Source organism: Tasmannia lanceolata, unplaced genomic scaffold, assembly GCF_043159265.1.
Source record: "Tasmannia lanceolata isolate RefF3 unplaced genomic scaffold, GAP_Taslan_0.1 ptg000003l, whole genome shotgun sequence".
Classification (NCBI taxonomy): domain Eukaryota; kingdom Viridiplantae; phylum Streptophyta; class Magnoliopsida; order Canellales; family Winteraceae; genus Tasmannia; species Tasmannia lanceolata.
In genome coordinates this window covers 23,020,625-23,092,713 of record NW_027518680.1, presented here as the reverse complement: position 1 = coordinate 23,092,713, position 72,089 = coordinate 23,020,625, and the positions used below count along the sequence as shown (strand labels likewise).

The following is a 72,089-nucleotide window of genomic DNA, read 5'->3' as shown; positions in this document are numbered from 1 at the left end:
TACTACTATGGACCCTCAATTTTCAGTTTCTTTTCAAAAAAAAAGAAAAAAGAATCCAATCCCCATTGAAATTTGGAATTCAGTTTTGTAATTTTCAAAATATAAGCAGAGTTTTTGGTTTACTTGTTTTTTTAAATCCGGTATTAAAAGTTTGAGTCTTCTCAAACATTCTCTACCCGTTTTGTAATCCGGTATCGAAAGTTTGAGTCTTCTTAAACATTCCTTACCCGTTTTGTAATCCGGTATTGAAAGTTTGGGTCTTCTCAAACATTCTCTACCAGTTTTGTAATCCGGTATTGAAAGTTTGAGTCTTCTCAAACATTCTCTACCCGTTTTTTTTTAATCCGCTATTGAAAGTTTGAGTCTTCTCAAACATTCTCTACCCGTTTTGTATCCGGTATTAATAGTTTGAGTCTCCTCAAACCTTCTCTACCCGTCTTGTATTCCAGTATTGATAGTTTGGGTCTTCTCAAACATTCTCTACCCGTTTTGTATTCCGGTATTGATAGTTTGAGTCTCCTCAAACCTTCTCTACCCGTCTTGTATTCCGGTATTGATAGTTTGAGTCTTCTCAAACCTTCTCTACCCGTTTTGAATGATCTGGCTCTCGATTCCAGGATAAAAACTCGATGTATCTGGTATTGATAGTTTGAGTCTTCTCAAACCTTCTCTACCCGTCTTGTATTCCGGTATTGATAGTTTGAGTCTTCTCAAACCTTCTCTACCCGTCTTGTATTCTGGTATTGATAGTTTGGGTCTTCTCAAACATTCTGTACCCGTCTTGTATTCCGGTATTGATAGTTTGAGTCTTCTCAAACCTTCTCTACCCGTCTTGTATTCCGGTATTGATAGTTTGGGTCTTCTCAAACATTCTCTACCCGTCTTGTATTCCGGTATTGATAGTTTGAGTCTTCTCAAACCTTCTCTACCCGTCTTGTATTCCGGTATTGATAGTTTGAGTCTTCTCAAATATTCTTTACCCGTTTTGAACGATCTGGCTCTCGATTCCAGGATAAAAACTCGATGTATCCGGTATTGATAGTTTGAGTCTTCTCAAACCTTCTTTACCAGTCTTGTATTCCGGTATTGATAGTTTGGTTCTTCTCAAACCTTCTCTACCCGTCTTGTATTCCGGTATTGATAGTTTGGGTCTTCTCAAACCTTCTCTACCCGTCTTGTATTCCGGTATTGATAGTTTGAGTCTTCTCAAACCTTCTCTACCCGTCTTGTATTCCGGTATTGATAGTTTGGGTCATCTCAAACATTCTCTACCCGTCTTGTAATCCGGTATTGATAGTTTGAGTCTTCTCAAATATTCTTTACCCGTTTTGAATGATCTGGCTCTCGATTCCAGGATAAAAACTCGATGTATCCGGTATTGATAGTTTGAGTCTTCTCAAACCTTCTCTACCCGTCTTGTATTCCGGTATTGATAGTTTGAGTCTCCTCAAACGTTCTCTACCCGTGTTGTATTCCGTATTGATAATTTGAGTCTTCTCAAATATTTTCCACTCGTCTTGTATTCCGGTATTGATAGTTTGAGTCTCCTCAAACGTTCTCTACCCGTTTTGTATTCCGGTATTGAAAGTTTGAGTTTTCTCAAATACTTCTTTACCCGTTTTGGTAATTTCATAACCCGGTTTTGAGTCTTCTCAGATACTTCTTTACCCGTTTTGGTAATTTCATAACCCGGTTTTGAGTCTTCTCAAGTATTCTTTACCCGTTTTAGCACCCGATAATTAGCCAAGTGATTCTTGGTTTAAATTGTCGATCAAAATCTTCATTCTTCAATGCAAGCACTGAGTTAAGAGTCGGTGAGAGGTTATCTCCCTTTTGTTTTCAGTCTTTGATTCTCGTAGTGTTATTATGTTATTTTACCCTTGTGAATATCATTTTAGAGTCAAAACCCAAAAAAATTGTTTTACTTTGTTTTCGGGCCGGCCAAAATGTGTTGTCTGTTCAGCTTTGCCATTCGTGTGGCAAGCACACTCTGCCAAAGAGGGGCATCTGTAGACACCACATTTTGACCGTGCCCTGCACTTCCATGTTTTAGGCTTAATTTTTTTAAACTACTGTTCAGAGGTCCCACATCGTGCCCTGGGCTAGCTTAGGGTCCCACCAAGGATCCCTGTGAAATTTCGTCAAGATCTGAGCTGGTTCACCTAGTGAGCAAGCCTCGACAGTGTCGCGGTGCAAATTTAGATAGAGGGTTAAGTCATCCAAGAGGGAGTGCCTGTAAGGTAGGAGTAGGGAATACATTGTTTTCCCCACAATTCAAAAGCGGGGGTGATACATCCGAATGGGGGTGCCCATTGAGTAAAAGAGAGGTAAGTATATTATTTTGTTTTCTTACTTCATTCCTAGCCCCCCCTGTTAGTATAAAAGAATAGTGATTTAAGCATAATGGGGGCTGTCCATAGAACTAGGAAGGGGGTAGAATTTTGGCATTCCCATTAATATAAACCCAACCGAATTAGGGCAAGAGAGGAGGGAGGCGCCTCATTTTCTGAAAAAAAGGAGGGAGAGAGAGAGAGCCGCAACAGAGGAGAAACGAGATTTGCAGCCGCCGGCCATCACCTCCGGCCAGCCACCTTCCTCTTTTTCTTCTTCTTCTTCTTCTCCTTCTTCTTCTTCTTCTTCTTCTTCTTCTTTGTTTCATCTGCACCACCCCCTCCATCTCCGGCAAACCCCACCGGAATCCGAGAACCCACTCCCAAACCCATCTCCCCATTTTTCCCACCAAACCCCCTTATCCTCCGGTCGAATTCTCGCCGGAATCCGCCCACCTCCTCCAATCTCCACCATCGCAACCCCCACCACCTCCATTTTCGCCCATTTTGTTCCACCTAAACCCATCTCATTTCCACCCAAAAAAACCACTTCAATCTCCATTTATTCCGGTCACCACCCGAAGCTCCGATCTACCTCTCCTTCAACCCCAACTCCAATCACCTTCTCCGATCATCCCCCCGGAATCCGCCCCCCGTAATCCGACTACACCTCGGCCGGCCACCATCCACCCATCCCAGCCGACGCCATCGACCACCACCCTCAGCCACCTCCTTGAACCTCTTCCCTTGAACCCAAAACCCACATCCATTTCTAATTTCTGCAACCCTCAACCACCCATCTCGAACCGACCCCATCTCTGCAATCTAACCCATCTCCGGCCGATTGCTCCTCCGACCACCCACCTCACCCCATCTCCGACTACCCCTCCATTAATTTTGCATTTTTTTCACAGATCCGACACCTCCATCACTTCCGACCATTTCCGCAACTCTGGCCGGAATCCGGCCGGTTCCGACCATCCCAAAACCCTTCCACCTTTTCTTCCTATCCCCCACCTTGTCTCCGGCCTCTATAACCCGCCACCACCACGAAATCCATACCCCACCCACCATCACCAGCACCGAGCGCAGAGAGAGAGAGAGAGAGACAGAGAGAGAGAATAGCAGAGGAGAGGGGTTTCATTTGCAATTATATATATATATATATATATATATATATATATATACAAAAAAAGAGAGGAGAAAATAGAGAGAGAGAGAGAGGGTTTGGGATTTTCTTCTCGGGTCAGCTTTCCCGCCGGCCATTCTCGCTACCTCCGATCATATCCTTGGGCAGCACTTTGTTGGGAGGCAGCAGCTATCCACGATTTGGTCATTCGGCATCGCAGCGGATTGCGTTCTCATTATCGGCTCTGCCCTTGTGCTCGGCACCCGACGCCCCTTTATCTCGATTCATCCGAAGAAGGTATTTTCTTACGGCCTCTCATTTTTCCATTTATGAGAGTCGTTGCGTTCGGTTCTTCACCCGAGGTTGTCTCAATTTATGGCCCAGTAGCTAGAATTGCCTTTTCCTGTGTCTGTGTGGATTTTAATTTTAGCATGGTCTTTCGAATGGTGTTGTAGATGGGGTGTTGGATCTGCGGGTTTTAGATTTTCTTTGTCTGTTGTCTTTTAATGTCGTAGTTTTGAAAATTTTGAGGGAGGATTTCTTTTAATTTCAATATTCATTTTAATTTTGGGGTTTGGATTCAATATCCTTGGGGAGCGGTGACTGAAACTGGATCTGTTAATTTTGAGGTCTCCTTTATAATTTGTCTATTGATTAATTTCTCTGATTTAAAAAAACCATGATTTTGTTGAAGTTTTAACCTTGGTGTCGTTATTCTAGAAAATGAAGCTGGCTATGATGAGGCTACTCGGAGCCCTCCTTTAGCTTTCTCTTTCCTTCCCTTTCGAGGCTTCTCTCAATTTTAAGATTTCCTTAGATCTCAGGGTTCCTATATTTTTCATCAATTTTGAGAATTTTCCTCTTGGGGTTCTGGCGATGACGGAATATTTCTTGAGCCAACCCTTTGCCCTTCTTATCATTTTTTTTTCCATCTTAGGGTGTTCACAGGGTTTGAGGGGTTTTCTTTCTTTTCGGGATTGTTCTTTGCGCATTCCTTTGGATCCTTTTCGAGTTTCGAGATTCCATCGATTTTGGGAACATTTCTCTTGGGTTTGACGACGATGGAGCATTTCTTGAGCCAGCCTCTTCCCTTCTTGCCTTAGAGTTTTCGCAGGTTAAGAGATTCTCTTCTCTCAGAGTGTTCAGCCAGTTAGGATCGTTCCTAAGTGACTGATCGTATAATAGATTTTCTTATAGAGTTTGCGTCGGTCCCTTTTTGTTTAGCAAGCTTTTCATCTATCGTTTGTTTAAGGTTTTCCCTCGCGGGTTAGATATCGTCTCCTTTGGAGATTGATTAGGGCTTGTTAATTTCGTTTTCGTCTCTTTGAGATTGTTTTCTCGTATCGGAATTTTGGTTCCCTCTTTTGATTTCTTTCCCCTTAGGCTTTAGGGATCCCGTTTCCCTCTAAATTACTCTACCGCGATATGGTGGGTAATGAGGCTCTTCTATCGGATCCCCTTTAGCTGAAAGGGTGTTAGCGCATTTTTAATCATCAAAAAAATAAAAGGCATATCAAAAACATTTGAAAATATCAAAAACCTTTAAAAAAAAGTCTAAAGTGTTGAGTGTTTCTTTTAGAAGCGTAGTTTGAGAGTTCATTTCGAACTACGTTGGCTTGATCCTCTTCCACGAGGTACGTAGTGCAGCTTGGGATTCTTATCCCAAGTCCAGCCAAACTTTGTAAATAAATGTTTTAACCCTTTTTCTTCAAAACTTTGTTTTCAACAAGATCTTCCTCTAGAGTTAGGAGTTTGTCCTTGATAGAGAGTTTTAGAGTTAGGAGTTTGTCTTTTGTTGTGTGTTTGTGTTAGAGTTAGGAGTTTGTCCTAGCTAGGAGCGCCTCCGTCCGGTCAGTTGGCGATTTACATCGCCGACTGATGACTAGGTCTTGGATACGTTAGCGATCCCATTGTTTTCCTTAGGACGCACAGCCTAGTTACACATAGGTTATAGGAACCACCTGCATTAGCTTAGGGCTAACCTGCATTTAATTAGGGCATATATGGTGTCCTAAAATCTACAATTCACTGGAATTTAAATAATCGTACAAGAAGCTTTAAGAACTAGTCCAGTCTTTTAGATCGAGTCTAAGATAGAGGTCTAGGTGTCTTAGGCATCATAGCTTAGAATAGGCGCGAAGAACTACGTTGCCTTGATTCTCGTGGAGGCGGGGATACGTAGGCTTCTTTGGATGAACATCAGACCATCCAAGGACTCGGGCTAAATCATTTAGAGTCTTAGGATTTGTTGTGTTATATTGTATATTTTGCTTTGTTTTCTTACTTTCTTGTGCAGACCTATACCTTTAGCTGTAGCATGCATGTGTTCGTCCACCAGAACTTAGACACCTGTTAGGCATGTCACTCATAACCTAGTTGTCATTAGGTGACACATCTTTTATCTTACTTATGTGTGTTTATTATTGCATCCCCGAGTCATGCATGATTAGGTAGACGTCCACTCGGGGATATTTGTTCCCATTTCACATGATTTTTACCCAAACTTCTTCGAAGTTAATGAAAAATGGCATAAGAGACCAAGTGTTCGCACTCGGGCGAATTGGGGGGCGCTCTTCGGACCTTCTCCATTCGTCATCAGGCACGGACCTTTTGTATCTCTGGTTATCCATTGCAAACAGAGCATTTGTTTTGGTTCCATGGCGATCCATGGATGGCGACTCTGAGTTATTTTCAGATATATCTTGGTTTCGAGCCCTGGCTCCGGATCAGGATGTATCTCATTCTTTTTATATCGCCACCCATGCTATGCTGTGAGGGTGGCATCCGTTTCGAGAGTTCCCTGGTAGAGCTCTCCTTCACTTTATGGAGATCTAGAGGGTGGTAGGGACCCGTTCCCTCCCCGTCCTCGGATTGGGGTCCACACTCTGGTGGCTTAGCCAGAAAAATCTCCCTCGCCACTCTCCTTTCAAAAATCGGGACGCCCCAGCCTGGCATAGGGTAGTGCTTTGGGATGGTAAGTGGGTCATCCGCCGATGGAACTGGAGGTGGTCTCCGTCTGCTCGACTCTCGAACCACAGTCCGCATTTGAACTGGTGGCCGACGCACCTGTCTCATAGGAGAAAGACAGCTCGACGACGATGACTCGGCCACCGCTGGCTCTTTACCCCGACCATGGGTAGTAGGCTTCTCTCTCTCTCTCTCTCTCTCTCTCTCTCTCTCTCTGCCGCTGCGGCAGGAGCAGGCTGCTTGACCACTAGACAGCCTCTCATGCTGGCGATCAAAGCCCTGATGGCCTCCTCAAAAGGTCGGACCCCATCATGTGGCTGCCCTGCTGCATCCATTGAAGGCTCACCTGCGAAGACAGGAGCCTCGGGGGTGACCTCTGCATCTGGATCTTCCTGCAGAAAACAGGATAGTTCAAATCAATGAAACGAATTCGGCAACGATCAAATCTAAATTGAAAGGAAAAAGGATATGCGAAGAAGAATACTTGTCCTGATGTCAAAGGAGGCATCAACTCAATAGTAGCCCCGGCTGCATAGTCTCCGGACAAGAAGTGATCGTCAGGGATCGCAATCCCCCGGGTCTGCAAGATCTCTAACTGAGACTCCTCAACCTAGTCTAGAACCCTCAAGCTGCCATGGGGATGAGGGGGAACCCTCTGATCCTCGGGCCCTAGTGCCTGGCGGGCTATCCAGTCAGGCAGGTAAACTGCCGGCCCCATATGGCAGTGGAAAAACGCCATCCTACGAGATATAGACCGGGTATGTGCAAACTCACCCCTCACAACCTCTGGATGATAATCCAAAGACCTCCACCGGACCTGTCACAACACGGATCACATGTCAAAGACGAGAGACAGCTCAAAGTAGGCGAAATAATACTCTACTAAAACGAAAATCAAAGTAAAGTACTCACAGTGTCGGGATGGATCCAATCAATAGCTCGGCGGACGTCGTCCACTGTAGGTATGGGGCGTGTCCCCATGAGTCCCTGCACCTAGTGGACCTGCACCGGGAAATACACTCTCTCCGGCTCCCTGATCTCAGGTGCGAGAAGGCCAAAGCACTCGAAGGCCCATGCCTATACAAGAGTCAGTAAACAAAGAAAAATTGTTTAAACAGTTCATATCATAAGCAATAGACAACAAAAGCAAATTTCAAATTTAAAATGATAAGGGTAGAGACGTATCGCCCAAATGTACCAAAGCCCACACATGGACTTAGTCTCTCCTCGAGACATCAAGTCCATCTCCCTGATAAGGAAGGCGTAAGCAGCCCATCCCCAGTCGTAGTCCGCCAGCCGGTCTATATGGCGAACCACACTCAAGAAGTCCCTGCGGACTATGTTGCATGTTCCGCTAAACAGGCCTTGTCCCAGAAGGGACATCACAAAACTCATCGCCAACTGGCGATAGTAGCTCTCGTAAGGCTCAACTGGTCTCTCTAGCAGTTGCTCCAATCTGCTCATGCGTCCATCGGCTTGGAACCATGAGGAGCCTCCCCGGGTCGATCTTGTACGTCGACCTTTGGCACTCCCAGTGTGTCTCTGAACTCCCCATCTGTAACCGGGGTCAGGATAACTAGTATCGCCCCCATTGAAAGCCCCGTCAGTGCAGAAAAATCCAACCAAGTCATCCCAACTTCCCCTATCAGGAAGGGCAAGGTGTGGGTCTTATCCCAACACCGTTCTGCTAGGGCCATCACGAAGTTAGGCCCGACCCTCTCTGGCTCCAGAAGAAGTCTGTGAAGGCTCGCCCTCCCAACATAAATCCGGGATCTGACACACAGAGATCTCCAGCTCGTTGTGGACCCCGATCCGAGAGAGGCGGGGGGACGTGCCCCCCAGACGAGTCTCGGGATCATCCATGTGAAGGAGAGCTCCACCAAGGAACTCTCGAAAGAGTGCCCCTCACAGCATGAGCGGCGATATAAAGTGAGATACCTCTCGATTCGGGGACTAGCCCGGATTCGAGACGCACCTTAAACAAAGAAAGAGTCGCCATCCAAGAAAGTAGGCCCTGGATCCCATGCTGTGCTCTGTCGCAATAGATAACCAGAGATACAAAAGGTCCGTGCCTGATGACGAATGGGGAAGGGGTTAGGCGCCCCCAATTCGCCCAAGTGCAAGCACCTGGTCTCTTATGCCATTTATTATTAACTTTGAAGAATTTTGGGCAAAAATCATGCGAAATGGGAACGAATATCCCCGAGATAACGTCTAGCTAATCATGCATGTCTCGGAGATGAATAAGAAGCACACACAAAAGAGAAATGAAAGACATGCCACCTAAGAATAGCTAGGTTATGAGTGTCATGCCTAATTGGTGTCTAAGTTCTGGTGGACAAACACATGCATGCTACAGCTAAAGGTATAGGATCTGTACATGAAAGTAAGAAAACACAGCAAAACATACAGCACAACCCATGACTCGACATGACAAACCCTAGACTCTAATGTGATACTTGACTCGGATCAGGATGGCCATCCATCCTAGCTGCACTACGTATCCCGGCCTCGGGAAGAATCAGAGTCAACGTAGTTCGGCGACCTATGCTAAACTACAATGCCTAACCTTCTAGGACCGCTATCCTAGACTCGATCAACTAGACCTGACTAGTTTTTAAAGCTTCTTCCGCCATTACTTAAGTTCAAGTGAATGGTAATTTTTAGGACTCCCTATATGCCCTAACTAATGCAAGTGGATCCTAGATCCTATGTGTGACTAAGTTGTGCGTCCTAAGAAAAACCATGGGCTATCTAAGCGCATTCTGGTCTAGCCATCGGCTCGACTAAGTGTCTAACCGACCACGACTCAAGGCCTCCTAACTCTGAGGACACTCACACGACAAGACTCAGCATACCAACACAAACAGGACAGACTCCTAACTCTAAGACACCTCAAACGCCTAGGACAGACTCCTAACTCTACGGGAAGATCTTTTGAAAATTGTTGGTAAGGTTATTTTGAAGAATTTTTGTAGCTTTGGAAAGTTTGAAAGGTTTTGAAGCTTACAGAAGTTTTTGAAGTTCTGAAAGTTGTGAAATTGTGAAATTGTGAAATTGCGACTGAACTCAGGATGCCAGCTGCAAGCCCGAGCTGCCTACGTACCCCTCAGCTAGGGATCAAGCCATCCGTAGTTCGGACTGAGTTCCTAACTACTCTCCTAATGACTCAAGATTTTTTTGGAATTTTTGGTTTTTTCAGATGCTTTTGATGTTTTCAAGTGTTTTTAACACAAGAGGACAGAATCCTATCATCATAAGAGTATGACAGACTCCTGATATCCCGCAAAGGTTGGACAGCATCCTATGCTTTGCGGGGGAAAATGACAGAATCACGACTCTGCAAGGGTTGGACAGCATCCTATACCTTGCAAGAGTGGATAAAAATCACATGATTTGATGAGAGGTTGGACAGAATCCTAACCCCTATGATGGTAGGACAGACTCCTAAACTCTCTAGGACAGACTCTAAAGAGGAAGAAATCCTTTAACCTGCAAAAACTCTAAGGCAGGAAAGGAAGGGGTTGGCTCAAGATACATTCCGTCATAGCCTAGGTCAGACAGAAAACCTTTGAAATCGATGGACAATATAAGAACCCTGAGATTTAAGGAAAACCCTAAAAATGAGATAAGCCTCGAAAGGGAAGGAAAGAGAAAGCTAAAGGGGGGCTCCAAGTAACCTCATCACAACCCATGCAATGATGCAAGGGAGGCAACTAATAGACCGAGTTGGTCTTCTAGTGAGGATACAACCATTTGCGAGACTCGGGTAGGCACCTAATGCGTGACTCACTAAGGAGACATAGCTTATCTTCAAAGGGCTTGATTTTCTTTTGAGATAAAACATGCCTCCCTAAGGGGTTGGGCTCTAGATGAGAAAGGTCAATTCTATACTCTAATTCTCTCTGCATTGATCTCCCCCTCAACTCCTTATCTCTTCCAGGAAAGAAATTCATTTTTAGCACTCAATTTTCTCACCCCTCTATATTTTCACTCCACATCAAATTCCTTTGAAATTTCTACTCAAATGAAGAATCTTATACAGCTCTAAATTTCCAAGTGAGTTAAACTTTAAAAAAATCTAGCTCAAGAACTTTTGTTTGTATTCGAATTAATACGCCAACAGGTTGTAAATATCAGGGAATAAAATCTAAAGATTTGACCCGGATCTAAATCCACACATCCATACGCAACAAATCTCTGAAATCAATGATCAAGAGCTTTAATTTGGATCCAAATCACAAGGCCGAATTATCAATGAAATAAGGAATTAAAGGTCAAAAGAATTGCTTCAAACCCAACTTTCAAAGCTAAACTAATTATAAACATAAGAATTCAATGATAAAAAAAAACAATTTAGATCCCAAATACCAGACCAAATCAGCTATGAACAGGAGAAATTGGTGGTCAAAATCTGACTTCATGAGTAGAAGAAATACAAATAACCAAAGATTACCTAATGCTATTATGCCAAGATCGTATTAATCAGCATTTTAAACATGAATTCAAAGAGGAAATATTACCTGAGCTGTTAGAAGAGAAGAAATGACATACCTGAAGATCGCTACAAGCTCAGGTCTGATGGCGGGATGCCAAAATGGGATGATCGATGGAAATGGGTGTGATTGGCGGATGGACAGAAGCCGGCTGGAGGAGATGAAGTTGGGGGTCGAGCTCCCTCTCTCTCTCTCTCTCTCTCTCTCTCTCTCTCTCTCAATCCTCTGTTTAATGGTGAAGATGGAGTAGAGAAGAGGATGAAGATGGAGGTGAAGAAGGTAGAAAACGGTGGTGGGTTTTTTCGAAAATGGATTTTGGGTTTGCAGAAAAAATGGTGGTAGATGGAAAATGGGTTTGCAGATTTGAGGTGGAGGTTGGGCGATGGCCGGCCGGTGATGGGGGTGGAGAAATATGCAGAGGTGGTGGTCTGTGGTGGTGGAGGGTTGGATCGGAGATGGGGTGGGAGTGGAGGTGGCTGGCCGTGGAGAGAGGTTCGGATGGTGGAGGCGGTGGTAGAAAGGGGTTGCTTACAGAGGAGGTGAAAAATGGGTGAAACAGATGTGAGGGAATGGGGTTTTGAGCTTGGCAATGGTGGTGGTCGAATCTGGATGGGTATCCAAATGGGTTTTGGGTTTAATGGTGGAGAAGGTGGCTAGCAATGGTGGTCTGGGTGGGATAGGCTCGCCGGATTTAAAGGTTTTGGGTGGCTGCAATGGAGGAGGTGGTCGGTGAAGGAGATGGGTTAAGGAAAAAAAAGAAAGAAAGAAAGAAAATCTGCAGAGGTGGTGGTGGTCGGAAGTTTCAGAGATGAAGGGGAAGGAGAAGGTGGCTAGAAATGGAAAAGGGGAACAAGAAGAAGGTGGAGGTGGTGGCTTGATGGTGACACGGCCGGAATCCGGCAAGCTTGCCGGAGAAGATGAGATGGGTTTTTTTTGGATTTTTTATTTTTGTTCTCTCTGCTTCTCTCTCGCTCTGTTTTCTGCCCCCCTAGATCGATATATAGAGGGAATGATAGAAAATTTCTGCCCCCCTACTTCCTGGACACCCCCCACACAGTGTATTTGTAAAAAAAAAATTTAACCTAAGGGGGAGGGGCCAAGTAGAAAAACAGGGTGAAGATTCTTCTTTCTCTAAATGATCCTCACCCTTAGATTTGATCCAAGGGTCCCTAAGGATTGCTTACACCCTAAGTATTATCAGAATTCCCAAAATTGCCCTTCTAAAGATGACAAATCACCATTTTACCAAAAAAATATCTTGTCTTTTTTGGAAAAAGGAGGGTGATATCCACACAACCATGCTTTGTTAATTCACCCTACCACAACCCAACTTTGATTATTGCACACACTTCGCCCATCTTATTCCACATTTTTCGCCCAATTGCCATGAAATTTTGCAGGGGTATTCCCGAGAACACTAACAATCTTCTGGAGAATTTGTACACACAAATGCGCACAACAAGATGCCCAAAACTCGAGCCTTCTTCTCATTTTGGGCCCAGTCCTTCAGGAATTCTCGGGATATGTTGGGGACCCGGAATTTTATTCGATCTTTGAAGTTCTTATTCAATTTTGGGGACTTTAGGGTCCGGTCAAAATGGGGTGTCTACAGATGCCCCTCTTTGGCAGAGTGCGTTTGTCGTACGAATGCCAAAGCCGAACAGACAGCACATTTTGACTGACCCAAGGCTTTAAACAAAAAGGGATGTAAGGGGATAACGAAATTGATTGACGAGACAGATTCTCATCGGATCAATTAAGAAAGAAATGATAAGATGAATTGACGAGACAGATTCTCGTCAAGAAAACGAAGATGCTGAAACATTGAGACAGACTCTCAAGGGATAGTGAGACAGACTCTCACAAATTGCAGAATGGAATGATTAGACAGCCTCTAATTAAGCCAATCGGGGGTTCAGAGATTATAAAGCGGAATGATTAGACAGTCATCATGATCATTCCTAAATTAGGATCTGAGAAGACAACATATTGACAGATCAACACAGCGGAATGATTAGACAGCATCATGATCATTCCTAAATTAGGATCTGAGAAGACGGCATCTTGACAGATCAACACAGCGAAATGATTGGACAGTCATCATGATCATTCATAAATTAGGATCTGAGAAGACAGCATCTTGACAGATCAACAAAGCGGAATGATTAGACAATCATCGTGATCATTCCCAAATTAGGATCTAAGAAGACAGCATCTTGACAGATCGACAAAGCGGAATGATTAGACAATCATCAAGATCAAACCACAATTAGGATCTGAGAAGACAGCATCTTGACAGACCAACAAAACGGAATGATTAGACAGTTATCATGATCAAACCTAAATTAGGATCTGAGAAGACAGCATCTTGACAGATCAACAAAGCGGAATGATTAGACAGCATCATGATCAAACCACAATTAGGATCTGAGAAGATAGCATCTTGACAGACCAATAAAGCGGAATGATTAGACAACATCATGATCAAACCACAAATTAGGATCTAAGAAGACAGCATCTTGACAGATCAACAAAGCGGAATGATTAGACAGCATCATGATCAAACCACAATTAGGATCTGAGAAGACAGCATCTTGACAGACCAATAAAGCGGAATGATTAGACAGCATCATGATCAAACCACAAATTAGGATCTAAGAAGACAGCATCTTGACAGATCAACAAAGCAGAATGATTAGACAGCATCATGATCAAACCACAATTAGGATCTGAGAAGACAGCATCTTGACAGACCAATAAAGCGGAATGATTAGACAGCATCATGATCAAACCACAAATTAGGATCTAAGAAGACAGCATCTTGACAGATCGACAAAGCGGAATGATTAGACAGTTATCATGATCAAACCTAAATTGAAATCTGAGAAGACAGCATCTTGACAGATCAACAAAGCGGGATGATTAGACAGTTATCATGATCATTCCTAAATTAAAAAATTTGATTTGAAAAATGCGTACAAGTTTCTCAAATCTTGATTTGTCAAGACTGCCATCTCAACTATCAACGCATGGTAGGTATCTTTTATGGTCTGACTTTCATCAGGACATAAAAGATGCCCCTAGTACAATTTCATTTCCAATACAGGAGTCTTAACAAAACTCGAACAGATTCAAGCTTTCTTTCATGAAATTTGGGTTACAAAGATTTTTGACGGTACAAGAGACTGACTCTTGCTGATGGGTCTACCACATTTATGCCAATAGCAGGGGCTTTGGGCCTCAAAGGCTTTCAAGTGCACATGAGACTGATTCTGTCTGAAACACTTTCAATTTTCTACCAGCTGTCAGAATTTCAGGTTACAATGGTTTTCAACTTCCAAACAGACTGATTCTGCTTAACACATCTTCATCCATGCAGGAATTTCAAATGGGCCTGAGAGCTTGCCGCGCTTCTAGACCATGTGTAGATCATTTCGCCTTTTGGAGATGCGACTTCATTTTTTGGTACCTATTACCCCAGCTTTTGAAAGGATACTGGACCAAACAGGTCATTTCGGGACACACCTGACTCGACTGAGTACATGACTTTGACTTGACAAAGAATGACCTTGACGACTGCTTGACAAAGGACTTTTGGTGAGTACACAACCGAGTTACAAGACTGACTTTCAGGAAAGACTGAATCTGCTTCTTAATTTGATAGATGTTTTAAGATGGTACAGCTTACCACTCTTGGAATTCTTTGAATACCGCGCTTTAAGGTGATTCCGCCTCTTTCTGGTATTTAGTCCTGTTTATTATACCCTTTGGATTGCTCGATTTTAACCCCTAGCTTAGAGGAATATCAAAGGAAGCCTCGCCGGCACTATTCAGACCTTGGAAGTGATGCCGATACAGCTATGAAAGTCTTGCTAGCTTCTGAAATTTTGTCCTTTACGAGAAGTCATTGCCATGACCAGATTGCCCTTTTGGGTTTTCAATCTGGCGGACCGCTTGCCTTAATTTTTGCCTGGACTGCCTGACCTTGCAGGTTTTCCGTCCAGCAGGCTCTGCACCCTGATTTTTGCCTAAGCCGCCCTTTCGGGTTTTCAGCTTAGCGGGTGAATGACCCTAACTTTTGCCTGGACCGCCCTTTTCGGGTTTTCAGTCTAGCAGGTCTAAGACTCCATCACTTCTTTTTTCTTTTTCTGTTTCTCCACAAACCTTTGCCTTATCACACCAGGAGGACTTCTAGGTGGGTTAGGTTTTGAAAGAATTGGATTAGGGTGTTTGCATCTACTGGACCGAATCTGGACCCTTCCAGATAGCCTACGTACCTCCAAAGAGTGAAGATCAGGTCCGCGTAGTTCGCCCATTGGGGACTTTGGGTTGAGATTGTTTTGATTTGACTTTTTCTTTTTCTCTCCTCCACAGATTTGAAGGATTTTGAAATACTCAAGAGGGGGGTGAATTGAATTTTAACTCAATATTAGGCCTTTTGAAAATTACCTATGAACCCTAATTGGAATTTTTCTTCACTTAATTAAATATTTGGTTAGTGCAAATATAATTTGAAAAACAAAATGAAATGCCAAATCAAACAATAATGGAAATGCAAGAGTAAGAAATGACACGCCGATATATAGTGGTTCGGCCAACGGCCTACTCCACTCTACTCAAGGTCGCACTTGAGGGATTCCACTATTGGAGACCTCCACGATGCCCGGCTCCGAGGCGGTTACAATTCCAAGGGATATTAAACAAGGATGCCCTTACACCTTTACAAAGACTCTCCTTCTCCGCCGAGTTCTAAGCGGTTGCTCTCTAGGGAATTAAAAACGGAATGCCCTAGCCACCTATACAAGATATGAAAGATTGATAGCTTGGCTTCTTCTTGAAAGCTTGATGCCCTTTGTAGTTCCTTGATTGCTCTTCAACAAGGATTTGCAAGTGATAGCTCTAAAATATCCAAACTCAATAGGTTCACAAGTGAAAGGCAAGTTTGGGAAAAACCAAAAATCTTAAGCTTAAAAGGGTTGCAAGTTTGCTTGAGTGCTTAAGAGGATTTTTCAAAAATCAAGAGAGAGGAAATAATCCTCTAGATGTTGTATAAATAGTCTCTCCTCAAAATATGACCGTTTGGGGGTGTAGATAACAAAAATCAACTTTTAAATCAAAACCCAATGGCTCTTTTTTGAGCTGTCGCAAGGTTCTCGGAGTTCCGAGAATCATTCTCGGAGTTCCGAGAAATATTCTCGGAGTTCCGAGACAACGGCCAGAAGAAATAAAATTTCTACTAGACCATTTCTCGGAGTTCCGAGAAATTTTCTCGGAGTTCCGAGAAAATGTCCAGACGCTACTGGACCTTTTCTCGGAGTTCCGAGGGAAGTCTCGGAGTTCCGAGCTCCAGTCTCGGAGCTCCGAGAAAAATCTCGGAGTTCCGAGAAGCCTAAAAAATCTGATATTTTGATGTGTGATTTTTGGCTTTTGGAACTTGACTCCTATGATAATTTTGGAATGTTTATGAGGGTCCCAACATGTTGGTCCACCACATAAGCATTCACTAAACCGTTGAAGTTCTTTAAGTGTTATTTGAAAAACAACTTTGAAAACACTTTGAAAATACTTTGCCTTGACTTGAAACTCTAAAGAGAAAGGATGTACAATGATACCTATGCAATCTTCGATCCCTTTTTAGCTTTGGTCTTCAAATGATCTTCCATCTTTGGATGCTTGCTTGAGTGATGATGTGAGCTACACTTAGCTCCTTTGGCTCTTGTTTGGTACATCTTCAAGCATGACCAAGTTGAGTGTTGGTTTCTTCAACGATCAATCCTATCTTAAACACAACACTTCAAAGCAAAGTGATTAGTATTCAAAAACACAATCAATTATGTTTAGAATCATCAAAACAAGATTGAAGAATAGACCCTTGGGCTTATAATCTCCCACTTTTTGATGATGACAAACAAAATTGATTATGAGGTGTGTGTGGAGTGACATAGTAGGCAAGTGAATACTAGAACTCCCCCTCAATATATGCACACATATAAATGATACACGTTATAAGCATGTGGTGCATATAGTAAATTTGAATAGATAATCAATTTCAAACCTTCTCCCCCTTTTGTCATCGACAGAAAGGGTGTAAAAACAAATTTAGGAGTAGATAACTCCCCCTAAATCAATGCTTATGGTAAAAAAAAATATATAACCAAGTAATGCACATGTACCTGTTCATGATCGAGATGTTGACATATGTCAAAATGTTAGGTATTTTAATTAAAGTGAAGATACCTCTCCAACTTAGAAAACTAAGAAGGCTAAGAATATCAATTGAGTGATTTTTAAGATTAAAAAATTGACATCTCATTCATGCAGATACTACCAAACAAAGATTATATATATAAATACTATATAGATAAGCTGGTTAAAGGCACAAAGTATTTATTTGGCAATTTCTTTAATTTGATCCGCACTCCAAATGTTTAAGGCACTTCGGATATAACAAATTCTATCATCACTAAGGGGTTTTGTAAAGATATCCGCTAATTGATCTTCAGTGTTGATATATTTTAAGCAAATATCCCCTTTTTGTGAGTGATCTCTGATGAAGTGGTGCCTAATCTCAATGTGTTTTGTTCTTGAGTGTTATATGGGATTTTTTGTTAAGCTTATAGCACTAGTATTGTCACATTTGATGAGAATATTTTCCATTTTGATTGCATAGTCCATCAATGTGCTTTTCATCCATAGGACTTGAGCACAGCAAGCTCCAGCTGCCACATATTCTGCTTCTGTTGTGGACAGAGCTACTGAATTTTGCTTCTTGCTAAACCATGAAACAAGTGATTTACCCAAGAATTGGCAAGTCCCACTAGTGCTTTTTCTATCTACTCTACATCCAGCAAAGTCTGCATCTGAATATCCGATGAGAGTGAAGGAAGATGATCTTTCATACCACAGTCCTAGACTTTGGGTTCCTCTTAAGTACTTGAAGATCTTCTTAACTGCTGATAGGTGAGATTCTTTAGGATCCGATTGAAATCGAGCACAGAGACAGACAGTAAACATAATGTCTGGTCTGCTGGCTGTCAAATAGAGCAAACTACCTATCATACCCCTATACAATTTCTGATCCACAGATTTGCCAAATTCATCTTTTTCTAGCTTAGCAGTAGTACTCATGGGAATTCTTGATGTCTTACTGCTATCCATGCCATACTTCTTTAATAACTCCTTTGTATATTTTTCTTGATTTAAAAATATTCCATTTTTGTATTGTTTAATTTGGAGTCCTGAGAAGTAGGTTAACTCTCCCATCATGCTCATTTCAAATTCATTTTTCATTAAGGTTGCAAATTCATCACACAATTTTTGATTAGTTGAGCCACAGATGGTATCATCCACATAGATTTGGACAAGGAGGATATCATGATTTTCTCTTTTGATAAACAAGGTTTTATCCACCTTTCCCATCTCGAATCCTTTTTCAACTAAGAAAGTGCAAAGCCTCTCTTACCAAGCTCTAGGAGCTTGCTTTAATCCATATAAAGCTTTATCAAGCCTGAAGACATGATTTGGATGTTTGAAGTCTTCAAAACCTGGAGGTTGCTCAACATACACTTCCTCTTGGATATAGCCATTTAGGAAGGCACTTTTGACATCCATTTGATATAGTTTAAATCCTTTATGAGATGCATATGCCAAAAGTATCCTAATAGCCTCCATACGGGCAACAGGAGCAAATGTCTCATCATAATCTATCCCTTCCTCCTGATTGTACCCTTGGGCTACAAGCCTAGCTTTATTCCTAGTGATAATTCCATTTTCATCCAATTTATTTCTATACACCCATCTCGTGCCAATGACTGGATGATCACTAGGTCTAGGCACTAGCCTCCACACTTTGTTCCTTTCGAATTGACTTAGCTCTTCTTGCATGGCCATCAACCAATATTCATCCTTTTCAGCTTCCTTGATGGATTTTGGTTCTAATTCGGATAGGAACGCCAAATTGTTACTCACACTACGATAGTATGATCTAGTTCTTACTGGCAATGTGGCATCACCTAAAATTTGGGATTCAGGATGATCTACCAATGTTCTCCTATCCCTAGGCAATGAGTCATCATTTTCATTTTCTACTTCCTCACTAGGTAATGTATGACTTGTTGATGCATGCGGAGGAGCACTCAATTTTGGAAAAAGATGTTCAATGGGTTCATCCTCATCATGTGGCATTTCTTGAGGTGTTGGCTCTCTTTCATCAAATGTCACATGCATGGATTCTTCTACAACTAGGATTCTTCGATTAAATACTCTATATGCCTTGCTATGTGACGAATACCCTAAGAATACTCCATCATCCGACTTCTTATCAAATTTGTGTAAATTTTCTTTAATGTTTAAAATGAAGCATTTACATCCAAACACTCTAAAATAGCTTATATTTGGTTTCAAGTTTTTCCAAAGCTCATAAGGTGTTTTCTTAGAAATTGGCCTTAAATATACCCTGTTTATAATATAGCAAGCGGTGCTAACCGCTTCCGCCCAAAAATATCTAGGGAGATCATTTTCATGCAACATAGTTCTAGCCATTTCTTGGAGAGTTCGATTCTTTCTTTCAACTACTCTATTTTGTTGAGGTGTTCTAGGTGCGGAAAAATTATGCTTTATGCCATGGTTATTACAATAAGTGTCAAAATGTACATTTTCAAATTCCGTTCCATGATCACTTCTAATGTGGGAGATGGCAATACCTTTTTCATTTTGAATTTGATTGCACAATGTAAGAAAGTTTTCATAAGTTTCATCTTTATGTCCTAGAAGTATGACCCATGTGAATCGTGAGTAGTCATCCACAACTACAAACACGTACCTCTTTCCACCTAGGCTACTTGTCTTCATTGGTCCAAAAAGATCCATATGAAGTAGCTCCAAGGGGTAGGAAGTTGAAATCATATTTTTAGGTGCAAATGAGCTTTTCAATTATTTTCCTAATTGACAAGTTCTACAAATGTGATCTCTGATGTATTTGAACTTAGGCAATCCTCTAACACTTTCTTTTGAGGAGAGGGTCGAAATGAGATCCATTCCGGCGTGACCCAACCTCCTATGCCATAGCCAAGAATCCTCACTAATGGCATTAAGACAAGTTACATTTTGGAGTCTAAGATCATCTAGTCCAATTGTGTAAATGTTATTGTCTCTAGAGCCTGTGAATTTTACTTCTCCATTTATCTTATTTTTAACCATGCATTTATCAGGATTGAAGACAACTTCAAAACCATTATCACATAATTGACTAATGCTAATAAGATTATGAGATAAGCCATCAACAAATAGTACGTCATGTATGGGAGAGGTAGAGTTACCTATGGTGCCTTCACCTTTGACTTTTCCTTTCTTATCATCTCCAAAGGTAACGTCTCCACCATCCTTGAGTGATAGGGATGCGAATTGAGTAAGGTCTCCGGTCATATGTCTAGAGCATCCACTATCAAGGTACCATGTGTTCTTCTTGTTATGGCTTTTAAGGCATACCTACATATGAATAGGCAAGTGAGATCCTTTGGGTACCCAAATCTTCCTAATCTTGCTATGTTCATTTGTTTTTACTTTAAAGTTCAATTTAATTTTATCTTGTTTGGCATGCATGCAAGCAACTTTATAATGATCTTCTAAACCACAATAAAAGCAAGTTTTGGTACTATTAGAAGAAGCCTTTAAAAGTTTGTTTTTATAGTTGGATATTGTAGTATTCCATTTAAGACCAAGTCCACTTTTATCATGTGGCATTCTTTGAATGTTAACAAGCCTATCCAATTTCAATGAACTATGTTCAAATTTTTCAAATAGTTTCTTTAGTTCATCATATTCAAAAGATATTTTACCATTTTCATGCTTTAGCTTGTTGTTTTCAATCTTGTTGTTTTCAATCGAAAGCTCTTGTCGGTTTTCATTCAAAATGGTGATAGAAGCATTTAGCTCATGAATTTCTACTTTGTATTTTTCATTTTTATCATCTAAAAATTCGTGATCTTTCTTTAACCAACCAAATTCTTTTGTCATGTTAGCAAGAGAGTTTTCAAGTGAAGCAATCTTATCAAATTGAATTTCAAGTTCATCATTTGCACTTTGTAAGGAATCAAGAACTTCTTTCAAAACAACGACATCATTTAAAGTGTTTACCTCGTTATTGTCGTTTGTTGAGGCCATGAAGCATACGTTCTTTGCTATCAAGCAATCTTCGCCATCATTTTGTTCGCCTTCGCTTTCAATTTCTTCATCCCACGTGGCGGTCATTCCTTTCTTGCCTTCTCTTCTCTTGAAGCGGTTGTTTGAAGTGGGTTCATTGTTGAGTGGACAATCCGGGTGAATGTGTCCAAGCTTCTTGCAACCGTAGCATCGGGGTTGAGAAGACCCATCACCAAGTTCTTCTTTCTTCTTGAATGGGGGATTTGTCCTTCTATTTCTCATGCCTCCCATGTTCCTTTGCAAGAATTTGATCCTTCTTGTTAGGAGGGCAACTTCATCTTCCATGTCTTCCTTTGCATCTTCATTTTCACCTACATTACAAGCAAAAGCAATTCCTTTTCCTTTTTCGATTTTAGTTTCCATTTCGGGTGCTTTTGTTTTGAAAATCATTTCATGGGTGATCAAGGACCCTATTAGTTCATCTAGGTTCAATGTGTTCATATCCTTGGCTTCGGTGATTGCGGAGGTTTTGGATTCCCAAGACAAAGGTAGGGACCTAAGGATTTTAGTCACTAAATCTCTATTGGAAAATTGTTTTCCAAGACCCCTTAGTCCATTTACAAGATTGGTGAATCTAGTGTACATGTCGGCAATTGTTTCATCGGGTGTCATTTGAAAGAGTTCATATTGCCGAAAAAGATGATTCATTTTAGATTCTTTGACTTGATTGGTCCCTTCATGGGTGACCTCTAAGGTATCCCAAATTTCCTTAGCCGAATTCAAATTTGATACTCTATTGAATTCTCCGGGAGATAGAGCACAAATAAGGGAATTCATAGCTTTGGCATTATAATTTGAAGCTTGTTGTTCGGCTTCGGTCCAATCATTTAAATTTATTGTGGGTAAGATGTATTCATTATTAATTGCTCTCCACATTTGAGAGTCTTGGGTTAAAAATATTTTCATTTTGGTTTTCCAAAAACCATAGTTTGTTCCATCAAAATAAGGTGGCCTAGTGTTTGAATAACCTTCATGGTGTTGAGGGTAGTTTGCCATTTTAGAATCTTTACTCTAGACCGGTTAGGGTTTTCTAAAAATTAGAGACGAGGCTCTGATACCAATTGAAATACTCAAGAGGGGGGGTAAATTGAATTTTAACTCAATATTAGGCCTTTTGAAAATTACCTATGAACCCTAATTGGAATTTTTCTTCACTTAATTAAATATTTGGTTAGTGCAAATATAATTTGAAAAACAAAATGAAATGCCAAATCAAACAATAATGGAAATGCAAGAGTAAGAAATGACACGCCGATATATAGTGGTTCGGCCAACGGCCTACTCCACTCTACTCAAGGTCGCACTTGAGGGATTCCACTATTGGAGACCTCCACGATGCCCGGCTCCGAGGCGGTTACAATTCCAAGGGATATTAAACAAGGATGCCCTTACACCTTTACAAAGACTCTCCTTCTCCGCCGAGTTCTAAGCGGTTGCTCTCTAGGGAATTAAAAACGAAATGCCCTAGCCACCTATACAAGATATGAAAGATTGATAGCTTGGCTTCTTCTTGAAAGCTTGATGCCCTTTGTAGTTCCTTGATTGCTCTTCAACAAGGATTTGCAAGTGATAGCTCTAAAATATCCAAACTCAATAGGTTCACAAGTGAAAGGCAAGTTTGGGAAAAACCAAAAATCTTAAGCTTAAAAGGGTTGCAAGTTTGCTTGAGTGCTTAAGAGGATTTTTCAAAAATCAAGAGAGAGGAAATAATCCTCTAGATGTTGTATAAATAGTCTCTCCTCAAAATATGACCGTTTGGGGGTGTAGATAACAAAAATCAACTTTTAAATCAAAACCCAACGGCTCTTTTTTGAGCTGTCGCAAGGTTCTCGGAGTTCCGAGACAACGGCCAGAAGAAATAAAATTTCTACTGGACCATTTCTCGGAGTTCCGAGAAATTTTCTCGGAGTTCCGAGAAAATGTCCAGACGCTACTGGACCTTTTCTCGGAGTTCCGAGGGAAGTCTCGGAGTTCCGAGCTCCAGTCTCGGAGCTCCGAGAAAAATCTCGGAGTTCCGAGAAGCCTAAAAAATCTGATATTTTGATGTGTGATTTTTGGCTTTTGGAACTTGACTCCTATGATAATTTTGGAATGTTTATGAGGGTCCCAACATGTTGGTCCACCACATAAGCATTCACTAAACCGTTGAAGTTCTTTAAGTGTTATTTGAAAAACAACTTTGAAAACACTTTGAAAGTACTTTGCCTTGACTTGAAACTCTAAAGAGAAAGGATGTACAATGATACCTATGCAATCTTCGATCCCTTTTTAGCTTTGGTCTTCAAATGATCTTCCATCTTTGGATGCATGCTTGAGTGATGATGTGATCTACACTTAGCTCCTTTGGCTCTTGTTTGGTACATCTTCAAGCATGACCAAGTTGAGTGTTGGTTTCTTCAACGATCAATCCTATCTTAAACACAACACTTCAAAGCAAAGTGATTAGTATTCAAAAACACAATCAATTATGTTTAGAATCATCAAAACAAGATTGAAGAATAGACCCTTGGGCTTACAGATTTGCTTTTCTTTTCTTTTCTTTCTTTTCTTTCTTTTCAACAGTGTTTGAATGATTTGCTTTCTTTCTTTTTTTTGAATGATTTGCTTTCTTTCTTTTTTTTTGAATGATTTGACCGAACCCGACTTTGTCAGGTTGCCTACGTACCCTGTGGAAAGGGATCAGGTCATGGCATAGTTCAGGCTTTGCATCTTTTATGGCGCAAGTCATAAAAGATGCCCCTGGTTTGAGGGTGACAAAGAAATTTTGATTTTTCTTATTGGCTCAAAGGGTTTGCAAACGGTCTTTGACTCTTTCCTTTTTTTTGTCATTTGGATTTTTGGATTTGAAGCTCAGATCGACCAAGGACGGCCTCCTGGTGTCTTAGGCATAATACTTTTTAACTTGATCAAGGTTTGTGGGTTCTGTTAGTTTTTCACCATTTTGATCAAGGAGTCTGACGGCTTTTCCAGGCAGAACTTCATCAACAATGTAAGGACCTGACCAGTTTGGTCTGAACTTCCCGCGGGGATCATAGACCGGTGCCCTGTAGGATTTCAAAACGAGGTCACCTTTCTGGAGATCTCTGATCTTCACCTTCTTGTTAAAGGCTTTCTCAATTCGACGCTGATATCATGATACAGAGCTCTGAGCCTCTTCTCATCAATCATTTGCAACTCCTGATACCGGGCCTTTGCCCATTCTGATTCTGGCAAACCAGCTTCCATCATTACCCTTAACGAAGGAATTCTCAGCTCAACTGGTAGGACCGCTTCCATCCCATACACTAGTGAATATGGTGTAGCTCCCGTAGAGGCCCTGATCGACGTTCTGTAAGCCCACAAAGCGTATGGTAGCTTATTTGACCAGTCCCTGTACGTCTCTGTCATCTTGCTGATGATGGTTTTGATGTTCTTGTTTGCGGCTTCGACAGCTCCATTTGTCTGAGGCCTGTATGGTGAGGACTTGTGATGCTTGATCTTGAACTCCTCACATAGGTGTACCACTTCTTTCTTGAAGTGTGATCCATTGTCTGAGATTAGCTCATGCGGTACCCCATATCTGCAGATGATATTCGTTCGAATGAATTTGGCAACTGAGGCTGAAGTCAGCGATGCGAAGGATGCGGCTTCGATCCACTTAGTGAAGTAATCGATGGCTACCAGGATGTACTCATGCCCACTTGAAGATTTCGGAAACACTTTTCCAATAATATTGATTCCCCAGACTGAAAACGGCCACGGCGAAGTCAGAGAATGTAACTCAGAAGGCGGCACATGAATGAGGTTGGCATAAACCTGACATTTATGACACTTCTTCACAAATGCAAAGCAGTCAGCTTTTATAGTTGGCCAGTAGTACCCAAGTCTCAGGATCTTTCTCGACAGCATCTTCCCGTTCATGTGAGGCCCACAGACTCCTTCATGCGTCTGCTCTATGAGATTAGCTGCTTGATCTTCATCTACACAAAGAAGCTGGATTTCATCAAATGACCTCCTGAAGAGCTCATTGCCGCAGATAATGAAGTTAGCCGCCAACTTCTGGAGATTCCTCCGCTCTTTTCCTGATGCTTCAGGGGAGTGCCCTTGGCCTAGAATAAGATTCTTTATATCCGTGTACCAGGGCTTTCCATCTGGACATTGGGCTGCTATCTCTATAGCATTCACATGCGCTGGAGCCCATTGTAACCGCACTGCTAGAGGCTGAACTTCCATTGATGCAGAGATATCTAACATTGAAGCTAGTGTAGCCAAAGCGTCCGCGAAATGATTTCTTGTCCTCGACAGGTGAGTGAATGTTACATTCTTGAACCTCTTGACCAGAGAATCCAGATATGTGTGATACGGGATCAATCTATCCTCTTTTGTTTTCCATTGACCATTGATCTGACAAATGATCAAGATTGAATCCCCGAAAACATCTATATCTTGAATATGCAAAGCCAAGGCTGCTTCGAGACCGGCAATGAAAGCCTCATACTCGGCCTCATTGTTGGTACACTTGAACTGCAATTTGATGGATACGGGGATGTACTCTTTCTTCGAAGATATCAACACTGCCCCAACCCCTTGACCTCGGTTGTTCACAGCACCATCGAAATACATCAACCATCTGGTGCTTTAGACCTCATCGTCTACAGCAATGATCTCTTCATCAGGAAAATCCGCCGTCAGAACTGCATTCTCATCTATAGGCGCATCAGCCAACTGCTCAGCGATCACACGTCCTTTAACTGATTTCTGGGTCACATAGGTGATGTCGAATTCAGACAATAGCAGCAACCATCTGGATGTTCTCCCGGTGAGGGCGGGCTTCTCGAACAAGTACTTCAACGGATCCATCCGTGAGAGTAAGAGAACCTTGTTTGATAACAGGTAATGCCCAAGCCTCTGAGTTGCCCAAACCAGTGCCAGACAAGTCTTTTCCAAGATAGAATATTTCATTTCGTACTCTAGCATCTTCTTGCTGATGTAGTAGATAGGCTTCTCTTTCTTCGACTCAGGGTCTTGCTGGGCTAACATGCAACCCATAGCTGTGTCAGTGACAGATAGGTACAGCAACAGTGGCTGGTCCGGAATAACTGGTGACAAGACAGGAGGCAAAGTTAAACATTGCTTGACTTTCTCAAATGCTTCCTGACACTCATCATTCCACTTCTTCGGAGAATTCTTCTTCAGCAGCTTGAAGATGGGTTCACACGTCATTGTCAACTGATTTATGAACCTTCTTAGGTACTGAACCTTTCCCAGGAAACCACGGATCTGCTTTTCGGTCCTCGGCAGCTCCATCTCTTAGATTGCTTTGATCTTTTGAGGATCTACCTCGATTCCTCTTTCGCTAACCATGAACCCCAACAACTTCCCTGAAGTGACCCCGAATACACACTTGCTCGGGGTCAAGCGAAGCTTATACTTCCGGATCCTTTCAAAAAACTTCCTCAGGACTACGGCGTGCTCTGGTCGAGTCTTAGATTTAACAATCATGTCATCGACGTAAACTTCGACCTCTTTGTGAATCATGTCATGCAATAAGGTGGTAGCCACCCTCTGATACGTTGCCCCAGCGTTCTTCAGCCCAAACGGCATCACTCTGTAGTAATACGTTCCCCATGGAGTGGTGAACGCAGTTTTTATCATGTCTTCAGGGGCCATCTTAGTTTCCAATTTTCCCCTCTTGCTTTCTTTCTTTCTTGTTTCCAAATTGGATTTGATTCCAATCTTAATTTCTTGTCAATCAAGACATGTTATTCTTCATTCCACATTGTTTCTTTGGAAGAAAACTCTTTTTAACCAATCATTCATCTTTTCCTTCTTTCCTTCTTTTTTTTTTATTCTTTTTATTTTTCTTTTAACAAATATGATGTTACAAAAATATGATGTCACCATTGTGACATCATCAAGGTTGGGTGCTCAACTCGTGTGGGTCAGCCATGTGGGGTGCCCACCATGGTGGTCGACCCATATGGGTGAACCCACATGAGCTCCATCTTTGCGGGCTTTAGCCCAATGGGCCATTTCACACGGGTTTCGGGTTTTTCGGTAAAAATTCAATAAAATCTTTCTAAATTCAACATTCTATATATGGACCCAACCCATTTGACATTTATGATGCATACCTCACACATGATCGGACCATCTTTTTTGGAAAATAACTTTACGGACCAAAATGCCCCTATTTGACTATTAGACATCCAAATGCGACCAAAATACCCTCAGATTGGTTCACCCCTAAAGGAAAAAATTAAAAATGGAAAGTCTTTGTAGTCAAACTCCAAAAATAGAAAATTTTAAAATTGGGTCCTTTCGGTGAGCAATATTAAACAGGATCATTTGGTATCCCCTGAAAATACCCAAAATGCCCTCAACACTCAAAATTTCCAAATTAAGCGAAACCCCTGAGAAATTCTAAATTTAGCAGGTTTTCCAAAATTCAGGAAATCATTCATAATCTTTCAGACATATTTCGGGGATCAAACGAATTACACAGGAAAAGACCAAATTACCCAGAGGTGCTAGAATTTTGCGAGACTAGGGAAAACCCTGAGAAATTCCAAAAATAGCAGATTTTCAAAAATTTATGAACGGACTCAAGATTTCTCAGACACAACTTAGGGACAATATATGATATGTTGAAAATGTCTAAAATACTCCCGAAGTGCAAGACTAAGAGAAAATCTTGAGAGATCTAAATTTAGCAGGTTTCTCATATCTTATGAAATTACTCCTAATCCATCAGCCGTACCCTCAAGGTGATTTTGGATATATGAGAAATGATTGAAATATCCATAAGATGATGAAAATGTGGAAGCCCCATGAGTTTCTAAAAATAGCAGCTTTTTCAAAATTTGTAAAATCATTCAATATTTCTCAAATATAACTTGGGGGTCAGACAAGACACATCGAGAATGACCAAAAAACCCTTGTAGTGCAAAAATGGGCAAAAATGAAGGAAACCCCAAAAATTCTAAAAATAATAGGTTTTTTTTCAGTTGGTTGGAAACTTGAATTTTCATCTTCTAGATACCATTGGAACACCCTAGAAACCTTTAGGATCGCGAATCAACTTCAGAATTCCTTCAACGAGGCAAAATCTACCATAAAATGCACAGATGCTTAATCCTAGGTGGAATACGGACTCGAAACTTGACAAACTACCAAATCTTTTGCTTTTTAAAGTATAGCAAAATGGGGGTGTCTACACCATCATTTCGACCTAACAATGCTCATTTCTTCAGAGAGTTGTCCGCATTCAGTTATCAAACAGAGAACACACACTTCCAGATTCTGCAACATAGCACAATCAATCCCCAGCGGAGTTATTCAAAAATTACTTTCAAAATACCCAGCTAATAGATGCAAGTCCCCTGAGGCATCTAACCCATATGAGTCCGCCGAGGTCTCATCCAGAACAAACCAAAGTCTTCCCGAGAGCCCCTTCCCTGAGAAAATAAACTAGAGTCTCCCCGAGAGCACTTACCGGGAGACTTTTTATACTATGAGAGCCCATTTAGGAATTCGAAATTAGAGTAAACTCGTTACCACATGGTAGCTCTTTCAGGGTAAGTCCATTTCCATGCGGTAACCCTCCAAATCAGAGTAAATCTGTTACTACACAGTAACTCTTCAGAGTAAACCCATTACCACACGGTAGCTCTTCCAAGGTAAATCTGTTTCCACACAATAACCCCCCAAATTAGAGTAAATCCGTTACTACACAGTAACTCTTCAGAGTAAACCCGTTACCACACGGTAGCTCTTCCAGGTAAGTCCGTTTCCACGCGGTAACCCTCCAAATCAGAGTAAATCCGTTACTACACGGTAACTCTTCAAAGTAAACCCGTTACCATACGGTAGCTCTTCCAGGGTAAATATGTTTCCACGCGGTAACCCCCCAAATCAGAGTAAATCTGTTACTACACGGTAACTCTTCAAAGTAAACCCGTTATCACACGGTAGCTCTTCCAGGAAAAGTCCATTTCCACGCGGTAACCATCCAAATCAGAGTAAATCCATTACTACACGGTAGCTCTTTCAAGGTAAGCCCGTTACCACACGGTAACCCTTCCCAAATCAGAGTAAGTCCGTTTCCGCGCGATAACTCCCCAAAATTAGTAACCCTCAAAAACCATAGACAGGATGCTATAAAAGCATCTCAACCTTGTAAGTGTTCGTATCCGTACAAACACTAGTCTTTTGGCCAACCCTTAAGACAAATCAACCCTAGATGTCGAAGAGACATCTTCCCAAAATCAAAACTGTTAAAAAACAGTATTGCATCCAATCAAATCACCCACCCAAACCCAAAGGCAAATGACAATCATGCATCTGCTCTACTCAATCAAATCTCGCGTACGATCCATGTTACCGATCACCAGATGCAACTTCAACATCTCGTTTATCATTATCAGCACTGGATGTCAGAACGACATCCCTAGAGGTCCCTCCCCAAGTCAGGCACTACACCTGACTTCAAATGACCCTCCCAGCTGTTGGAAACGACGTTCACCCAAGACTCGTTCTAACAGTTGTGTTTTCAAAACTCAAAATCGTCAGCGAGAGGTTTACACTCAAGGACCTGACAGCAAGATTTCTCGGTGAAGGCTGTACACTTAAGGACCTGATGTGATTCTTGCAAACCTATCATTAGTCCCCAGTGACAAAATTTTGTTATCTCCTTACTTTGGAATTCAGGCGCCTTGCACCCTCTACCAAAGAGGGGCTTCTATAGACACCCAATTTTGTTAAGGTGGAACTAATGATAGGTTGTCGCGAGGAAGAGTCTCAGAGCACCTATTCTCTTTCTCTCAATCTCTCTCTAGGTTATGAAACTAGGAGAATTTCTCAAAATTTACACTACCCCCCCCCCCCGCTTTTATGGCACAGCCAAAAAGCCCGTTTATACACGGCATTTCAACTAAGAAGTTAACTTTGATTCAAAAACATCCGTTTTTACCCAAAAACACTTCGTGTTCCAAAAACAAGCGATATTAGACTTGTCGGAATCTTCTCACAACGAGGAATCCAACGGATCTGACCGCACGCGATCCGGAGTCCAAACGGAGGCGCTACGGCCCGCCAAAACTCTCCAAAAACCGTCTAAAAAAATAAAAAATCACATTTTTCGAAATGTTGCCGACTTGACACTGACATCCAAGTGTCAGGTCCAATTTCACAGAGTGCAAAATTAACCTTTTTCAATTTCGCCGAGCGCGAAAATTTTCTTACTCTGCGAAATTTTACCTCGAACCCTATATAATGGGGTGAGGGGTAAAGTAAAATTCAGAATTCAGATTTACTGAAATCAGAATTCAGAATTAGGAATTTATTGATTTTAGAGAGAATTTTCCTCTGAGAGTTTTCTGGTTTTCTAGTTTAGAATTGAGTTTTCTAATATCGAAATCCTAGTTTTCTATTTTTCAAACCCTTCTTGAAAGAAGGTTATGTCAAGAAAACCCTAGTTTCTTTATTTTAGAAGAGAGAAAGTAGAGAAATTCTTAGGTAGCTCACACTGGGCGTCGGCACTCTGCCAAATTTCCAAAGACTCAGAGAGACATCCTCCAAATAGCGCAGTTGTTCTACCGAAAAAAAGTTAGGATTTTCTTTGCTTAAAAAAAGTCTACCACATGGCAGATTATAATTAGGAGAAGCAAAATTGTGAAGAAACCTTCTGCGCAACGTTGCACAGCCAAGTTTTGTTCATTTTCTTTGATTAGCTGGCTGTATAAATTACACGACCAAAGATTCCCTTTCCGGCTCAATGATTCTTTAATAATTTTGTCCCTATATGTGCATGTTACGTACGTGCTTCCTTAACATGAAAAGTGGCAAGAAAATTTGAGGAAAGCTCGAACCTTAACAATGTTAGAATTTTTAGTGATTTAAAATATAATAAATCAAGTTTGTCATATCTTTTCCTATTTATTAGGAAAGTTAGAAGGCATTATACGTAAAGAGATATTTTAAGGATATTAGAGGCGTTGGAGAGAGGATTAAGGGGAGTGGGGGACGTTTCTAACGCTCCACCCTTTATTTTCTCTAGAAACAGTTATCTCTCGAATCTTATATAAAACCTCTCTTTAAACCCTTTAAAATATATATATATATATATAAACTTGTTCTAAAAACGGTTATTTCTAAAAACGTTTATATATATATTTTCTTTAATTATATATATATATATATATATATATATATTAAAAACGGTTATCTCTCTAATCTTATATAAAACCTCTCTTTAAACCCTTGAAAAAAAAAATATATATATATATATATATATATATATATATATATATATATATATATGAGGAAAGTGAAGCTACACCGCCGGTGTAGCTAACTTAGCTACACCGCCGGCTTAAAATACAATGGGCCCACATTGTTTTGGTGATCCAAAGAATTCATTTGATTGGCCCTCACATAGATAGGGTGTCCACCAAAAATCAGCTCCATAGGATCATCCCAACCCTACGATTTGTGGAGGCAAAAATGAACGTGTAAAAACCTTCACAAATTTGTCCATTTTTGCCTCCACAGTTTGAAGGGTTGGGATGATCCTATGGAGCTGATTTTTGGTGGACACCCTATCTATGTGAGGGCCAATCAAATGAATGGTTTGGATCACCAAAACAATGTGGGCCCATTGTATTTTAAGCCGGCGGTGTAGCTAAGTTAGCTACACCGGCGGTGTAGCTTCACTTTCCTCTATATATATATATATATATATATATATATATATATATATATATATATATATATATATATATATCCTAGATGAGAGAACATTTCCCACACACTTGTGTAGGTAAGTTACCTACACACTACCTTAAAATACAGTGGGGGCCCACATTGTTTGGGTGATCCAAACAATTCATTTGAATGGTCCTCACATAGATAGGGTGTCCACAAAAAATCAGATTCATAGGATCATCCCAACCCTACGATTTGTGGAGGTAAAATGGACGTGTATAAACCTTCACAAATTAGTCCATTTTTTGCCTCCATAGTTTGAATGGTTAGGATGATCCTATGGATCTGATTTTTTGTGGACACCCTATCTTTGTTAGGACCATTCAAATGAATGGTTTGGATCACCCAAACAATGTGGGCCCCCACTGTATTTTAAGGTAGTTTGTAGGTAACTTACCTACAGAAGTGTGTAGGAAATGTTCTCTCATCCTATATATATATATATATATATATATATATATATATATATATATATATATATATATATATGAGGAAAGTGAAGCTACACCACCGGTGTAGCTAACTTAGCTACACCGCCGGCTTAAAATACAATGAGCGCACATTGTTTTGGTGATCCAAAACATTCATTTGATTGGCCCTCACATAGATAGGGTGTCCACCAAAAATCAGCTCCATAGGATCATCCCAACCCTTCAAACTGTGGAGGCAAAAAATGGACAAATTTGTGAAGGTTTTTACACGTTCATTTTTGCCTCCACAAATCGTAGGGTTGGGATGATCCTATGGAGCTGATTTTTGGTGAACACCCTATCTATGTGAGGGCCAATCAAATGAATTCTTTGGATCACCAAAATAATGTGGGCCCATTCTACTTTAAGCCGGCGGTGTAGCTAAGTTAGCTACACCGGTGGTGTAGCTTCACTTTCCTCTCTCTCTCTCTCTCTATATATATATATATATATATATATATATATATATATATATATATATATATATATATAGAGAGAGAGAGAGAGGAAAGTGAAGCTACACCACCGGTGTAGCTAACTTAGCTACACCGCCGGCTTAAAGTACAATGGGTAAGATCATCCCAACCCTTCAAACTGTGGAGGCAAAAATGGACAAATTTGTGAAGGTTTTTACACGTCCATTTTTGCCTCCACAAATCGTAGGGTTGGGATGATCCTATGGAGCTGATTTTTGGTGGACACTCTATCTATGTGAGGGCCAATCAAATGAATTCATTGGATCACCAAAACAATGTGGGCCCATTGTATTTTAAGCCGACGGTGTAGCTAAGTTAGCTACACCGGTGGTGTAGCTTCACTTTCCTCTATATATATATATATATATATATATATATATATATATATATATATATATATATAAAGAAAAAATATATATAAACATTTTTAGAGATAACCGTTTTTAGAACAAACCGTTTTTAGAACAAGTTTATATATATATATAGAGAATAGAGTTCCTAAGGTGTCACCTCATATAGCTTATATGAGGTGGCGCTTAAAAACATAAGGGCCCCACTTTGTTTGGATGATCCAAAGCATTCATTTGATAGGCCCTCACATAGATAGGGTGTGCCTAAAAAATCAACTTCATAGGATCGTCCTAACCCTTCCATTTGTGGAGGTTGAAATGGATGGGTATAAACCTCCATAAATCTGCCCATTTTTAACCTCCATAAATGGAAGGGTTAGGATGATCCTATGGACCTGATTTTTTGTAGGCACCATATCCATCTAAGGGCCTTTCAAATGAGTGGTTTGGATTACCCCAAAAATATGGGCCCCTTATGTTTTGTGAGCGCCACCTCATATAAGCTATATGAGGTGACACCTTAGGAACTCTATTCTCATATATATATATATATCTAAACTTATATATATATATATATATATATATATGGGGAAGGGTTGGGATGATCCTATGGAGCGGATTTTTTGGGCACCCCCTATCTATGTCAGGGCCTATCAAATGACTGGTTCGGATCACCCCAAAAATGTAGGCCCACCATGTTTTTAGCGGTCACCTCATATAAGCTTATATGAGGGGCCGCTCACAATCACTTTCCCCATATATATATATATATATATATATATTTGGTTTCCCGCAGTTTATATCTTAATCTTATCTTTTATTGGGTTTGAGATACGGGCGATTGACGAGTTCGTGGGGAGCGTTTCTCTGCACAGAAACAACCTTGAAAGATGGTTGAATCTTGGGAGCCAAACGCCGGTAAACCCAGTGCAGACGGGAGGCATTTTGACTCTAAAGAGAGCATCATTTCCGACGTGCCTCGATCCATTACACAGGCTATTTCTAACCTTTTCTTGATTAATTTACTTTTATTATTTTAATAGATTTTAATTAGATTGCCATTTCAAAAAAAAATTAGATTTTAAAGATAGATTCCTAAAGATAGATTTATTCACAAAATTCTCCAACAATTTTAGAGTCAAAACCTGAAAGGAATTTTCTGCTAATATTCGTTTATGAGAAAAATAGCTTTTCTTAGAAATTACAATCTCAATTCCTTTTGAGCCAAGGAACGGAGCGGCTCGGTTGTGGATGTGTCAGACCGAGGAAAGTCCCTGCCGTTGATCTGCAGAAATGCAGTCCTAAAAGTATAAAATTTGAGATTCATTTTCGTTCGCCATGTGCGAGAACTGAGACACGTGTAGAGCTTAGAAAGCATAATACCAAATTAATTGGCCGTTATTCATAGTTATCCACTCAATCTGATGTATTAGCATAAGGGAAGGTCATCTACAATATAGGCGCAAACTTAAGAAAAAATATATGAAATATTTTGGGATTTCTTTTAGATACTAAAAGATGAGAGTTTTTTCTCATTGAAGAAAAACCCCACAAATCTTTGACGGCCTATTTTTTGGGGAAGGTCTATCTCTTTCCGGAAAAATAAAAGAGAGAAACGAGTAGAGAGAATCTTTTGGGATTTTGTTCAACTCCTTAAAAAGTAAAGAGATGATCACCCAAATTCCATGATGCTAGAAAGAAGGAATCGGTAAAGAGAATTCACACTATCACTTCCTTGTATACTATATAAAAAAAAAAAGAAAAAAGGTAGGATTTTCTTTCAATTATTTTGGGAAATATAAAAAAAAAAGAAAAAAGGTAGGATTTTCTTTCAATTATTTTGGAAAATGTTATCAGTACTACTGTATTGTGATTAGACCTGGCAAAAGCAACCCTTGCCCGCGGGTCGACCCGACCCACCCGCAAATTTGCGGGCACGGGTCTAAGTTTTAGTGACCCGTCAAAACTAACCCGCGGGTGACCCAACCCGAATAAACACGGGTCGGGTCGGGTCACCCAGCGGGCACCCGCATTTTTACCGTGTTTTTTAATTTTTTTTTGAGAATGTTATCAGCACTACTGTTTTTTGTGAGGGAACTCCTCACTTTATAAAAAGTACGGTATGGCCCGTACCATAGGATTATCCAAACCGTCCATTAGATGGGCCATAGCCTAAATAGGTTATGTCCCAAAATTATTTCCATTGGTTGATTCTAACCCTCCGATCTATAGAGGGTTAGGATCAACCCTCTAACATCCAGATTGGAGGGTTAGGATCATCCTATGGAAATGATTTGTGGAGCATAACCTATTTAGGCTATGGCCCATCTAATGGACGGTTTGGATCATCCTATGGTGTGGGCCATACCATACTTTTAATAAAGTGAGAGTGCGCTCATAAGAAAACAGCAGTGTTGATAACATTACCTTCTGTTTTTTATTTTATAAGAATTTGCTATCAAACTTCTCCTATGGCAACTTCTCGGCATGTCGCCATCGGGTGCAAAGATGCGCATATGGCAAATGTTGTTAGCAAACAAAAAAAAAGGTAATCATTACACAAAAAAAGTAAAATAGCTAAATTTATAAAGTTTTAAATGAAAAATTACCTAGAAAAGGTTATAAAGTTGTAAAATTACGAAAAAAATACCAATAAAATATAGAAAGTTATGACAATTACGAAAAAAACAAAAAACAGATGCGGATAGAATTATTACAATCCCATATTTGCCCACCCGCGGGCCGCGCGGGTCACCTAAATTCTGACCCGCAAAAATGCGGGTCATTTCCTCACCCGACCCGTGGACCCGCACCCGCATCACCCGCGGGTTGACCCGGCCCGACCCACCCGTTTGCCAGGTCTAATTTTGATGAGGGCACTCCTCACTTTATTAAACGTACGGTATACCCCGCACCATAAGATGATCCAAATCGTCCATTAGATGGGCCACAGCCTAAATAGGTTGTGCCTCAAAAGTCATTTCCAAAGGTTGATCCTAACCCTCCGATCTGAATGTTAGAGGGTTGATCCTAACGCTCTATAGATCGGAGAGTTAGGATCAACCTATGGAAATAATTTTTCGGGCACAACCTATTTAGGCTGTGGCCCATCTAATGTACGGTTTGGATCATCTTATGGTGCGGGGTATACCGTACATTTAATAAAGTGGCTCAGATTTGTGCCTGTGCTTTTGGACAATCTCATGAAGAAACCAAGATACTCGGACTTGTAGGAAACATGAATTTTATTTCATTTTCCGTGTTCTGATGTCTGAACCATGAGCCCTAACCATAGTCATAAGAAAGAGCATATTGATCACTTGCATACCTCCTAGTACACTTGCACACATGCTTAATTACATACATGCAGTGTTGGCTAATTTATATTAGTCTTAAAATGACCTCTCCTTGATGAATAATTTCAACATGGAAATGTTTCTTGATCCCTTGTTTTGATAATGACACTCCCGCATGCAATCCTTAAACCTAACTAGAACATGGTCAAGATTAGTCATTTTGGACTCACATGATTGTAGAACATGTTGTCCGGATAAGAAATATCTCATTATATGAATTGCACTAGTCTTCCTTGAATAGTTTTCTATTCAGAACCCTTGCCATGAGTTCTCATATACCTTTTTGTTGAAGTGTGTTCACTAGTTTTGTTATATTGATAACCTGACTTGTAGAAATTTGGAATGCTTATTATTTGAATAGCCTAGTTGCCGTAGGATGAATGAGGAAATTGACATGACCAAGTCTTGCCGCATTTATTCTCATATCAAATATTATGATGTTTTGTGAATGATATAATTTTTAGATTATTTTGGATGTCATGAAATACTTACTGTTTTGTAAGTTATGTGGGTTGAACATTAGCACAAATAGACTACTTATCATGTTCTCTAAATGCTCAAATGTGGGGGTAGCTGATATTATTTTATAATTAAAAACTTAAGAGCATTTCATGATATTTGAGTTGATGTTATATCCAAAGTCTTTATCCTCGGCATGATGTTTTAAGCCTAATAGTTGATTGTCATGATCATGTTGTGAATATAAGGTTGATATACCCAAATGAGAGTGTTTAAGTCACAAACAAATTAAAACTCTATAAGAGAGTGATGGCTTTGGACTTTATAAAGTCTGAAAGCAATATAATTAAAAAAAGACTAGCGCAAAGGCTAGTGTTATGTCATCAAGGGGAATGAGATTGAAGCCCATAAGGTAGTCACCGCAGTGGACACCCAACCTCTGTGATTGGAGATCCCATGAAGGAGGTTCAATGTGTAAAAACAAAGCTGTAGGGTGTCTAGGAGGAGCACTAATCATTTTGAGGGTTATTCCCTAGTCTCATTCCTATGGTGACAGTGTTCATGACTGTGACGATATTTAGGTTTAGCATATCTCTTAATCAGTCCAAGGCAGAATTCTGCAGGGTGTAGGTCACAGAGCACCTTTGGAGGACTCACCTATGTGAGTGTGGTAGTATGATCGCTACTGTGGGAAGCTGGCCTACTCCCTAAAGACACTCATGAAACAAGATATGGGCACATGACCGTAAAGGGTCAAACCACTAGAACTCAAAAATTGCCCGTACTGTGTGTGTTGTAAGATGAAGTCTGCACTCAAGGACCTAGTTCAAGACTTAGTTCACTACGACTCCTTCAGATAGAAACTTGCAAACACTAAGTGTAGGTTCAAGTCCGGAAGACACCTACACTCATTGCACAGTAAAGTCGCTTGCATGTTTTATTTTAAATTTCAAATCATGTGGGGGATTGTTAGAATTTTTAGTGATTTAAAATTTAATAAATCAAGTTTGTTATATCTTTTCCTATTTATTAGGAAAGTTAGAAGGCATTATACGTAAAGAGATATTTTAGGGATATTAGAGACGTTGGAGAGAGGTTAAGAGGAGTGGGAGACGTTTCTAACACTCCACCCTTTATTTTCTCTAAAAACAGTTATCTCTCTTATCTTATATAAAACCTCTCTTTAACCTTTTAAAAAAAAAATATATATATATATATATATATATATATATATATAACAAGTTTTCTATGGAAAACCCTGCATGTTATTTTTGGTTTTTCTCAGTTTATATCTTAATTTTATCTTTTATTGTGTTTGCGATACGGATGATTGACGAGTTTGTGGGGAGCGTTTCTCTGACAGAAACAACCCTGAATGATGGTTGAATCTTGGGAGCCAAACGCCGGTAAACCCAGTGCAGACGGGGGCATTTTGACTCTAAAGAGAGCGTCATTTCCGACGTGCCTTGATCCATTACACAGGCTATTTCTAACATTTTCTTGATTAATTTACTTTTATTATTTTAATAGATTTTAATTAGATTAAATAATATTAATAGAAATACCTTAAGATAGATTTATTCACAAAATTCTCCAACAAACAAAACTTAAAAAAGACCAAATCGTCGGTCTTTTTAAATATGTTCACCTGCCTTTTGACTATGAATAGGACTTTGGCGCTGTGTTTGATGTTTTGCAGAGACACAAAATTCAGTCAAGAGTGTCATCTCATGGCTTTCATACGTGTAAGAGACAGCTAGGGAGGGTGCAACTTGGGTCGGGTTGAAGACTAAGAGGTATGACCCGTCCTCCTGGCCCTGTCCTCACTTGTACCCGATGTCCTCTAAATTTATCATGATTTTATTAGGAATTGAACCCAACCCACCAAACCTTTTTTTTTTTTTTTTGGCTCGGTAATCCCACCAAACCTTGAATCGAATAGACCTTTTTGTATTTTTGTATTTTTTTTGTTTTTGTCCACCCAAATCTAATCTGATCTGATTTAGAAAATCAGGTTAGACAGGTTAATGTAGGGTTGCGAGATTTAAGGCGGGTTGGGTTAGGGGTAGTTAGGGTTAACCCTTCTTAACCCTAAGCTTGAGCTGGGCAGGTTAAGGTTTAAGGTAATGCTACCTTTGGTAGGATAAGGGAAGGCCTCAACCCAACCCAACCCAAGCTAACCCGAGTTGTACCCCTAGATAAAGCACTAGTGCAAGCCGGTGGCTAGAAGGGTAGGTTTGATTTTTCCATTTATGCTTTACTGGTGAAGGCTTCTAGATGCAAAGACTTTTCACCAGTGGTGTCTACAGTCTAGAAGGTGGGCATAAAGAGCAATCTCAAGTCGTCGTCGTTGTCAACCGGGGACCCGCGCACATCTCCCGCCAAAACTGTCTCATTTTGTCTGTAATTCATGTTGAGATTGCGTTGAATTTAGCACCGACATTTGCAATCTTTTTTTTTTTTGTTTCCTTATTTTAGGAGACTTCTCTTATGGTTGCATATAAATAGTGTTTTATTTATACTGAGTCATGGTTTCTTTTAAAAAGATAACATCCAAGGTGATGAGGTAAATGTGAACACTTTGACTTCGGAGTAAGATGGCATAAAAACACCGCATGCTACTCCCAGCCTTCTCCCATTGTTGGAGAAAGAGTTTGTTCCATCGAAACAATGCCCAATCACCGGAACAATGCCCCCCATCCCCATCCCCATGATCCTCATCCCCATCCACATCCCCATCCCCATCCTCATCCCCATGATCCTCATGCCCATCCCCATCCTCATCCCCATCATAACCAACGGCCATCAGCACCGGGGGCCAGAGTGTTCAATTACCAGGAATTAGCCACTGCGACTCATGGTTTCTCAAGCACAAACCGCCTAGGGGAAGGGGGTTTTGGGGTTGTTTATAGAGGAACCTTGGCAAATGGTTTACAAGTGGCAGTCAAACAGCTGAAACCCGGTGTAGGACACGTCGAGAGTGAGTTCCGATCAGAGGTTACGATTATTAGCCATGCGCATCACAGACATGTGGTTTCATTGGTTGGTTACTGCATCGATCAAGGACAGAGGATTCTTGTTTTTGAGTTTGTTCCTAACGGCTCACTCAGGTCCCATTTGCATGGTAAGCCTTTTATTTCGTGAGTTCTCTGAGATTCACAAGTCTATTAATGGATGCTTCATCCATTTTTTTTCTTTACACAAATAAATTCTTTCTCATCTTTGAAAAACTGATTGATCGTTGAATCAAATTCTTCCTCTTAGAGAAGTAAGACATCGTAAAACAATTCTCTGGAAACTGCTCAATAGGGTGTTCAGCTCGGATTTTGATCTTGGGTTCTTGTAGGCGGTGGGGGACAAAACATGAATTGGTCCAGAAGGGTAAGAGTTGCTGTGGGTTCTGCAGAAGGACTGGCATATTTACATGAGGAATGTAAGTTGTCCCTTTCTAGTTATTTTCCGGTATTGATCTTTCTATTTGCAGACTATAATTGAAGTTTTCTTATTGAAATGTGTCAAGGCATTGGTCCTTGTTCTGACGGATATTTTTAATTTGTAGGTCCAACAAAGATTATTCATCGTGATATCAAGCCAGACAATATTCTTCTTGATAATCACTGGGAACCAAAGGTAGGATTCACATCTCTGCTTGTCTCCTAAAAAATATGGTATTTGATTTGGCATGCTGATCTGGTTTATGATGTAAAGCAATTCGTGGATTATTGAGTTTTTCACTCACAATTGAAGCTGAATTAGAATGGACATGCAGGTAAAAATAATGCATTCTAGAGGAAATCACAAACAAGTAACATCCTGCCTTGAAATCATTTAATTTTGGTTTTGAAAAGAGCAAGTCCACAAACCAAAGTCGAATGTTCACTTCTTTCAAAAACTGAGTCCAAACTGCAACTCATTTGTCTTCAAATTTTGACAATTCCAAGCCTTATACAAGTAACAAGACATCTATTGAATAATCCTTCGGTTGTCCATCTTAGTCCATAGTTTTATTCATGATAGGAAAACCAAGCTTTGGCACAAGCCTTTTTATAAACAGAGATTAAGCAGTCCTATTACTTCTTTACACTAGGATCGAAGGAAAGTCAAGAATAGTACTTTGTGGTGCTGTATTTCAAATGGGAATTCCTTCACACTGACTCTCAAGCTGCAATCAATTCCTTCAACTTAAGAGGCCATGAAGCTTGGCTCTAACTACATGCAATTATGAATGCATAGTTTCTTAAAGACTGAAGGCCTACCTCTTGCAAAAGCTTCTGAATCAGTAGGCTTTCAAGCCTTTGGTTCAGGGTTTCCTACAAACAGATACAGAGCAGAACCCCAGCTATTTCAATGTAATTTCCAAGCAATGTTCACACATTTCCTTCACTCGACTGAATCCAAGGACTCCATTATGAGTTGCCTGTCATATATTTCAGTTCAGCTTGAAAAGAAACATCAAATGCTAATTTCAGTAGGATTAACTAAGTGTCCTTCCAATGCATGCAAATCAGCTCAAACCTTTAATAGAACAACCATTAGCCAGTTCTATCTCTGGTCTGGACCATATTGATATCCACTACAGTCCAGGTATGGAGTACTTTCAACAATCAATACTTTTTTAGGAATTGAAAGAAAATAAATGGAGTGCTCCTTTATTTGATTGCTTCGAGGAAATCGAAGGGTAGGAAAATTTACAGAGACTTCAATTGAATATGAGTAACATTGATAAAATTGACACTGAATTCAAAGAATTCACAGATAGGGTTGAAATTCAGCAAGATAATTTCCAATCGTTGTTGGACAAAAGGAACTCACCAAATTTCTTCAAGAACAATAAAAGCCTAACATGAAGAAAGGACGGGCAAAAAGCTTCAGGCAAGAAGGAAGGATAGCTTAAGATCTCCTTTTAAGCACTCTACTCCTTTCAAAAGAGAGTCTGACCACCACAGTTAGGCATTTGGAACTCCCAAACGAAATTTCTAATCCAATTTTCCCAATTTCAAAAGTCTCCAAAAAATAGAAATGACCCCTATTTATACTAATCCTAATATGGTAAAGACAAACATAACCTTCCTAAGGCTATTTAGCACACTAACACACACACACACACACACACACACACACACACCCCTTATTACATATGAATGAAAAAAGAAATAATTCTCCCCTACAACAAATAGTGTCCACACTCTTTGGCTGGGACCCGCTCTGCGTCAGTCTACCAGATATTCACGAAATAACCGTATATTGAAATTTCTTATATTCATAAAGAAGTAGCTTTCTTTTGATTGTCAAATTGGGTTGTATAGTTCATTAAAAAAATCAAGTCATTAAAAATTACTTAAAAGTGCTTGTTGTATTGGCCATTCAATGACAAAGTAAGGGCAATTTTATAGTTTTTCATTTGCTGAGCTTTATTTCTATGGTTCCTCTAATGAACTGAAATCATGCAGATTGCTGATTTTGGCATTTCAAGGATTTTACCTAATGGAATCACCCACATTGATGGTACTCGAGCAATTGGAACTAATGGGTAAGAAACCCATTTCATTTTCATGAAAACCTTGCCCCTTTCATTTGTTATACTTTTGATTGATAAGAGGTCGTGACCCGATTGTATTGATTCATTGTTAGATTGTGTTAAAACTCAGCAGAACCTATGATGCGGGAAACTTATAGTGGCTAACAAAAAGGATTGGAAAAGTATGCCTTATGAATATTTTTGGTTTAGGAATAATGAAAATTAAACTATTGTACTGATGGAACAACAAACAAGATTCAGATAATGAATGAAGTCCGACGACAAAACTAGAATAAGAAATCTTATAATAGGTGATGTATTTAGATTCGTATAAAGAAATAGGGAAGATTTCACCATTCAAAAAAATAGTGGTAATATTAATGAAACAGAACAGCTTAAATGACTAGGAAGACTTTAGGCTGCAAAAGTACAGGTAGGATTCATGAAAAAGAACTAGGAACGAACAGAATTCAGAGTACACATTGGAGCAACAAATCGAGAATCACATATTGAGAATTTTCTAGACATAGAAATCAAGATTCAGTCATTGATGCAGTCGTATCTTTGTTTTTTTTTAGCAATTTTAAACCGAAAAGCCAGCACAAGGGAAAATTAGGAGACCATGATTTTTTCCTGGTGGTTATCCATATCGTAAGAGCAACTTAGTTATGGTAATATAATAGATATTTTAGGAGTTTCGTATTTGTTATTTCATATATTTTAGAGTCCTTTGGTTAAGTGTCATAATATTTTAGAAAGTCTTTTTTTAATAGGATTCTTTAAGAGTCAATATTTTAGAAAGTACGTTTTATTAGGTTTCTTTAAGAAACTTTCCTTTATAGTTAGGATGCCTACATGTAATGTGACTCTTACCTTCATAAAAGGATTACGAGGACGTGACGTGGGGAAATTAATTGAATTTTTGATGACGCGTTTTGCCACATTGTGTTATTTTCTCTTCTAGTGACGGTTTCACAAAATGAACCGTATATTAGAGTTGTGGTTGTTGGATTCTTCGATTGCAATTCTTCTTCCTTCCGCTCCCACTAATTTGGTATCATGGCTCGTTGGCGTGATCGAAGTATCCTTGTGGAGGCTCCTCATCATGATCATCAAATCGATGAAGTCAAACACTTAAGGGGGCAAGTCCAACTAGGGGTGCAACTTGGGTCGGGATGTGGCCAACTCGAACCCAACTTGAGGATCCATTTCTTCAACCCGAACCCAACCCGACCCGAACCTCAACCCGAAGATGCCCAACCCACACGGCTTTTTTTATGAACCTGAACCCAACCCGAACCCAACCCGAGTTCAAGGAAAAAAACCCCGACTACTTCTGCTTGACATGGTTCACTGTTCCCACTGTAAAGCAGCGAAGAATATTGCAGAAGAAATATTGAAACACCTTTTGGTTGAAGTTCCATATAGGTCAAGAAAGAAGAAGAAGATGAATCTAGCGATGGAGATGAAAGTGTCTCAATAACAGAAGGATATTAATGTCAAAGAGAAAAGACTAGTCGCTTTTCTCAAAAGGCAAGAGTAATTAATGCAAGCACGCTTCCATCAAAAAAGCAAGTTCTCTCGAAAAAGCAAGAAATTATTAATTGAAAAAATAATAAACTATTAGATGGTAGTCAATGTGCCTACGCATTCTTAGATTTCTTACTCAAAAAGATTGATTTTGCCTTGGGTTTTGCAATCTGTGCTTTCTTGCTAAAACAGTACAATAAAAATAGCATTCTTAGCTTTCTAACTGAAGACTTGGTACTAAAATACTGATTTTAACTCGGGTTATGAATCTAGTCGGGTTGCAGATGCATCAACCCTAACCCGACGCAAAATTTTTTTGAGTTCCTTTTATCCAACTCGAACCCAACCCAACCCGAGCAAAGCCCAACCTAACCCGAGAAAAATCGGGTTGAACCTGTCGGGTTCAGGTTGAGCCCGACCCAGGTTGCACCCCTAAGTTCAACAAGTTACGGAACGTGTAGTGCATTTTTAAAACTCGAAGAGGCCATGTCAATTATCTCACCTCGGAAGATGTTAACCCTTATTATCATCGTGCTCCGTAGGGTGGGCCGAGTGATAGGGGACTTCAAGATCGATTCGGTTCTCATCAGCCCTACCGTGATATTAATATGTGCTTTAAGTGTTTGGGTATCAGTCATGTAGTGGAAGAGTGCCAAAATCAATGATACGTAATTTTGGTTGAAGAATTTGAGGACTTGGTCGAATCGAAGGTTCTAAATGAACAACCGTGTTATGACGACTACAATAATGATGAGGGTGACAAGATCACTTGGAATGATCGTGGTGAGGCGTTGCTTACTCGGCATACTACGAATAATCTTATCATTGATAGTGGGAGTTGCGATGATGTGGTGACACAAGAGATGGTTGTTGTGTGCTAGAAACCACGAATAAAGAAGCAAAAGAAATTGGATCGACGGCATGGAGGTATAAGTAGAGGATAAATGGCGAAATACTAATTTTATTTGTTTGTCAATTTTTGTCGATCATTTTTATTAGATCATACATTGAATCCTATAATGGAGGTTTATGAATTCGATATGGATCAAGGTCGAGAACAATTATCTTTTTGTCTTAGAGATTATGTAGAAGAGTTTGATTCTCTGTAGTTTCAAATGATTATCGTTCTTCGATACTTCAAAATTCGGGGAAGAGTTTTTCCGAATAATGGGAAAATGATGCTGGCAAATATTAGTGAGAAAGTGCACTCTTCGAAGATTCAAATTCGAGGTCGGATTTTCTTCACCCCGAGGAGTCTGATGCAACAACATCTCTTTTTTTTTTTTTTTTTTGCAATTTGAGGCCGAAAAGTCAACACAAGGGAAAATTAAGAGATCATGATTTTTTTCCTAGCTGTTATCCCTATCATAAGAGCAAATTAGTTATGATAATCTAATAGATATTTTAGCAGTTTTATCTTTATTTTTTCATATATTTTAGTGTCCATCCTGGTTGAGAGTCATTTTAGAAACTCTATTTTTACTAGGATTCTTTAAGAGTCAGTATTTTAGAAAGTAGGTTTTAATTAGGTTTCTTTCAGAATCTTTCCTTGACAGTTAAGATGCCAATATGTAATGTGACTCTTACCGTTTTAAAAAAATTAAGTGGACATGAGGTGGGAGAATTAATTGAATTTTTGATGACACGTTTTATAGACTTTTGTTATTTTCTCTTCTAGTTATGGTTTCACAAAAAGAACAATATATTAGAGTTGTGGTTATTGGATTGTGTTCTTCGATTGCAATTCTTCTACCTTCCTCTCGCACTAGTCATTCATATGAAAGTCCTTCAATTAGATCAATATCAAGAGACTTTGCTTGTCAAAGAGATTTTAAAACTAGCAGGACTAATTCCATCTTGAAATAATTTTAGATTCTAGAAAACTACATTTAGTTTCAAGAAACAGTAACAGATGGAAAAAGGAATTGAGTATGAATATCGATAAAATGTGTTTAGAAAACTTAAAAAATATAGTTAAGAGAATGGAAACTATGTAAAATTGGAGAGAAATCTGTATTAACTAATTTTTTTTTAAGAAATTATAGATTACTAAAGAGGTATAAGGAAATTTCACCCCCCAAACCCCACAAAGGAAATTTCACCCCACAATCTTCTTATCAAGCTGCAATTGTCTCTCTCTCTCTCTCATTAATCCACTTTCAAATGGTTTTATTCTACAGTTGGCGACGAGAGAGATTGAGAGAGAGGGGTTGAGAAAGATAGAGATCGAGATAGAGCGAGAGAGGTGGAGAGAGGAAGAGAGGCTGAATACTTTAGGAAAGATAGCAAGGATGCAAAAATCTTCGAAAATCTTCCGTGAATGTGAAAGGGAAATCCAAAACTGTGATTGAGAGAGAGAGAGAGAGAGAGAGAGAGAGAGAGAGAGAGATTACCTAAATCTTAGGGGCCGTTTAGAGACGCTGAGAAAACCTAAATCGATTCTTCAACCCGTAACAATGAGAGAGTATTGCAAAAGATCCCTGAAACTTTGGGATGCTGTGATTTGGCCTAAAAGGGGCAAAGATTTACCATAAGCTCATTTTGGCCCCCTTCATAAAGATTAGGAATTTTAAAGGGGCAAAGGGAAGTTTCGACATTTTTTTTATTTGTGAATTTGGACATTTTCAAATGCTTTTGTATGTTTCTTCGAGAATTTTCGGGGCTGGGCAGAGGGGGGGATTGATGCCCCTACCTCCATCCTTGAGTGGAGTTCAAGTTTTAGTGGGAGTCTTTAAGTTGCTTCATTTAAAGAGATGAATGGCTTTTCCAGTTAAAAAAAAAGATGTGAATGGCTTTTAAATTTTACGATATGGATCAATAATACTTTTGAGAGCTTGCAGCAGTTCTCTAGCTGTGTGGATTCATGATGTGTTGTTCTATGTGGATTCCTAGATACTCCTAAAGGTGGATTCTTTCGGTAACCCAGCCCGATTCAAAGTTTGCAAAGGTGATCAGGCCAGATTATGTTTAAGCTTCTTGCCTCTACCATCCCCTTCCCAAAGAAAATCACGCTGCAATTTTTCAATTCTTAGAGCTTCCTTCACTGGAACTTTAAACAGTGACATGAAGTAGACTGCCATATTAGCAAGGGCTACTTTAATCAGTGTGATCCAGCCACCCAACGAAATGTATATTTTCTTCTATGTTGCTAATTTTTGCTCAATTCTTTCTATAACTGGGTCCCATTGATGTGCTGAAGGAATCCCAAACCCCAGAGGCAATCCGAGGTATGTGATAGGGAATAGGCGTGCTTCACATCCTATAGACTTCGCATACTTTTGCACCACCTCCTCTTCCACATTGATTCTTGCCGGCTTGCTTTTGCCAAAGTTAATTTCAGACCTGAGCTCAGCTCAAACCATCTGAAGATGTATCTAACATAAGCCACAACTGATTCCTCATTCTCAATAAAAACCAGGGTATCATCTGCAAATTGGAGATGTGTTATTTTTCCACCATTCGATCCCGCTTTCAATCCATGTATAATACCCAGGTTCCTTGCCTTAGAGATCATCAAGCTCAAAGCTTCCACCACCATTATGAACAAGTATGGGGCTAAAGGGTCACCCTGGCGCAAGCCTCTCGAACTTCTAAAATATCCCTTTGCCGATCCATTAATTAAGATGGAGAAGTTGTTCGTAACATTTCTCCATCGAGACTCAAATCTCATTTGGCGTTGAATTTCATCTAGTACTTCCTAATCAATGTGATTGTAAGCTTTTTGATGTCGACTATGAGTATCAGACTAGCCTTTTTATCTCGATTGACAGAGTTGATGACCTCATTGGCGATCAACACTCCATCAAGAATCTGTCTTGAATCAACGAAGGCCCCTTGAAATTGTGATATGACGCTACCCATTACAGTTTTTCAACCTTCTAGCCAGAATCTTCGATACAATTTTCGCCAAGCTGTGGACAAGGCTTATCGAGCGGAAGTCTTTAATTCCAATAATATCTTCTTTCTTTGGAATGAGGGCTATAAAGGCTGAATTTGCCGCTTCACTGATGATGCCTCTATCCTAAAACTCGAAAATGAAATCCATAATATCATCTTTCATTATACTCCAGGAAGAAGGCCACAAGAAAACTAACCGGGCCTGGTGCTTTGTCTTTTTGCATCGAGAAAATTGCATTTTCACCTCTTCCGAGAAGTCCCTGTCTAACGAGGTTCTGTGGGCCGAGCTAATGGTTCAGAATTGTAAGCCTTCTCTCTTTGGGCGCCATAGGACACTCTTTGTGTACAGGTTAGTGTAGTATTGGATTATCTTTCTTTGATTTCTTCCACATTTTCCACTAAGTAATCGCCATCTTTTATACAATTGATTGTATTGGTTCTCCTTCTGATATTTGCCGTACGGTGAAAAAACTTTGAATTTTTATCGCCTTCTTTCAGCTTTCAGCCATACAGCTCTCGACTTCTGCCTCCATCTTATCTCTTCTCTTCTAAGGATTTCCTCATGCTCTTCTAATAGGCCCAAACGAACAATTTTTTCTGCATTTGTGAGGATGTCATTCTCCTCTCTTCCTTTAAGGGCCTTCAAGGTTGCCAACACTTCCTCCTTCCTTCTTTGGTTTTCTTCATCGTAAGTTTGTTGCCACTCCTTGGTCTTTATTTTAACACCTTTTAATTTTTTGCATAAGACAAATCCTTTCCAGCCTTCTACCTGGATGTCATTCCACCATGTTCTCAACTTATCCTCGAACCCCGGAGACTCACATAGGTCCAGATCGAATTTAAAGGGGCGCGGGCCTCCTGAGAAATTCGATATTTCTAGTAGAATGGGGTTATGATCGGATAATGGTTTAGGTAGGGCTCGCTGATCTATCTTTGGGATATGCTCCTCCCATTCATGCGAAATAATAATACGACCCAAGCGACTCATAGTTAATCGGGTCTGAGTGTTGGACGAAGTGAACTTCGCACCTTCCAGGTGCAGGTCAATCAGTTCATTTTCAAGGATAAGGTTTGAGAGGTTTCTCATACTAGTCGTAATTCTTCCTGTTCTGTTTTTTCATCAGGGAACCGAATTGTATTGAAATCACCCCTCACTATCCAAGCTCCTTGCCACTGACTCCGAATGAGTTGTAACTCCATCCATAGTTCTTTTCTCTCCCTCCCTAGACCTGACTGGACCATAAACCACCGTCAGCACCCACCTTTCCCCCCAAGTAGCCGAGCCGAACAAGATGGAAACTGTGAATCTGCAATGAAATAGTCTTTCTTTACAAATAAATCTTCCTTCCAGATTATTGTGATTCCCCCTCTTGTGCCCACTGCCTCTTTTGAAACCCACTCTCTATGGATTTGACCCCACAACTTGTTGATAAGATTATCTGTAACTTCCATAATTTTCGATTCCACTATTGCAATAAGCTCTAGTTTTCTTGCAAATGAAAGGAGATGCATTCTTCATAGAGATCAGGATTGATATGTTGAAAATCCGCAGATTGGACCCACGTAATGTTTGATTGTGGAAAACCCTTCCATTTCATCGAGAACTTGTGATAGCCATCATACCTTGTAGAAATGAGCAGATCATGTCGCACATCTTCAAATTTTTGTGATATATTATGTAATAGACAACCATATGCTTTGTTCACTATCACCTTCGTAAGTATAATGGCCTTGATAAATAATCAAGTCCTCTACACTGAAGACACTACTACGACCTATATCCTTAGGAAAATCTAGGACATACGCATTAGGGCTAATCTTCTTTAGGATTTTAGGAGCACATGCAGTCCTCGAGTGTAGCACATGCACTCCTAATACGCACCATCGCCATATCTCTTGCAAACTTCACGAAGTGTTTTTGTGTACCATCAAGTGTAAGATCCATTACTTATAGAAATCTTCAGCGTTCAACAACCAATGGCAAGGCTGGTTGGCAAATTTTCTCAGGCTAAAATTTATCCATGGCAGGACAGTGATTCAGGCAACTGTTAGAGGATGTAAGATGGTCGTAGGGGGACCCATGGGGCCCTTGCTACCCGTACAGAAACCAACAGCCACATGGAAATGGTTTTGTGTTCAAGGCAGGAGGATTCACATGAGGTTCTTCTCTCGGGCGGTGGAGTAAGGGGCGAGGGTCCCACGATGAGGTACCCATATAGAGGGGGTGCATGATGAGCATTTAGTGGGCTCTGCTGTTCTTGATTGTTGAGGGTGTGAGATCTTAGATCTAGTTAAGAAGAGTGGGGGGGGGGGGGGGGGGGGAGGAGGAGTAGGGGTTGTAGGTGTGAAGGGTTATTAGCTTGGCCTTTCAGGGAGTGGAGTAGTACTCTAGTGTTGCATGCTAAGGTATCCATGATCTCTTAGTCTAGAACTCTAGATGAGTAGGAAGGAGTTTTGGATTTGTTGGATGGGAGTTTGGTGGAGGGATCTTGTGAGATTTCTCTAGGGAAGGGGGATAGTCTCGCCTTGGTCGCAATGAACTCCACGAAAGCTCCAAGGTCATAGAATGATCGATAGCATGAAGTTAGAGGAATTGTAGACTCTTGTTGAATATCACATGCTAGAAATGAGTAGGGTCATGGACCTCTCTTTTTGCGGTTTGGAAAGGGAAGCCAGAGCCTTCTTCGTTTTCGTTGAGCTACGAAATTAGCGAGTTTGTCCTACGGTGAGAAGATTGAGAAGTTGTTCAAACTCTCACTTGAAGCAGGAGATGGTGAGATTGTAATTTAATGTTAACTATGAGGGGCATCTGGAAATAGGTAGGTTGAAGGAACGAGGGTAAGGGTGGACTGGCTTTCTAGTCTTGTCCTTCAAAGATTCTCAGTTGGAATATTAGGGTTCTGAGTTCTCAAACGAAATAATCCAATGTGAAGAAAGTTTCGCCGAGGAACAAACCGTGTATTTGTCCGATCTCAAAGAAATTTGCTTCTTCCCGCATTTTGGCTTATTTGTTTATGACCCATATGGGGTTCTTGTGACCTTGAATTTTGGTAAAATTCTCCTTCTTGTTGAAAATATTCGGACTTTCTTGGTGGCAACTATCCTGAGAAAGGATATCAGAGTACAAGAAGTTGGCCTTCTTAGCTGTTTATTGCCCATTTGATAGCTCCTCTGGAGTAATTTGTGACTTAATCTCTTCCATTATGACTGCTGGTAGATCCCTTGGTGTCTCAGGGTGGATTTAATACTACTCGATTCTTAGGTTAAAGAACCGGTAACACCAAGATTACTACAGACATGATTTCTTTTTGTGTTCTTTAGTATGAACGAGCTGGTTGATCGCGCTCTTTCTATCGCACAATTCCCTTGAGAATGGAACCAAAACAAGAGTAGATTAGATAGATTTCTTATTTGCTCCCAATGTAATGTCGCATTTCTTGGGATTATTCAAATCCCTCTCCCCAGACATCTTGGATCATCGACCCATGACATCTTGGGTCATCGACCCATGACATCTTGGGTCATCGACCCATTCTCTTCGATCCTTTGCTTGGGAATTTCCCCTTTCCTTTTTGAGCTTGCATGGTTGAAAGCCCCAATCTGCAAGTGAAGCCGAGAGTGGTAGTTATCCATTCATGGATCTAGTTCTTGTGAAGCTAGACTAGATTAGAAACTTTTTTCGAGGTTAAAGTTTGGTCAGGTGAAACAAAAGAAAGGTTCTGTTCTTGAGCGACTTTCTATGCTAGAGAGCATTAGTTAGGCCCGTTAGCTATCCTCGGATGAACTTCTGGACAGATCACAACTCCTTGAAGACCATAACTATGTCCTTTTACAAGAGGAACTTAAATGGAAATAAAGATCAAAATCGAAATGTTTGGCTGAGGATGTTACAAATATAGCCAACTTACACAGTATTGCTAGTGTGAGGGGATGATCAAATAGATACCTCACTCTAGACATAAGTGGATTCCATCTCTTCAAAGACTCTCTCTTTCTTCGAAGAGTTGTATTCCACGAAAAATCGCACTCCCATATCTGGAGGATATTAATTTTGACTACTTGGATGAGTTGCCCCGGATGGTTCTATGAGGACATGTCCTCTCTCTTTTCTTTGAAGAGAGATAAAGCCGTTGGCCAGATGGCTTATATAACTCTCAGGTTTTTTGAGAATTGATGAAAAGGGATATTCTCTTAGTGTTCAATTTAGTTCTATCATGCTAAAAGACTTGGGAGAAGTATGAGAGTCACATTCATTACTCGGACCCCTAAGGGTGATGCGACGGAAAAGGTTGGTGATTTGTTTAGATCAGTCTAGTGGGAGTGTAAAATTCTCACTAAAATTCTTGTGGATCGGCTTCCCAGGGTACTAAGAGGCATCATATCTACTACAAGTGCCTTCATTAAGGGCACACAGATTATCAATGGTATCTTTCTTGCCAATGAGTACATGGACTAGTGGGAGTTTGTTCTCTGTAAAATTGACATAGAAAAGGCTAATGGAAGAGTGGAATGAGATTGTCTGGAGTATCTTATTAGAACAATGGGATTCTAAGAGAGTTGGAGAGGATGGATGAAATTTTCCATCTCTAGTACGTTGATGACTTACTGATCTTCTGCTGCCCAGAGAGGTGGAAGATTAGAAACCTCAAGCCTATGATAAGATACTATGAAGCCATATTGGGGAAACAAATTAGTTTTTCAAAGTTGGTGGTCATGAGAGTTCGCATGATCACAATATCGATGAATTTTAGTGGTTTTTTATTACAAGTATGAATTAATTTGTAATACTTGGGATTCCCATTGTGTGTCGACAAATGACATCAGGATCTGGTATCCGACAATAGACGAAAACTTCTCCTTGGAAGAAAAGGTCTTTGTGTGTGTGTGTGTGTGTGTGTGTGTGTGTGTGTGACAGAATTACTCTTATCAAGGCAATGCTTGCTAATCTCACCTTCTATTACTTGTCGGTCTTTCATTGCTTTGCGTTGGTGATCAAGAGAATCGAACAACTCTACAGGAACTTTCCATGGACCAAGAATGAGTTAAATAGGAAATACCACTTAGTTCGTTGGGATGAGGCTTGCAAACCAATTAAATAAGAGAGCTTGGCTTCTAGAAGATTAAGGCTGATGAATATGGTTCTTGCTAGAAAATAGCTGTGGAAATTTTGTCAGGAGTTGGAGGATGGTGATTGAGTATAAATATCGATCCAACTTTGGGGTTTGATGTCTAAGGACAACTACAGGTTGCCAGGAGTTTCGGTCTTGCACTACATTAGAAATTTTAGGCGTCCTTTCTAGGAGGGGATTAGGTTCAGAGGTGGCAATAGAGAGAAGATCTGATTTTGGATGGATGAAGGGTGTGGATGCAGGCCTTTGAAACTTGATTTTCCCCGTCTCTTTGGGATGGCTACTGTTAAGGATATTAGTGCACTTAAATCTTTTAGCAAAATTTAAAAGAAAGTATAGTGAAATGTTAGATTTTGTAAGAATTTTTTCTACTGGGAAGTGGATCAAGGTGCCTTTCTCCTTAGTAATATCAATTCAATTTATATTAGGAGACATGGCAATCAACTCAACTGAACTCAACTAAGCCTTTGTCCCAAACCAATTTGGGTCGGCTAATTGAATCCTTTAGAAAATTTTCACGATGAAGGTGAAAGAATCTACCCGGCTGAAATTAACTAAGTCTAATCCTAATACTAGTTGGGTTCATCTACGTGGATCATTTTCTTCCGTTCTTTCCTATGCAAGGACATGTTCTCTGTTATGTACCTAGCCATCAAGTCTTTCCTCACTGTTTCTACCCAAGTTGTTTTCGGTCTGCCCCTACCTCTTTTATTCCATCAACTTGGCACGAGTCGCCTCTTCTCACTAGAGCATCCAACGGCTTACGTTGGATATGTCCAAACCATCTTAAGCAGTGCTCTCTCATGATCTTCTCCTCAATTGGTGCCACCCCCACCTTTTTATGAATGTCTTCATTTTTAATTCTATCTAACCTTGTGTGGCCACACATCCATCTAAGCATTCGCATCTCCGCTACACTCATCTTATGCACATGCTACTTCTTGATGGCCCAACATTCTGAGCCATACAGCATGGCTGGCCTCACAGTTTTCTTTTAAACTTTCCCTTCAACTTGGAAGGGATTTTATGGTCGCAGAAACTCCTAAGGCAAGCTTCCACTTCAACCAACCCGGTCTTATTCTATGGATAACATCATCTTCAATCTCTCCTTTCTTATGTAGAATTAAACCAAGATAGCGAGAGATATCCCTCTTAGGTACCTCCTTTCCAGTCATATTTACTATATCCTCGTCCCGCCTCCTTACATTACTAAATTTGCACTCCATATACTCTATCTTAGTCCTACTCAATCTAAAACCTTTGCATTCCAAAGTAGTTCTCCATAACTCTTACTTAGCATTTACTCCTACTTTGGTTTTGTCAATTAATATTATGTCACCTACAAAATACAGACACCACGGCACTTCATTCTGGATACCCTCCGGAAGTTCATCCATAACTAGCGTATAAAGATAAGGGCTTAGAACTGATCCTTGGTGCAATCTTATTGTAATCGGAAACTCACTAGATGTGCCATCCGTGGTTCTGACACTAGTTACTGCTCCATTGTACATATCCTTAATCATATCAACATATTTAGTAGGCACCTTTTTCCTTTCAAGGACCCACCACATAATACTCCTGGGAACCCTATCATACGCTTTCTCTAAATCAATGAAAACCATATGCAGTTCCTTTTTATTTTCTTTAAATCTCTCCATTAACCACCTAATCAAGAAGATAGCTTCCATAGTCGATTGTCCGGGCATGAAGCCAAATTGATTCTCTGACACCTTAGTCTCTTTTCTTAGTCTATGCTCAATTACCCTCTCCCAAAGCTTCATGGTGTGAGTCATTAGCTTAATTCCCAGGTAATTGGTGCAACTCTGAATATCCCATTTATTCTTATAAATAGGTACCAATCTACTCTTACTCCACTTATCAGGCGTCTTCTTAGTTTTCAAAATATTGTTAAATAATCTAGTTAAGAAAACCAAAGCCACATCACCCAAGCATCTCCAAGTCTCAATAGGAGAATTTGGAGATGAGATCCAACCAGAAGGTTATTTGTTTCTTCCTTCTAGTCCCAGTTACTTGGTCAGGATCACCCATCTCGTGCAAGGAAATCTTGAGTTTCCATGGCTCCATAGAGAATCATGGCCTTCTATTGGTCAATGTTTTTGGACAAGATTCTCACTATTGAACATCTTCGTCACTGACCTAAAATCATTGTCAATCACTGCTCTGGGTATTGTTGATGCTGAGTTGGTTGCCCACCTCTTGATTTATTTAAGTTGACATAACTCCATCTATGTTCTTTTTAGTGTTTGTTGGGTCACTCGAGGTCATATTACTTATCTTTTTGAGGCTTGTAATTTCACTAAGTGGTCTTCTTTTAGAGGTAGAACCCTTTGTAATCTTACTTTTGTTGCTGTAATTAGGTTCGTATTGAAGGAAAATAGTTTCTACAATGACCATGCATAGATACTATCTGACAACTACTTTCAATAGATCTTAGAATGAGGTCTTGTCGAGAAGTTGCAGGAAGGAGCACCCTAGCCCCGGGTGGGAAGCTCCAGGATTTTTATGTTGAATTTTGATGGCTCGAGCCTCGAGAGTCTGGGTTTGGCTACCATCAGAGGTATCATTAGAAGTCCCAAGAGATATATTAGGTGGGCTTTCTCGAGGACCATTGGCGAGAAACACTCTAACGAGGCGACATGCAAGATTCTCTTTCTGGTATTCACTTTTTCATCAGACCTTACTTCATCAGTTTATCATTTAGGGTGATTCCTTGAATATCATTAGATGGTTGAGAGATAGTTTTAGATATCTATCGAGATTCATAGATGTAATTGAGGAGATCTGTGTCTTGATTGAGAGTCATGATCTCAGCTAAAAGGGAAGCTTTTAGGTTTACTCATTCCGGTATTACTCGAGATGTAGTTTTTTTTTTGTTTTCGTCCTCCTTGAAGACCTTGTATTTTTCGCTCTGCCTTTTTCTATTCTATACTATTTCCTTTCAATGTTGATCAAACATTTCTGCATTATTTCTAGCTTAAGTCAATTGGTTGCCTTGACGAAATTCCTATCGCAACTACAAATGGACTCTGGCCTGTATTACGATTAATCGAACTACTGTCAACAAACTCAGTAATAGATGGAATCTAATCCCAATTACTCGCATACTCTCCAACCACGCAACACAATAGATCTCCCACACTCCTATTTATCACTTCAGTTTGCCTATCAGTTTGTGGATGAATGGCATTGAAATAATGAATCTTGGCGTTCATAATCTTGAACAAAGTCTTCCAAAAATAACTTTTGACTTTTACATCTATATGAAAAAAAAGAAGCTATAGAAAGATAATGTAGATGAATAACCTCTTTATAGAATAGCTGGGTAATATGCATAACATAAAAATATGTCTATCACAACAAGATGGAATCATGCCTCTTCAACATCTTCAGCAGTTCCAAAACAAAGACAATAAACAAGTCTTTCCACGACGTATGAGGTATCAAGAAAGGAGTATATAAATATAACCCTATGTTCTACTTCATCCCTTTTGCTAACTAACAATTATGACAGTTCTCAATATTTTAAGAAATGTCTATATTTCTTCCTTTAAAACGATATGTACAATGGATAAATTATCATGTTAGTTGTGTATATGACTCCAAGTTCATGATCATTTGCATATTCCCATTTGATCTAATCAAACTCAATGACTTTGAATGTCATGGTAGTTAAAAGTTAAGGCAGTCTATGCAAATGCATACACGAACTTGTTCTCTACTCCTTATGTGCGTCAATTCAATGTGAACTCCTGAAGATAACTATTCCTTTTGGCAAGATAAGCTCCCAATTTCTTTTGTGAGCTGAAAATGCTTTAATGTCTCATGGTTTGAATAGAGAACAACTCCTTATTGACCAAATAATGTTGCTAGTTTTGAAGAGCCTGTATGACTACATAAAACTCCAAGTCGTAAGTAGAGTATTGCTACTTGGCTTTGATCAGTTTCTCACTGTAGTAAACTACCAGATGTCCTTCTTGACTTAGTATTTGCTTCAAACATCTTTGAAATTGGGCAACTGTGGCACATTTATTTTGGTCATTTGCTCTTTGATTTCTTTAAAGGCTTTGGTAGATGATTTGGTTTGTAGAAAAAACCGAGAAATACGTAAGGAAATAAGGATCAAACACGATGTGCAGCAAAAATGTTAAGAAAGAATCCAAAGAAACACAATCACACAAGCAGGAACACAAGATTTACATGGTTCGGCATTGTGCCTACGTCCAAGGGAGAAGAGTTTCACTATTTCGGTTTAGGATTACCAATTCTTCTAGGCCAGGAAAACTCAAAGAAAACATATCTTCTTGTAAACTTAGTACATGACTTGTATATCAATGGCACTACAAAATAATTATTGAAACATCCTTTAGCGTAAAACCGAAAATTAAATTTCCCTTCTGGGGTGCTGCCTCAAAAACCGCCGCAGAGGCACACAAATATGTCCGTTATGGTACTATATAATGCCAGAATACAAGACATTTGCACAAACATGGTCCATGCAAATTGTCCTTTCTTCGTACACGCTATAATTGGAGCCATAACAATGCTGAGTAACTGCAGTTCTAAATGAACCTCATGGATTGTAGTTGGAAATGATCGGTCTAGGATAGCCTTAACTTTATCTAAATATACTTCAATAGCACGTGAAGTAACCACAAATCCAAGAGAGATAACGCTTGAAGTAGTGAATGAACACTTCTTCAAGTTGATGTTGAGCTTCTCTTGCCTTGCAACTCCCATCACTTGGTGTCCATATTCTTCCTTGCCCTTGGTATAAATAAGAATATCATCGGAATAAACAAGGAATCAACCAATGAATGAATGAAGTACATGCATTTTCATTCACATGAATGTGCTCAGAGCTTTGATAAGGGATGTGAATAGAGAGCGAGTGAGTGATATTAAAAGAGGGCAACAATGTGCTACAGCGGTACACGCACTGCGAGCTACCGCTGCACACACACTCCGCTAAGGCTGCCCAGAGCTACGGCAGCACATGCATAGGGCGACTACGGCTACAACTTAAGCCACAAGTAACAGCCGTGGTGTTATACTTTCAGTGACGCTTGCTTGCCCTATCTGCTTGAGAGTCTGCTTGCCCTTGAGAAAGTACAGTACCTAGGAGTTGCACCTATACTACTGTTCAGAACCTTTTGTTTTGTCATCGATATTTGGTTGAGCCCTCCCCAGGTCAAAGGCAGCGACCAACATACGGGATGAATGACATAACAAGTCACTCCTAAACTAACTTCATCACTAGCTTGAATTCTAATATGAAGATACCCATTCCATAGATCAATCTTAAGAGAAGGTAGTAGATCTTAAAAGCATACCCAACAAGACATCAAGGTGATGAATAGGAAATCGGTACTTTATTGTGATCCTATTAGTATTCTGACTATCAATAGACATCCTCCGTGATGCATCCTTCGTTGGTACGAGCAAAGGTTGCACTGTGCATGGACATTCTTTATCATAGAAAGCCCTTAAGATCATGGCAAAAGATTGGAAACATGTTCTATATCGTGCATTTGTGACATCTCATAATGCCACTCATTAGGCACTCGATTCTCAAATGAAACGACATCCTGCACCTCACAAGCAATGTTACCGGGGTCGCCATCCCACCTTTCAACCCGCAAACCGGGGTCGCACGATCCTAAATGGGGTTTGTTTGGAACCCGAGTTGCCAAAAATGGCGAGCCTCAAGAGAAAAAAGAGAGATGCATATACACTGAGAGAGAGAGAGAGAGAGAGAGAGAGAGAGACAGAGAGAGAGAGAGAGAGAGAGAGAGAGAGAGAGAGAGAGAGAGAAGATGGGAAGGGAACGAAAATCAACACCCTGTATGCTTTCATTTAGGATTGAGAATGCAATATGTGTTGATATTTTATTTAATGATATTTGGAGACCTTAAAATTTTATATATTTTGGGTTGGATTGGAACTAAAACTTTCTTTCTAAATAAATATTAGGGTTGCAACTTGGGTCGGTTTTTACCCGACCTGCATTGACTCGGTCCGAAAATAACCCGGGTTGGGTTTTGAAATCATGGGTTTTGGGTTGCATAGGGTTTGAGGTTGAAAAACCCAAGTCAATCTTGGGTCGGATAGGGTTTAAAGAAACAAAAACCAGAAACTCGATCCTGCTCTTATAGGTGTATTGATTATCTTAAATATCTCTTGAATAACATTGCAAATTATTTTCTAATTTATTGAAAAAATTGTTATCAATGGGCTGATGTTTGTGATGTTAAAAAAAATATTCTCTTTCTTAAATTTATGCACTTGATGATATAAATCTAGAGATTTTTAACGTGAAAATTTGTCACTTTCTAAAATCATTGAAATTATACATTATCCTATCCTAAAGAATAAAGATCCGACCTGACCCGAAACAACCCGAGAAACTATCTTGGGTAGGGTTGGATTTAGGAAACTAGGGTTTTTTCAAAGAAAAATAAAACCAACCCAGCCCGAGATAATTTCTCGGGTAGGGTAGGGTAGGGTTTTGGAAAACCTGACCCACCCGACCTGAGTTGCAACCCTAATAAATATATATGGCATACATGAGGTTTTTTATTTTTTTATAAAATGTATGTAGTATGGACTATGGAATGCAAGTATAAAGAGAGTGCATGTGGACCGGAGCACCCAAATTAGTGCTCCAAACCGTTCCACGACCCTAAATAGTGAATCAACTCACCTGCCCTCATCGTACCGCATACCGGGCTACCATCGTTTGCCGTACCCTTCCCATACCACGTACCGGAACGAACCGCGTTCCATGTAACATTCTTAGCTAGGAAGTGTCGACTTCTCTGCAACGCTAGTATCATCTATCGCTTGTGTTACCAGTATGAGTACAACATCTTGTTCTTTGCATTCATCTTCAAACTGCTTCATGATGAGTATGTTGCAAATTTTTTTTGATTCAGTATCTTTGAACTCACACATTTCTTGGTCTTTTCAACTCCCATATGCAATGCATTAAGAGTAATTGTTCTGTCGTTGAACGTGAAGTCACAACTCATAAGTATTACTCTTACCTTGAACACACAACATGATTCAGATTGATAAATACAGTCCTACAATGGAACTAGAACAAGAAATGTCATATGAAAGTGATGCAATTACTTTAGAACCAAGCTTCTTTGCTAATCGTACAAGATTTGAAAACTACTGGGATTGATTAAATCTTGAAATAAATTCAGATTCAAGGAAACCACAATTGGCTTCAAGAAACAATAACATATGAAAAAATGAATGAACCGAAGTTGAATACAGATTAAATGGGTTGAGGAAACTGAAAGAGATTAAGATAAAGGAAACAATATATATAATTAAGATAGGAGAGAAATCTGTACTAGCTGAGAAGATCTAAGAAATAATAGATTAGTAAAGAGGAATAAGGGTAGGGTTACCACAATTCACCATTGGGGGGTCCTCTAAAAATCCACCTAGAGCAACATAACAAGAATCCAAATGGATAGAGAAGGCTTGCAAGCTCTCGAAAATGTTTACAATCCATTTACGTATTATAAAGAAACTAAAACACTCCCTCTAAAACATGAATCCGATCATATTAAAACTCATGCAACTAGTGAAACTGCTATTGAAACTTAAAACTTAAATCCCATTAGGAACTGAAATCAACAATTAATTAACAACCCAAAGACAAATCTACACCTATGAAACCCATTAATTAAAAGAAAATCAACATTTTTTGATGGATAGATGGGATTGTGCCTCTAGCTCAATGGTTAAGGCTTTGGCCTTCAACCTTGAGGTCTGGGGTTCGATCCCAGCTTACCTACCAAAAACACTTTTGGTGGATAGATGTTCCCAATTATTTATTTTCATCTTCGTTTGATAGTCCTCATCACCCAGCTAGTGTGATTTTGTTTCTAATTATCTCATTTTCAATAGCAGGTCTTAATCTTGGTTGGAATGATTTCAGGAAAAAATCCAATTGCACTGGTTTATAGTTGGTCTGAGTTGAACCAGGGAGGCCTAGTTGGGGGGTTTTTGTTTCTAACTCTTGCATTTTCATAGAAGGCTTTACTCGATTGTTATCCTAGTTAGGACTCATTTCTCGTCAAGAGCTCCAATTGCATTGATATAGAGCTGGTTTGGTCACATTGGAGTAATGGACAGACCTAGTTGGTGTCATTTTTTTGTTTCTAATTCAAGTTATGTTACCTGGGGAGTCCGTTTATTGAAGCGTTTGATTGAAACTGCAAGTTATTTATTATGTTATTGAAGAGTTGGACATGGGAAAGTAAACAATTTTTATAACAGTCCATTTTTTAATTTAAATATCCATGCCTTTTGTTTTTCTCTATTAACGTGTTTATTAATGGGAGGTACTTAGATCTAGAATGTTTTTTGATCTGCAAATTCATGAAAACAGAATCATTTTCAAATATCCAATTCTTGTTTTAATCATTTATACCCTTTTCTTTTCTCTATTATTGTGTTTACTAATGACAGGTATATAGATCCCGAAATTTATTCGACCCACCAACTCAGTGAACGATCAGATGCCTACTCCTTTGGGGTCATGATTCTGGAGCTAATTACTGGACGCGGAGCTTTTATTCAGTACCCTACGGTTAGATTGGTAGACTGGGTTAGTATCTTACATCACAGATTCTCTGTTTCCTTACATGTCTTGAAGATGGAACTGCACAAATCTTCACTTACAATGCCATTCCTACACTGGAATCCTTAGATCCCAAGACATTGTAGGCCATAAAATAGCCTATTCCTACTTTTGTTTTTGTTCTGTTTCCCATTTTCTATCGGTTCTAGCATTGGAAAATTAACGGATTAGTTGTCTGCCATTACAGGCGAGACCCCTAATGAATCCTCAAAGCTACAGGCAGCTTGTCGATTCACGGTTGAATTCAAACTACGATGTCAATGAGATGACACGAATGGTTAATTGTGCAGCTGTTTGTGTGGGCCCTTCTCAATGTCGACCAAGAATGAGTAAGGTATGACACCTATCATAGCTGTGGAATAGTTGAACCTTACACTGGACTCATACGGTGGAGCCTTTATTGGTCCTGAGAGATGTAAAAAAGTTACATTTTGACACTGATTTCGATTTTCGTTTCTGACATTAGGAACACTAACTATTTTGTGTTTAGTTGTACTTGGATATTTCTTGTGTTTTACACTTGAGGTAACTATTTTATTTTTAATTGTACATGGAAATTTTTAATGTTTGTAAACATAAGCTCATAACCTCATCATAGGTTTCAATGTAAAGAAAATCCCGATTTTGCTTTTGCCGGAAGTTTCAAATTCTTAGATTTTAAAAACAGTGATTTTAAATTCCCCGAATTTAAAATATGTTGCTTGGGTGAAATTGTTGTATTTGCGTTGTTTGGATGAAATCTGCAAATTTTCTTGAAATTGTATAGGTGGTATTTGGTTGACAATGAAATGAAATTGTGGTGTACTCTCCATTGCCGTTGCTGGTTTTCTACTAGCTTACACAGCAAAATCGGTAACATTGATATAAAAAGAAAAAATCCATAACAAGAACACAACCAATGCATGCTGACTTGGCCAAGTTCCTAGCCAAGTTCCTATTTGATTAGCAAGCTTTTGAAAACTGATGTATTGAATGGCTTTAGCATGTTTGATCATTTTCTTCATTACATATGGTTGGTGTCTTGCATAAACAAAGTGGGGTAATATATTGAAATTGAAATTGCCATCTCTGCATGAAATTAATATTTTTTTTAACATCTTTCTGCAATCTGACACTGAGCAGATAGTTCGATTCCTGAAAGGGCATTTATCTCTCAACGATCTGCCCTAAGGCATTACGGGAAAATGGAGATGGAATGAGGAAAAAAGATACTCGAGTGTTTGGTAGAATTTGAGAGACTGAGAAAACTTTAGTTTGAATGATCTTGTGTGTTTGAGTGATCTTGTTTATTGTTGTGATTTGAGTAAAACCGAGTTTGAGAGACAAAATATGGTAAGCAAAAAAAAAAACTGTTGGTTAGTTTGGTTTTATTTTGGTTATGGCTGGACGGAATATTATGGATTGTATTGATTAGAATAAAAAATGGCTGGAATTGCTCGATATACTTTAGCCTTGCATGTGTATAGAGCTTTTTTGCAGGTATATGGAATGGTCACGTGCCTGGCCATGGGCTCGGTTCAGGGCATGACACCCACAGTCAATTAAATCTTCATAAAACTACTCCCAAAAGTTGGTGATGGTGTTCAACTCAACAAACTCTGACCAATAAGCTTATGCAACGTAACATATAAAATTATTTCAAAAATACTAGTTAATAGTATGAGACCACACCTACAAAAAATCACGCCCCCAATCAATCTTTATTTGTTCCTAAAAGAGATTTTCAGATAATATAATAATATCTCAGGAAATCATATGATGCTTAAAAAGAGAGGTAAATCCTTTATAAAATTGACATGGAGAAAGCTTATGACAAAATCAAATGAATTATATATTTTTTTCAATTCCTGAAAATATTTCGGATTCTAAGATCATTAGATCAAACCAAGCAAACAATGTGTCACCACAAAAGAGTACGCAATCTTCTCACCATTGATTATTTTCACCGGTTCTGAGGATTAAGACAAGGTGACCCACTATCACCATACCAGTTTATTTTGTGTACAGAACCTGTCATGGTAACATTCAAATGATCACCTGACTAAGAACTGCCCACAAATCTCTCACTTGATGTTTGCAGCCCTTTCATTCAAATGCGTTTTCTAATATTTGTATTTGAAGGTCACATATATAACTTAGAATTGATTTGCTTTTCTCGTGCACATCGGATGTCAAAGTGCTAGTAATGCAGGTAATGTAAACCCTGAAATGACCTGGAATAGTTTATAAGCATGAATCTTATTTGTTATTTTTTATTCTAAAGAAGTCATATTTGGTTCAATAAATAGCTGGGTGCATAGTGGAAATATAGACGGCTTTCTTATCTTTACCCGAGCAACCCTAAAATTATATTAATGATCAGGTAGCCAGTAAACGCCAACTCAAAAGGCTTTCATGTTGTCATTTGGAACTAGAGGCTTGCCTTGCTCAAGAGTCTATGCTCCAACATTTTGAATTACACGATGGCATGCATCAAACTCCCAACACACATTACCCAAACCATTGGCAAATTGCAAGGAAGATTCTTTGGCAGCAAATGCAATGGCAAAATGGATTGGGGCACAATTAAGTGGGTGGAAATTACTAAACTAACTAGCCAGGGTAGAATGGACATTAGAAATGGAACTCAAACGAACATAGTTTTCATTTTCAACCTTAGCTGGAGCATCCTCAACGAGGAAGATTACCTTTGGGGCCAAATAATAGGCATTCATATTTGCCAATCCTCAAGCACATGGAAATACATCCTTTCTTGCATCCTAATCATCCAATAATGCCTATCATCAGAATTGGGGATGTCAGACATATGAAGTTTTGGGATGACCTTTGGATCCCAACCATCCACCCCTTAGTAGGGGTGCAACTCGGGGCGGGTTGGGTCGCATTGAGGCCAACCTGACCCAACCCAAGGAACCCTTTTTTTCAATCCAAACCCGACCCGAGCTCAACCCGATCCACCCCAAGTTTTTAAGCTTGCAAAAAAAAAAAAACCCATAAAAAATTCCGGGTTTCACTTGGGCCGGACCTTCAACCCGAACCTGACCCAAACTCAACCCGGGTTGGGAAAACTCAACCCGAACCCGACACGACTTTTTTTGGGGTTGAACCCAACCCAGTTGTACCCCCACCCTTAGTAATACAACATTAGTCAATCAATCACATGGGTCCATGAGCATATTGATCTTAAAAATCCATAAATGGAAGGAGGAATTAATCCTCTAATTGCTTAATAAATTCTCAACATGTCTTCTGAAACATCCCACCCCTATCAAGAAGATTTGGACCCTGCACCAATAGGGAAATTTTAAATAAAGACCACATAGTTTTTTTCTTTTTCTTTTTCTTTTTCTTTTTGAAGAAGACCGCATAGTTAATAGCACTTAACCTCCAAAACAATCACCCAAACACAAAAAATGATCCTAGAATATGAGCACTAATTTGGAAGGTTTGTGTTCCACAAAAATTAATTTCTTTTTGTGGAAATTGTTAAAAAACTTAAAATGAAGGTCTTACTCGCCTTTGATGTAAGTCCACTCGGACTAATCCACCTACGCGGCTTCTTGTATTTAAAGTGATTCGGTGGCAATACGTTGCTGCTTTATTTTTATTTTTTTTTGAAAATTGACAATTTTATTGATGCTATGAAGATTACAATGGGGACTAGGGGTCCCAACTTGCACTACGTAGAATCAATTAAGGGTGGCCAGGAGCATACTCCTTGGCCAGTAAAACAAAACAAAATCTTCCGTGTCAAACCGCTGAAGATAGGTGAATACTTCCATGCACTCCCACCATGCCAAATCGCTATATCACTTCCCTTTCGATATCTTCATCTCCTACCGCATCCAAAAGAAACCTTCACCAAACTCCTTCCTTTCCTTTACATTACCCAATGGTCATAGTCATTCAGTTTGTATCATTGGATGACAAGCCTACACACTCCCCTTAGCTATAATCATGAAGGGTCAAGAAACCCAGCATGATTATGAGCAATTCCTCCGACTCCGGATACCCACCACCCTAATGCCCCACAGAGGCTAAGCCATGTAAGATTCCTAGCACATGAAATCCTTCCATTGCTTCTGAAGGCGTTCTCCCAACAAGGCCATCTCTTCCTCAGCATTCATCTTTCTCAAGTGCTACACGACCTTCTCTAGCACCAAAGACCCTAAGGGTAAACCAATATTTCGATCGCCAGAACAGGAGGAAAATTCGCAAAACTCATCCTGAATATCCATTTCGGCTAAAATTTTAGCTTCCAAGGCCTCATGACTATAAAACAAAAAGGAGCTCCTCCCCCCCCCCCCCCCCCCCCTCTCTCTCTCTCTCACACACACACACACAACCCAAAGGCTACTAACTGGAAAAACTAGTAATAATAATTCAACCCAAAACAAAACCTACCCTGGGCGACCGGGAATAAAATTTGAGGAGATTTGAGAATCTACTATTTTTCTTTCTTGACCCTACCAAAAATGCATCCAAGAATTTCTCAATAATGCGATCGAGAAGGTTATTTCCTGATCTTTCCGCCTTAGCATTAAGATTAGGCGATGATTAAAGCCGCCAGAGGCTCGGGGAACGAAGGTATTACTTAGTTTTGGAGGGAGGGCACCTTTATTTCTATCCTTATTGGGAAGGTCCGACCAAGCAACTTTTTCTAAGGGCAACAGAGTCAAAAGGCTTAATCTTCTCTAGCCCCACCAGGGGCAGACAAGACTGACCAATGCTCCTAACTGCAGGCCCCTTTACACCTTTCTCAAGTTCTTTTTCAGTGCCATCCTTGGATTTGAAATTTCAATTAGACAGGGGAACCAACGGCTCACCAAGAGGCCGGTCCTCAATCGGCGGGGAACCCCCAGACGGCTGTATAATGCCCATACCGGCACATCCCAAGGAACTAGAGTACTCCAAAACATCACTTTTATTATTGTGTTGTTTCTGAAGATCAATCCCAATGGAGTAAACCATATCAAGGATTCTAATTCTAACACAAGAACAATGGAAAAGCCACCGGGGGGCCAGAATTTTGGCCGAGACAAAACTCATACAATGCTGGTGGTTACCTTCCATTTTGGTTTCCAATACTTTGCCAAATAGACTCCCTATAGCTTCCATCATTGAAACAGCCCATGCATGCAGAGGGATGCCATAAAAATTAACCCAAAGAGCTTCCTCACCTTGAAGGAACTCCCTATTCCATGGTGAGAGAGAAACCAAATGATTACCCTACAGCTTCAGATCCCATAGCAAGAATCTGTGATACCTGGACTTCAGATTCAAACATAAAGAGGATCTCGTCCTCCTCCAAGGTACAAGGGCAATATAAGGATGGAAAATCCCAAACTTTTTGTGCCCAAAACCAGAGATCCTCCAGAGACATGTATCTGTGTTTCTTTTTCCCTATAAGACAAGCTTTTAGGGTGTCCGTACAAGTAAGCACTTCCTTGCCGGAAATGGAAAGAGCTGGGCTCCCTTTACCCTCAAGAAAGTGGATTTTACGCCAATCAGGCCATCGACCGTCCACCTGACAGTTAGCCTCCATTCTAGGCTCTGAACTAACACGGGCAACCCATTTTGACGGATTTTCAGACCATTGACACCAACGGCACTTATCCCGCCACCTTAAATTAAAATATTTACAGGAGGAACAAAACCAACCACCAGGACTATTCTGTAGTTTAATATTCCTATTGGAACTCTTCCCCTTCCCGGAAAACATTACAGAGGAAGGTTTCGGTTCTGCTTTAACCTGCGAGCACCTTCTACATTTTTGCCTCCATCTAAAATTGTGGTAGGAACAGTAGTAGCACTGCCAATCCTCCGACAATCCTTCATCTCCTCCTCCAACCATTTCCTTCTCCTCACGACACTCTTTTGACTAGTTTAAATTTGGGCTTGGAGTGCAGGTATTATTTCCCGAAAGAAAATTTCTTTTTCTTGCTTCTTTATATTTTGTCGATGCCTCCTATAAGTTTTGAAGTACATGTTGGAGTCTATCGCTCGGGTGTTCAACATATCACCTGCCTCCACACTTTCCATATGTGGTACGAAAGCCACATCTAGTACACACCGCAGATTTTTCTCGAGCACTACTTCAAATGAATTAAATCTCTTCGATTGATTGACTGAGCGGTTAAATGCAAACTCATTTTGAAATAATACATGATCCCATCGCTTTGGGTTGCTTCCCACCAAACTACTTAGTAGATTACCCAAACTCCTTTTTGCAACCTCTATTTTCCCAGTTCGGGGTGTTATGCAATAGCAAAGGTTTTAGTACCAACCTACTTTTTCTATAAACATTGCCAAAAGTGGATGACCAACTGACGTAGGACAGGGAAGAGAAAGGTAAGAAAGAGAAGAATAGAAGAAAGAGACGAAAGGGATAGACAAGAAACAGGGGGAAAGAGAAGAACGGAAGAAGGAAGAAAAGAGAAATAAGAAGGGAGAAATTGCACGTAGTATTATTCCAAAAGCCACTAGTCCAACACCACATGTCACATATATACGGGAAAATGAAAATTACCAAATGAAATAAAATGAAAATAAAAGCAGAAAATAAAACTAAGGGAAAATATGCCACTTATTGGCTGCCCCCGCCTAAAGTAGCGTCATGATCTCCATCATTCTCCCCTTCTTGAAAGAGCTTGCCTTCGAGTTCCCTACTAGCCTTGTCATCATGGTAGTATGCCTAGATCAAATATGTGGATGATCTATTCTAGCAGCTGGAGTAGTAACCCGTTGAAGTCACTCATGTTGTATAATGCTCCCGACACCCGTGAAAGTAGTATGAAATGCGAGTGGAGAGGGAGGGAAGAAATGACGCAGGGCAAGTCGGCGAAACCACGAAGCTCGGATATGATGTTCGGTTCCAATAGATCTGACAGAAGAGAGTGGGCTTTTCAACGGGCCGATAAATGGCGCTCTGATACCATTTCCACTACCAACAGTCCAGGAAATGCAAATACAGCAAGGTCTCAGTTGAGGCTAATTCACAAATAGTTGGTAGGCTACCAATTCAAGACCCAAATAGCTTAATTGCCCTCCAACAGAGGCTTAAAGTGACAAATCCTCCATGCCTGTTCACGGTTTGTTCAACTCACACAAACTTAATCCAAATTCAAAATGAGACTAAAACTATGGAATTATGGGAATTATGCAATCTCACGTTCTCACATTTAGATAAAAGCTAGGCTACCTTTTAAAGTGAAATGAGAAGAAAATTAATGGAGCTTTCTAATCTGTTATGCAAGAAATATGAGAATCCACATACCACTAGCTTAGGATCGAATTCATTGAAGAAAATCCCTTGAGTTTGATGGCGGTTTGCACTGGACACGACAGTCCAATTCAAACACAATTGGACTTTATACCTTTGGAATCCAAAGCAACAAGTAACAGCCAATCAGTGGACAAAGCTCCTCAAATATTGGGAAAACTGCATGGAATCCCACACTAACCACATATGAGCAGTTCCAAAAATCAAAGTCTAAGGCAGCCTTTAGTGACCTTCGAATCAAATTGCATTCATTTAAACCAAAAATACAAGTATAATCAAATTCCAAACCCCATTCGATTTGTTGTTGTTTGAATACAAACAAATGAGAGTTGAAAATTTACCACAGCCCATCACGAAATACTTTAATGAAATCGCCATTCATAGAGGGGAAAAATATGAACACTAAGAGATGGAATTTCTGCTCTTTTGACAACCTTGAATACCGTCATCCATGGAATGAGCAAGGCGATGCCCTTCCTTCCAGTTAAAATTGATAAAAACCCTTGCAAGCTACAGCGTAAAACAAGAAGTAGGAAGGAAGCTTGAATCACAAGCCTGTTAACTTCATTGCTCCATCCGATTAAACATCAAAGGATTGAAACCCTAAGTTTCAAATGAAAAAGAGAAATGATATCCCCCGCCCTTAACGTTATCTGCCAACTTTCAAATGAAAGGAAAAACGGTGCAGGGAGTGAATTTATCCTCAAGTAGTGAACCGTTCTCACGGAAAACGTAGAAGGGGGGGATTTTATCCGTCAAAAGGGGGGGTATCATTCCCCATGTAAAATATCAAAAACTGCCCTAAAGAAGGATATGTGGGGATTTATTAAGTAGCACATTGCAAGGAAAAAGACATAACTATCCCTCCTATGAAATGACAATTAAGGTCACTTAAATCTTCTAAATGACTAAGCTACCCTTACCAAGTGGAAATGACCAAAATGGGCAAGAAAGGATAAATTTGGCTAAACCGCCGCTAAGTAACAAAATAAAAAGGAAATCACTACACTAATGAGCTGTTTAGGCTGGTGTAGTCTTTGCCATGGGTATGCTTCTACATCAAGAAATCACCCATTTAGAACCATAAGAACGCAAGCCTCATCTAAAAAAGGAAAGTTGCTGGGAAGATAGCAATGTACTGCTCTTGGGCTGACGTGATAGTTATGGGTTGCACCAATCCACAACCAGCCTCCATAAGGTCATCACCAATAAAGTCATTTGTTGGTCTAGATCCATTAAATCAAACCGACAATTCACCCAATTATTGTCATGTTTATTGAAACCCTTTTTCTCAACCTCCTCAATCCTCTCAATCTGAACATCAATTGCAGAGTCAACATTGGCACTATGCTCCTGTCCTAATGTGGAATAGGAATCCTTAATGGAAGCTCTAACTCTCTATACTCTAGCAATGCCTCATCAATCACTATACTCTATGGCTTTGTATCTACGCTATCCGGCAACGCTAGTGTTCACAACTTCCTCCTCTTCTTGAGAATTGACCTCATCATCACGTGGTAGAGGAGGATAAGTAGCTAAGCGGCTCCCCTACAAATCCCATTGTCTCATTAGAAGCTCTAGTCTTTTCTTCGTTGCCTTAACTTCAGTTTGTCATTCATGACGAGCTGCTTCTACACGCATCAACCTCTTTTCATACCAATGGCGCATAAGAACTCATAAATTCATCACGAACCTCCTCCTACATACAAAATAGAGGCTCACCCAAGTCACGATGCTCCATCAACATGTGCATCCCTAACAATTTGGCCTTACGGACCACGATGTCTCTGACTCGACTAATGGTCTCTCGATGATCATAACCGTAGTATTCATGGTAAGCCTCAAGAGCATCGATCCACTGTAGACATGCAGCTTCATAATTACCATAGAGATTGTAGCCATTAAAATATGGAACGATTGGTGGATCCATTGTCGGGAGTTTGAATCCCCATTGATGCGAGTTTGAATCCCCCGGGGCTTACCCAATGCGCATGGTTTATGGGTGATTGCACTCATCCCTAGTGAATAATCCCACCCTAAAACTTGGGGTGGGATACCCTATGTCATAAAAAAGGATAGGTGGACCGTGGACGGTTCTAAGCCAAACCAATGTACGTAGATGAATTGTTTGTCAATACCCTTCATATTCTAGGGAGCTTAGCCTACTACTCTGCTAGATCCTTAAAATTTTCTCCAATAATCATAGGGAAATGATATAAGCACAAGCATGTTTTGATATTTGCACTAACTCATCTTGTCTTTTATTATTTAAGGAGTTGTCAACGGTTATCGTAGTTCCCACAAAGTTCTCACAATCCAATTAATAAAGAAAAAACAAGTTGGGGTTGTGCAATAGTTAAAACATGGTTGTGCTGATATCATTTCCCCAATAATAAGATCCACTATAAGGACGTTTTTGATGGTCCAACTCCAATTGTAGAGGCATAGTGAAGGTATTTAATGATTTATAAATGTTGAAACAGATGAAGACAATTTGAAAGCTGAGTGAATTGCTATCTGTAGACACCCCATTTTGTCAAGACCGTGCTAGTGATAGGTTGTCACGAGAACGAGTCATGTGATGACTCCCAGAGCTCCTTTAGTATTTCTCTCGATCTCTCTTTAGTTTCTAGAACAAAAATGTTTCATTAAAATGAGTTTTGTTCTGAGATTAAACCAAAACCCATCTCCAAGTGGCACCCGCCTTTTACGGCACCACCAAAGAGCCCGTTCTTATGCGGGACTAAACCAGAAACTAACTTTTGGAATAAAAAAAACCACTTTTTGGGAACCGCGAATCACTCTCAGAGGCCAAAAATCAATTCTGGGGACTAAAGAACACTGTTTTTTGAAAACAAACCCCCCTTCGATTTTCCTAAATCACAAGGCAAACCAAATCGCAGGGTGTGATTTCAAATTACAATCTGCGATTTGGCTGCCGACCTGACAATGTGTCAGGAGCAAATCATTTCAGCCCTAGTGAAATCTATATATAGGGCTTTGAGTTGAGTTAAAAAATAAGTTCGAAATCCAGAGAAAAACCAGATCAAATCCAGAAGTAGTTTTCTCTTTAG

At 39.9% G+C, this 72,089-nt stretch overlaps 1 protein-coding gene and 1 long non-coding RNA gene across 2 annotated transcripts; one reads left to right on the top strand and one right to left on the bottom strand.

Moving 5' to 3' along the window:
• The first annotated feature begins 39,511 nt into the window (after nucleotides 1–39,511).
• LOC143861921 (proline-rich receptor-like protein kinase PERK1) lies at nucleotides 39,512–63,173 on the top strand. The gene is made up of 7 exons (XM_077372894.1): nucleotides 39,512–40,100; nucleotides 40,323–40,409; nucleotides 40,536–40,606; nucleotides 42,427–42,506; nucleotides 61,562–61,700; nucleotides 61,921–62,067; nucleotides 62,856–63,173. Exons 1-7 carry the CDS (start codon nucleotides 39,647–39,649, stop codon nucleotides 62,901–62,903), a joined length of 1,026 nt encoding a protein of 341 aa, XP_077229009.1. The 5' UTR covers nucleotides 39,512–39,646; the 3' UTR covers nucleotides 62,904–63,173.
• A 5,043-nt stretch (nucleotides 63,174–68,216) lies between these two features.
• On the bottom strand, nucleotides 68,217–69,804 carry LOC143861915 (uncharacterized). Its single transcript, XR_013240070.1, has 2 exons — nucleotides 69,010–69,804; nucleotides 68,217–68,815 (listed from the first exon to the last, which is right to left on the bottom strand). It is a non-coding gene; the product is annotated as an uncharacterized LOC143861915 (long non-coding RNA).
• Nucleotides 69,805–72,089: the final 2,285 nt, after the last annotated feature.

What these genes read in the sequence shown, in the direction of transcription:
- LOC143861921 (XM_077372894.1), top strand. Translation starts at nt 39,647, where the DNA reads ATGCCCAATCACCGGAACAATGCCCCCCATCCCCATCCCCATGATCCT. An exon ending in ACTCAGGTCCCATTTGCATG is followed by an intron (nt 40,101 to 40,322) that starts GTAAGCCTTTTA and finishes GGGTTCTTGTAG; the next exon opens with GCGGTGGGGGACAAAACATG. An exon ending in CGAGCAATTGGAACTAATGG is followed by an intron (nt 42,507 to 61,561) that starts GTAAGAAACCCA and finishes TACTAATGACAG; the next exon opens with GTATATAGATCCCGAAATTT.